General features: G+C 51.7%; 1 long non-coding RNA gene across 1 annotated transcript; it reads right to left on the minus strand.

Annotated features, from left to right (window-relative positions):
• Nucleotides 1-5,385: 5,385 nt before the first annotated feature.
• On the minus strand, nt 5,386-21,142 carry LOC127482997 (uncharacterized). The gene is made up of 2 exons (XR_011387729.1): nt 21,039-21,142; nt 5,386-6,043 (listed from the first exon to the last, which is right to left on the minus strand). It is a non-coding gene; the product is annotated as an uncharacterized lncRNA (long non-coding RNA).
• Between the last annotated feature and the right edge of the window lie 49,964 nt (nt 21,143-71,106).

A 71,106-nucleotide genomic window follows, 5' to 3' on the forward strand; every position in this document is an offset into this window, starting at 1 on the left:
CCCTTTTCAGATTCCAGCATTGTTCTCACTGGGGCTACCCAAGACCTTCCCTCTCCGAGGCAGGAAGGTGGCGCAGCAGGAGTTATCGTAGGCTGTACTTACATGAGTGGCTTATGGCATTTTATTAGTCCCGATTAATATCAGGAGGAGGGCAGGATACACCTTCAGTTACGTGAGGCCGTGTAGGCAGGGCAGGCAGACAGGAAGCCTCATGCATGGAGAAGGGAAGGAACAGGCTGATGTAGGGTCCCGGGTCTCACCCCGGCTTCTCTTTCTCCTCTCCGATGACGTGAGAGCTGTGGGTGAGGGGGTGTCCTGATGTCTTGCAACTCTATGGGTTCTCCCCCAATCTATAGGACGCTGGCTGTTCCAGCTGCTCCTGGCTGGCACTGCAGGCTCACCGGGGCTGCCCAGCCAACAGGCTGCCCCCTGCCAAACAGCTGGGAGAACAGTGCACCTTGTTGGGCAAACAGCTCTCCCCCAGCCTGTGTGGCATAAGCCCCCTAACTTCCCTGCACTTCCCTGTGACTCCTGATCAGGCTTCGGGAAACTAAGTGTAAGAAATGTTGTAGCTGCGGTCTGCAGTGCTGGCATCCCATTTGGGCGCCGGTTCGAGTCCCAGCTGCTCTACTTCTGATCCAGCTCTCTGCTATGGCCTGGGAAACCAGTGGAAGATGGCCCAAGTGCTTGGGCCCCTGCACCTGCGTGGGAGACCTGGAAGATGCTCCTGGCTCCATTTCGGCCAACTGGGGAGTGAACCAGAGGATAGAAGACTTCTCTCTCTCTCTCTCTCTCTCTCTCTCTCTACCTCTCTCTGTGTAATTCTGACTTTCAAATAAATCTTAAAAAAAAAAAAGAAAGAAATGTTGCTCATCCTGCACACACCAGTCAATATTAACACATGCTGGAGAAGACACTCAGCGACACAATCTTGACTATAAGAGCCGCCACCCCCACCACCATAACAGCTGCAAATTCCTTCTCAAATTTGTATTTATTTGAGAGGGGTATGAGAGCGCTCTCATCTGCTGATTCACTCCCCCAAATACTCAGAACAGCCAGAGGGGGCTGGGCCAATTCAAAGCTGGGAGCCAGGAACTCAGTCTAGGTTTCCCACATGGGTGGCCGCAAACCAACCACTGGAGACATCACCGTGCGGCCCGCTGCCCACCCCGCCAGGGTCTGCGTTGGCAGGAGGAGGAAGGGGGGTCTTCGTCTGGCGTGGGCGTGGGCGTGGGCGTCATAGCTGTGAGGTTGAAGGTCTGCCCCAGCAGGAGCAAGCTCTCACCCAGCCCGTAGCAGGCGCCCCGCTATGTCCCAAGCGATGTTAATGGAGATTCTCCGTGCCCCGCTCCTTCCGGGACACACCCAGATTTCAGTTTAGAAGAGACAGGAGGGCGATTCTGTAGCACGTCTTCTGGCTGGTGACCCTTGTGTGTCCTGGTAATCAGATTCCCAAATAGACAAAGAGCACTGGGCTCCGGCCCACTCCCACAGTTCCACACCGCGTAGTTCTTCAAGCCCAACGTGAATCATCCGGGGATTCAATCCGCAAGCCTTCGTGAAGCCTCTTTCCTGCCTGGTGGAAATGTCCTGCCGTAGGATCACGTGGCGTGGAATTTACCCTGCTTGGGGATTTGCCCCAGAATGTCTCATCAGCGGTGCCTGCTACTCCACACCCCCGCAGGGCTGAGTGCTCCCGGGGGACAGGACGCAGCAGCTGTTGAGGGAAGTGACCGCATACCAAGTCCTGAATGGTTTCACGTTTCTTCGAAGTCCTGCCTGACTACTGTGCCATTTGCCCATGAACAAGGGCAGGGGTAAGAAGATGAGCTCAAGTTCCCTTGAAAGCTCCGATAAAAGAGCAAGGAAGAAAGGATCGTGGTGCAATCGGCTTGCAAGTTGCTGTGACTTTTCATGACCCAAGTCTCTCCCCATTTCATAGGCAACCGAGACAAGACAACCTGTATGGTTGGGAAGGTTGTTCACTGCACAAGGACCCTGGACCAAGGTAGTTAGCAGGAATTCATATCCAACTGGCACTCTGCTTCACCAAGCCTGGTACCTGCGCAGGGCTGAGCCCCCACTTGGTTCGTTGTGTGGGTCAGCAGTGGACCCCACTCAATCCGTATTTTGTGATTTAGCTTTAGGACCCAGGATCAGGAGCAGAAGATACTAACGCTGTACAGAAAGAAAGGACAGCTTTTGGAAAGCTGGAGCCGGTGGGGAAGGGGGTGCAGCTGCACACTCAGGCTTCGGTGTAGACGCAATGTGCAGTGATCTCTGTGGGGCGCAGTCCGTCGGATGGCTTGCTTCCACGAGGGCACATCCAGGAGTTGCAACCCCGGGGGTGGGCTGCTTCCCACACTGATCCGACGGGCAGAGTTTGTTTTGCCCTCCCGGAACTCATTTCTCGAAGAAGCCCCTTGCAGCCGGCGGGGACTCGTGGTCCACGTGCGTTCTGCCCGGCACCTTTCATCCCGCCCGGCAGGCATCGCTCCCCGGCCATTGTGGGCACGGCAGCGCGTTCCTTGCCGGGGTTAATGGCCCATGGCGGTCTTCTGCAAGTGGCAGGCTGCAATGTAAAGGCTGAATTGTTTGTTTAACAGTCGAGCGACAAATTATTTAATTAGCACATATGCCATTTGTCTCCGCAGCTGTGATCATCGGTACTAATTGCAAAGCAGCCTTAATTTATTGGAGATACATTGCTCCGTGATGCTAATGCGATCATTACCGACAGCCATTACGGCCCGCACCATCTTTGAAAATGAGTGCCATTCCACCACACAGGGAAACACGCTTCCAGCCCCCGCCCACAGACACGGCCACTGCTGTCTCGCAGGACAGGATGTGTTCAGAGGAGCAGGGCGCCCTGGAAACCTTCTCTGAAGAGTTAAGATTGACTTGGTGCAGAGCCCCTGCCTGATCCCACACTCCTGCATGGAGAGCAAAGAACAGTAAGGGGGGGGTAGGTGGTTCAGCGCCTTGAATGAAGTGTCCACTTCCCGCATCAGAGTGCCTGGGTTCGAGTCTTCCCTCTGCTTCCGATTCCAACATCCTGCCCATGCACACCCTTGGAGGCAGCAGGTGACGGGACCCCAACACCCATTTGTGGGAGACTGGGATTGAGCTCTGGGTTCCTGGCTTCCACTTTGCCCAGCCCCAGCTGTGGTGGGCACTGGTAGATTGAACCAGGAGATAAAAGATTCTCTCCCTCTCTCTCTCTCTTTTATTCTCCCTTTCAAAGATTTAAAAAAAAATCTAAAGAACAAACACCAAGACCAGGAACTCCAGGCTAGTCACCCCCCTGTCACTCACACACTCATAGGGGAGACTCCCTCCTTTTACACCGCCTTGATCAGATACGCTCCATAGGCCCACAGATGGAGAGCTCAAAGCAATGCGCCCACCTCGGGACACATCTCAGAGGACAACAGGGCTTTCGCAGGCTCTTAGCAAACACGGATCATCAAAAGTAGCAATCCAGGGTCCCTGCAAATGGGCAGTCTGTCCACAGCGCCTGGCTGGGCTCGCACAGGTATTGGGGAGAGACTTGGTAGGGCTTGGGGCAGGGTGTGTACAAATGAGGCTACTTCAAAAACAGTGTGGAAAAAATAAAATTAAAAGGTAAACTCAATTTGGTGCAAACATTTTTGAAATCCAGGCATAGTATTGCCGTAATACACATTCTCACGGGCTTGTTGAAAACTGCTTGGATGCAGGATTTTTTTTTTTTTTTTTTTTTTGCACTACAATGAACTTACTTTTGGTTCCGTTTTCTGTGAATCCTTTGACGCACCCTCATAGCTGAGGTTTGATTGCTTATTGCCCAAATCTTCCACTGGGCACTCTGTTTGCCTCTAGTTAAGTCGGTGGGTGCTGGACTGGCTGGAGTTGGGTCCAGGTGAATTTATGGCCCAGGTAGAATTATGTCCAACCCATCGGAGAAGGGACTCAGGAGCGGGGCTCCTGACACTTCACTCTATCGGGTGTCACCAGTGACGTCTCGAGGTTTGAACTGGAAGTTGAGAGCGGGGTCTCTCAGCACAGCTGGGGCCTGGGAACCACATGTTAACCAGCACGGCTAATTAACGAGCTTTCTGGAAAGCAGCTCCTCATCTATTTTCTCATTATCCTCTTAACACCCTGAGATGCAAGCCTGGGAGGCTACTGGTCCCCCCGCAGTTAGGGTGGGTGGGAGTGGGGTAGCCAGACCAACCCCAAGAGTCTCAGGGTTCCTGGGATTTGGTGTTTTTCTGAAACCCACATTTGGCTGGGCCTCCTGCTCGTGTTCTTGATAATCTGGCATTCCTGGGCTGGGAGAATATGGCGCGGGCCCCAGAGGGCCACACAGAGCTTTCTAGAATCTTCATCTGGGGGTGGAGAGCCAGGGCGTACACCTAACCACCCCTTTCCCCCTTGCCTGACGCCAACTTCCAACCACAAAGAGCAAGCCACCCTCTGGGGAGCCCAGGCACCTGCCACCCACCCCCGGGAGAGGCTCTGGCCCAGAGGGAGCCAGCTGGGGTTCTCCTGGTTACTCTCCGGCTTGGCTCGGGCTCCAGGAAATGCGTCGGTGTGTGAGAGGTGGGCCTTCTCCCCTGGGGGCTGTCAGGACCCTGCCTTCCCAGGCCACTACCTTGGATAAAAGGCTTTATTAAATCAGGCAAACGTCAGCCCCGTGGCTCAGCTGCGAGTTAAGCAGACGACAGGGGAGGATGCAGTAGCCCTGGATCCGGGGGGCGGGGAGGCTGGGGCGCAGAGCAGAGGGGCCGGCAGCCAGGCCTCAGCTTCATTTTCCGGTGGCCGCTGGTCAGAGCCATCAGCTGTGCCTGTGCCCCAGAGAGCACATTGAAAACAGCGATTGTAGCTCTGTTCTTTTTCATTTTCCTTCTCCCCTGCTTCTCTCCCCTTTTTTTCCCCTTTTCTCTTTTCTTTCTGTCTTTTTTTTTTCAGTGTGTGTGTATGAATGCAGACTACAAGGCCACTGCCAAAAACATATCCCCCACAATCAAACATCAGATGGTGACTCCCTTCCCACAGCTTGTGTGACTGAAAACAGTGAAATTATACCCATGTTTTCGCAGCGAGTCCCCTGGCGCTGGAGCAGAGGCCAGGCCGGCGCTGGCTCTTGTTCGCCGGCTTTTTGTCTCTGCACTCATAGTGTTTGCAGCACCGGCCGCCATTCAGCGGGCATTCAGCATTGTATGTCACTTCACATATGGTTCACCCGCTCCCAATGTGTGCATGTACCCAGAAAATGCAGCTTTTCATTGTGTCTTCTCTATGTAACAGAAAAGATTAAGATATAAGCCCGCTGAATGTGGCAGGAATTAGTTGGACAGATGAATACGGGAAAAATGAATCTAGAATGACGCTGGATTTGGTGTAATGATGGTGGGAGGGCGGTAAGAACTTGCTGGTAGGTTTCAGCCCTTTTAATCCCAGGCTGTGTGTGTATTTTGGCAGGAGAAATGCCCCCTTCGGAACTCCATCTCCCAGGGTACAAAGACAGGGCTCAGCACACACACACACACACACACACACACGCACGCACACACACACACAGGTGCTCAACCACACAAACCCCTCAACCTGAGGCGGACCCCAGCTTCCACAAGGCTGGGCTTCCTGGCCTCGACGGCTCCTACATTGCTTTCTATGCAGTTCCAGAACATTCCCTATTTCGAAGTGCAGCTGTTAAAACAGAGCGGAACACAAGGGGCGCGTCCAAGCCGCAGAGGATGCCTCCCTCTGTGTAGCTCATTTTCCTTTACTCCTCCGGGACGGCACAGAAACGATCCAGTCCGCGAAGGGCAAACGAGTTTTGAGCGGGGCTGTTTTGTGTCGGAGCCCAGATTGGAAGAAGAAAGTGGCTCGGCTCACTTAGGGTGCGCGCACTCGGTGTCTAACTTCACTCCACGCCAGTTCAAGCCAATTCCCATCCGCAGTTGCAAAAGCTGGGGCGTATGTCGCAGCATTTGGGAATAGACCGTCAGAGCCGAGAAAACTCAGATGGAGGCTTCCTTCCTGTAACACTCTGCAGAGAAAAAAGATTTCTATTTTTTTCCCAGCCAATTTTGATTGAAAATCGAGATTTGCATCACAATGGAGATATTTCAAAAGTGTAAATACAAAAGGCTGGGACCATCTCCCCCTACCCACCTCCCACCTCCAATCAGATGTGCAGGTTTCTAACACATCGCCCAGCGCCGCCTTCAGCCTGGCTCCCTGCAAAAATCCTCAGTGTGCACTCCTTCCCGCACGGCGCATGTGACAAGACAAGTTAATGCACAGAGCGGTGTGTGGCGGCCCCTGGGGAACTCTCCCCATAGTTTATTCAACAGATATTTTGGGTGGGCAGATAGGGAGTGTGTTGGACTGGCCAATTAATTCGCATCAAAAACAAGCCTTTCGGAGATTAACAAACAGACAAAAGCTAAATCCCTACGCTGTCGCCTATTCTATAGTTTGTTGCACAATCTGGGTCCAAAAATTTGACAGATTCCTTTATTTAAGTTAAAAAGAAAAAATCAATCCACGTATTAGGAAGCCACATCCTGCCCTGCCAGTGAGCAGTATCTCCGGTTTTCTCCTCTTTCAAGGGAAACAAATTTGTTTGCATTTTTATCTGTGATAGGATCAGTATTTTAGTGATGTGTTCCTATGGGAATGTTAACAGGTTAAAAGTTGCTTTTCTATAACACAAGAAGCAAGATTGACTGCATTTTGGGCCATTTCTACAATCTTCTGACACATCATGACAACCGTAGGACACATCAGATCGAGAGCTGTGTGGTGTCACTAGGCTCCAAGTGCTATTTCTCTTAGCTTATTTCAGGCTTTGGACACATGGGGAAATAAGACATGCGGTGTTAATTAAAACATGGCTTGGTCTGCATGCTACCTGGTATACATGTTGATATCATTGGATAACCCTTGGGAGGAAAACGAAAAATGTCAATCTATGCCCTGCCACTGTACTCTTTGTAAAAAATGTGCTAAACCACCCTCATTTCCCACGCTGGCTGTTTCATAAGCCCCAGGGGCAAGAGGTCACTGCAGGTCACTCGCTGCCCCGACTGCGGTTCTGGTGTCTGCACCGTGGCATGCTCCTTTTTGCCACACCGTTCTTGGTGTTCCCTCTCCTCTCTTGTCACCGCACCAAGGGCACAGCCAGGCATAAAATCTCTCCATCAGCCTAGAGAATCTGCTACAATTTTCTTCAATGTGTTTTGTTTTTTTCACAATGGGAGTCTCGTTTCCATTTGAAACAGTTTATATCTACATAATCAGCTTGGCAGCTAGCGCCCTCTCTCTCTCTCCCTCTCTCTCTCTCTCTCTCTCTCTCTCTCTCTCTCTCTCTCTCAGAAAGTGTTATCTTAAATCTCAGGAAACAGGCTGCTGTTGCAGTCTACGATCCGGGAAGGAACAGCAGCGTAGGCAGAGAACTCGCTTTGTAATTTGTCCCCTGCTTTCTGCGGGTGCATATTTATGGTTATTACCGGGATTGCAGCTCCTAAAGCGGCTTTCTGTGCTAAACGCAGGGCTGGACCGTGGAAAATCAAAAAACAAACTGGCCTTTGGAAGGGCAAGAACTTTTCCCCGGGAGGGCAGGGCGCTCCCCCTTGCCTATTATCTCAGACTTACTTCTGGCTCTCCAGGTCCACCAAGGTGACAAATGAGGACGGGTCACCCACCTTCCATCCCCACGGCACGAGGGGAGCCCCAGAAGCCTGCTCTCTGGGAATTTAGAAAAGGAAACCTATTTGCTTTTAAACGTTGGAGTCCTTCCCTGGAGATGAGACGGGAATTAAGGGCGTTAGCCCCGTAGAGTCCCCAGAGTGAAAATGGAGCGCTTTATCTGGGCTCTGCAGAGCTCCTTAAGGTCGGGATGGAAACCCACATAATACGTTCACTAAGTCCACGCCTTCGGGGAAGAGGCTTCAGAAGGCATTTGGAAAGAAAGCCTGCCCTGCCTTGAAATCTCCGCCAGAGAAACAGGTGCAATGTTAGTCCTCAATGAAGGTTCCCTGGGCACCTGATCTGCATGTAGCAAACCCTTCCCACCCTGTAGACAGGGTGCCTTGTGTCCCCCATATTCTGGGGTCTCTCTGTCCCTCCCCACCCTAATTCTTTCCAAGATTCTTGCAGGTGGCTTATCATTCTCTCTCTCTCTCTCTCTCTCTCTCTCTCTCTCTCTCTCTCAATATTTATTTATTTGAAAGGCAGAGTCATAGAGAGAGGCAGAGGCAGAGAGAGAGGTCTTCCGTCTGCTGGTTCATTCCCCAGATGGTCGCAATGGCCAGAGCTGGGCTGATCTAAAGCCAGGAGCCTGAAGCTTTTTCCGGGTCTCCATGTGGGTGCAGGGGCTCAAGCACTTGGGCCATCTTCCGCTGCTTTCCCAGGCCATAGCAGGGAGCTGGATCGCAAGTGAAGCAGTCGGGACTCAGAAACCAGCGTCCATATGGGATGCCGGCACTACAGGCGGCGGCTTTACCAGCTCCGCCACAGCACCGGCCCTTTGCCTCCTCTTCTTAGCCACCTTGTATGGAAGGGCCACTCGGCTCCTTTCTGCTGCCCCCAGGGTGGTGAAAATAATATGTGAAATGTTGTACTGAAGGCTAGAAGTAACCTAAGCTTGTCTTTCTCCCCAAATGTGGTTTAAAACATAATTGGAAGGAAACCCCACTTTGAATTAAAATCAATATGACTCTGAGTTATTGGCACAAATGCGGGTCTGTGTGCTGGCGCTCTGCCCCAGAACACGGAATAAAATAAAAAGATAAGAGAACCAAGCAACGCTGGAGCCTGCGGTCGCCAGGCAGAGAGGGAAGTAAGTTCCGGAACTTTCTCGCTGGCTTCAGGGGAGGAAACCTGCCACCTGCTCCAACAGAAATTGGTGAACGTGTTTCCCAAGAGTGGGTTTCGGGTTCCTCCTGCAAGTTGGGAGAAGTTTACTTTTTTTTTTTTTTTTGACAGGCAGAGTGGACAGTGAGAGAGAGAGACAGAGAGAAAGGTCTTCCTTTGCTGTTGGTTCACCCTCCAATGGCCTCCGCGGCCAGCGCGCTGCGGCCAGTGCACCACGCTGATCCGATGGCAGGAGCCAGGTGCTTATCCTGGTCTCCCATGTTTACTTTTAAAAGGCCCCAAACTGATGGCTGGTGCCTGGAGGCCCAACCCAAACCCCTCAGCCTCAAGGGTGTCAGTGGGTTGAGCGTGGGGCAATCAATCCTGGGGCAGGGGTGGGGATGGGCGGGCTGGAAGGTGCGGGGGAGGGTGATGCCTAACCCTCCACCAGTCCACTCTGCATTGTGCTCTCCCACCGGCTCCAATGGATACCATATTGATCCTAAAAACGCGCAGCTTCTTAGCTTCCAATGTGGCTGCCTTTAAGCACAGGACCCTGGGGCCTCTTGGGGCAGACAAAGGGCCCAGGTAAGACCTTGGGGGACATGGCCTGACACAGGTCTGGTCACCGCGAGCCAGCTCAGCGCCCTGCCAGCTGTTTCCTTGGCGTCGGATGAATCCCGCTGGTCACCAGGGGTAAGGAGGGCTTCGTTTGACCTAGGAACAAAACTTTTCCTCCCTTGGACAGAAGGTGGTCTGTCCAGGTCAGGGCATGGGTCACTGGGAGGGCAGCCTTAGGAAGCCTACATTTTCATAGCAACCACTTGTTACAATTAGTTTTTTTTTTTAAAAAAAGAAGAAAAGAAAAAAAAAGCAGCCAGTGTATAGTGAATTGACACTTTTGTGGGTCCCTTAGTCTGGACAGTGCAATTGTTCTGAAAACAATGTCCCAACCTTCGATTGAAAGCGGGCGAGTACAGCCGTATTTCAAGCAGCAAAATTCCCCAACTCTGAGCCTTGGGGGCTTGCCTTCCTTCGCTGTCCTGAACGCTGTTGGCCCTCTTTGTAGTAGCTCTGAAGACATTAAGCAAAAACGCAGAAAGGAAGGAAGTTTAAAGTGAGCAGGACAGCGTCTGTACACACACACACACATACACACACACACACACACACACGCTGTCCTGGCCAGCTCCCCCCCAGGGCTGACAGAGCATCGGCAGAACTGAAGGTGAAGACAAACAGCACAGGATCTCACTGACGTGGGGAACCTACAACTGGAACTCACAGAAGTCAGAGTCGAACGGCGGTCCCAGCGGCCGGGGGTCAGAGGAGAGCAGATGTTGGTCAGAGGGTTTACACTCTCGGCAGGTGCTGCGGTACCGTCGCCTAAGCCACTGTGTGGGATGCCCACCCCCTGTATCCAAGGGCCAACCTTGGATCCAGCCTCCTGCTAATGCATCCTAGGAGGCAACAGGTGATCCTTCAAGTGCTTGGATCCCTGCCACCCACGAGGGAAGCCCAGATGGAGTTTCTGGCTCCTGGCTTCATCCTGGCCCAGCCCTGGCATTTAGAGAGTAAACCAGCAGATGAGCAACAGTCTCTCTCTCTCTCTCTCTCTCTCTTTCACACACACACACACACACACACACACACACACACACATTCTGCCTTTTAATTAGACCAAAAAATAGATAAGTACATTTTAAAAGTATTTATAATCACAGTTAGGAAAAATCAGTTCAAGAGATCTGTTGTGCAGTATTGTGACTACAGCTAGTGATAGTAGATGCGTCATAGTCCTGAAATGTGCAGGGGGTGTGTGTGAAGTGTGTGCGTCTTTTGTTAATGGGCTAGATTGAACTATTTCATAACGTATATGTACTTTACAAGTTATGCATGATAAGTACATATAATTTTAGCTGTCAATTAAGAAAATTTAAAAATGCTTAAGATGCAGAAAGAAAGAAGGAAGGGAGGAAGGAAGGGAAAAAAAGGAAAGAAGAAGTGAATTGGAAGTGGGTGGCCAACTCTTGGGGTAGAATTCCTGCAGACACCCCAGAGAATTCTCAACACCTCCTTAGGCCAATTCTCTCCTGCTACCTTTGCAACAGAGGCCCCAACTTACAGCCGGGCGTGTCCACCTGTAACACCACCATCACATTTCAGAATCGCTTACAGGTAAGTATGGCCTTGGGACTGAGTTTTGGCTGAAGTGGTGATGTGATGGCTGTACACTGACATTCTATGCGTTGTACTAAGAAGCAAAATAACTTCCCATCATCCATCCATGGCTCAAAGCCATCGCCCCAGCCAGGGACACACAACAGAAATAAACTCTGGTCTTTGTGAAGCCACTTTTATTTGGGGACTCAGTTTCCGGTCAAGAAATGCAATTCTGATGCAGGCAGGTACTAAGCGGGTTCTCACACGGTCCCAACAAATTGGAAACACCGAGAAGACAAGGACTGGGGAACCCAGTTCCAGGACACAAGCTGGCCGGGACCTGACCCAGAGCAGTGCAGTGACAAGGGTCAGAAAGCACTGTGTGTGCCAAAACTGCCGCCGTGGGAAGCCAGTCCATGCCCTGGCGGTCCTCCAGGCTGAGCGACGCAAAGTCCTTCACACACGTCCGGGGCATTCGTTGTATAGACAAGGGGACCTGATTTTCTCTCTCTCTCTTTTTTTTTTTTTTTTTTTTTTTTTTTTTTGACAGTGAGAGAGAGAGAGAGACAGAGAGAAAGGTCTTCCTTTGCCGCTGGTTCACCCTCCAATGGCCGCCGCAGCCGGCATGCTGCGGCCGGCGCACCGCACTGATCTGTAGCCAGGAGCCAGGTACTTATCCTGGTCTCCCATGGGGTGCAGGGCCCAAGCACTTGGGCCATCCTCCACTGTACTCCCTGACCACAGCAGAGAGCTGGCCTGGAAGAGGGGCAACCGGGACAGAATCTGGTGCCCCGACCGGGACTAGAACCTGGGGTGCCGGCGCCGCAAGGCGGAGGATTAGCCTAGTGAGCCGCGGCACCGGCCAGGGACCTGATGTTCAATTCGTGCTTTCCATTTTCATCTGATTTGTGTAGATTTCTCACCTATTTAAGCCAGCTCCAGGGATATAGCACGAGAGAGGGATTCCAACTGCATTTGGACAAGAAGAAATAAATAATAAATGACACAAATTTAAGAGCTTTGTTTCAAATTTTATGTTTTTCTACATGAAGGGTCTTCAAAAAGCTCATAGAGATACATATTATTAAAACACTATGCAAAGATTTCACAATTTTTTTTCACTAAAATAAACATCTTTTCACTCCCATGAACTTTTTGAAGTTCCCTTAGATCTTCAAAGCAAGGTTTACTTGTGTAAATAAATTGTGCAAGCTGCTAAATAAATGAGCACTTTAGTTTCCTTAAGGACCTGGTTGTTAATGTGACAGCAGAGTGCTCACCAAGGCCACCCCTTGTGACATCATCCAAATATCAGCAGATGGAACCAGGGCAACAAATGTGTACATGCAAAAGAACAAGTTGGACCCTACCTCACACCATACACAAAATCTAATTCAAAATGAATTCTATAACGAATTCTAAGAGCTAAAACTGTACAATTCTAGAAGAAAACATAGAAGTCATTTTCTGTGACTTTAGATTAGAGATTGATTTCTTAGACATAACTCCAAAAGCACAAACATTAAAAAAAAGATAAATTAGACTACATAAGAATTCAAAGTTTTTGTGTTGCAAATGACATCGTCAAGAAAGTGGGAAGACAACCCACAGGATAGAATATTTGTAAAGGACTATCCAGAATGTACAAAGAACTCTTCCAATTCAATAATAAAAAGGCAAACAACTCACTTAACAATCCACAAAGAATTTGAATGTTTCTCCAAAGAAGATACACAAGTGGCCAATAACCGCATGAAAAGGTCAATGTTGCTAACCATTAGGGACATGCAAATAAAGCTACAGTGGCTACCACCTCCTACCTACGAGGATGGGCTGGAATTAAAAAACCACATAATTACAAGTGTTGGCAAGGATTTGGAGAAACTGGAACCCTTACTTACTGCTGACATGAATGCAGAATAGTGCAACTGCTTTGGAAAACAACTTGGCAACTCTGCAAAAGCTTGAAAAGAGAGATTCTACATGACCAGTAATTCTACTCCTCGGTATACATCCAAGAGGAATAAAAACATAAACCCAAACAAAAGCTGGGAGGTGAACATTCATGGCAGCATTACTGGTAATACCAAACAAGTGGAAACTATTCAAATGCCCACCACTAAATAGACACATAAGAGCTGGTGCAGGAATTCCCCTTCTCTGCAGGGGCTACATCCTAAGACCCGCCCCGGATGTCCAAAACCATGGATAGTACAAAGCAAGCCCCCCACAGAGCTCTACTATGCTTTTTTCTCTTTCTAAAGATTTCTTTATTTGAAAGACAGAGTTATATATAGAGGGGGGTCCATCTGCTAGTTCACTCCCAAATGGCCAAAACAGAGCCTGGAATTCTACCCAGGTCTCCCACGTGAGTGACAGGGATCCGAGCACTTGGGCCATCTTCTGCTACCTTCTGAGGTATGTTAGCAGGGAGCTGGATCATAAGTGGAGCAGATTTCTCAAACTGACGCTTATATGAGATCCTGGCATGGCAGGTGGTGGCTTCACACACCAGAGCCACAACACCACTACCAGCCTTGTCTGCCTTTTTCCATGTAGATCTACATATACAGCTATGGTGACATGTAATTCATAAATTAGGCACAGTAAACTATTAGTAACAATAACTAGTCATAGAATAGAAACATTGGAACAGTATATGGCAGAGCAGTGATGTGAATATGGTCTCCCCCAAAATGCTTTGTTGCACTGTGTGATGGTATGAGATGAAGTGGAGTAAGTGAGCATTTTGATACAGTGTCAGGCTGCTGGGTAAGCTTTACTCTGAAGCCACAATGGTTGTTCTGACAATCAAGGTGGCTGTTAAAAGAGTAACAGGAGGGTGGTGTACACTGTGTGGATACACTGCACGGAGGGGTGACTCCGATCCCAGGCAGCACACAGCATGGGAGGGCACGACTTCACCATGTTAGTGCTCAGTCTAAAATCTATGAAGTGTTTATTTCCCACTTAATATTTTCTAAAAGATTTATGTATTTGAAAGGCAAAGTTACATAGAGAGAGAGAGAGAGAGAGAGAAAGAGGGAGAGAGATCTTCCATCCACTGGTTCATTCCCCAAATGGCTGTGATGGCCAGGGCTGGGCCAGGCCAAAGCCGGGAGCCTGGAACTCCATCTGGGTCTCCCACGTGGGTGGCAGGGGCTCTGTACTTGGGCCATCTTCCACTGCTTTCCCAGGCACATTAGCAGGGAGCTGGATCGGGAATGGAGCAACTGGGACTTGAACCAGTGCCCTTGTGAGATGCCGGCACTGCAGATGGTGGCTTTACCCGCTATGCCACAGTACTGGCTCCTCCCATTTTACAGATGTGGAAAATGAGGTCAAGGCGATGACCAAGTTCATACAGCCAGCAAATGCAGGAGCAGCACTCCAGTCTGCCCGGAGGGCTGAGCCTCTACTGTGGGCCATGTTGCTGGTGCTGCCATTTGCTGACACCACGAGCGTGAACTCTGGCTCGTCTGGTCTTCAGAACAAAGTCGCTCTGCTGTGAAAGGATTGGACTTTTCTCTTTTGTCTTATTTTTTGCACACTTCCCCCCCACAAACACACCTCGAGGTTAGTTTTGCTTCTAGTAGCCAGCACTTGGGGTCCCCACTGGTCTACAGAAGCCCTACTTTGCCCAAAGATGTAGACTTGCAAGGTCCTGGGAATCCGGATTCCCACACGGCGCTGGTGTGGCCCTTATCCTGTAGCCAATGGTGCGTGAGTAAGAAGGACCCGCGTTCCTTGCCCTGGGGACGGCTTCGGGGGCCATTTACGGTGTAATCGCCCTCCGAGGGCTTTTTGCCTTGGTCTCCTCTTCTTTCTTGTCTGCCTCCTCGCTCTGTCACCCACTTTCCCCAGGGGCCTCCTTCCTAAACCACTGGCACAAGAACCTTTGTCTCTGGGTCTCCTCGAAACCCAGCTGAGGCCAGAACACAGCCCGAGCAATGCACGCTCACGAAACAGCACTGCTGTGGCGCTGCCATTCTAACGACCACAGACCCCTGCTCTTCCTCCACCTATCCAACACATTGAGCTCTCACTCTTAAGTTAGGAAAAAAGAGGGAGGTAAGCAAACAACCAGAGGTCGGGGCTCCGTCTTGTTGGCTTCGCTGAAGAGCTGGTCGGCTTTTATTCCAGACAGCCTGGGCTCCCAACATTCAGCAGCTTCCATAGCTTGCCTGGAAGGCAGCACCTGATACCAAAATGTTTTTTAAAGCTTTGAGAGAATAAGGTAGAGGATTTAGGCCTCCAGTTTCTAATGCGTTCCCAGCCCTCAATAAAAAGTAAGTATTTGTTAAGAATTCAGTGTGCGAGTACAAAAACCTCTTGCAGTAGCAAATCAGACATTTTTCTAGGCCTTGTACAACAAGTCCTTTTCTGAGAATTCTAGAGTGATTAATTTCATCTTCTCAAAAAAATCTGTGCAGTGCTAAATCATCATCATCACCTTCATCACCTTCATTATCATCATCATCACTCTCACTTTTACAGATGAGGAAACACGCACAGAGAGGTTAAGTAACCTTCCCAAGTTCACCCAAGCGGCATGCGGTAGAGAAGACCTTGGCCTGAGTGGTCTGGCTTTGGGACTCAGTGTTCCAGTCTGTCTCCTGTCATGAACTAGGATGGTCTCAGGAGGTGCCAAAGAAAGCAGTCGTGGTCCACGTTCCTTCAGCACTCCAGGGCAAGGTCCAGATACTTAGAGAACCATCCCTGGGGCTGGCCCTGTGGCTAAGGTTAACCTCTGCCTGAGGCGCCGGCATCCCATAAGGGCACTGGTTAGAGCCTCGGCTGATCCTCTTCCAATCCAGCTCCCTGCTAATGGCCGGGGGCAGCAGTAGAAGATGGCCCAAGAGCTTGGGCTCCTGCACCCAGGAAAAAGATCCTGGCTCCTGGCTCCTGATCGGCCAAGCTCCAGCTACTGTGGCCATTTGGGGAATGAACCAGAGCATGGAAGACCTCTCTCTGTCTCTCCCTCTCTCTCCCTCTCTGCAACTCTGCCTTTCAAATACATGAATAAATCTTTCAAAAAAGGGAGAGAGGACCATCACTACTGGATGTGCACCAACACACACACACTCATCCTGTCCTCTGCCAGGGCCCAAACCACCACTGTCTGGTTGTGCCTCCAGGTTGCCGTTACTGGGCACACTACATACAACAGTGAACACCTGTGGCTACCCCCAGGCAGGCTCCTCTTCCTGCAGTGCCCAGCAATTCTCTGGGGCCGTCTGTTGTGTTTCATAGCACTCTGGATGTCACCTCTGCAGAAGAGCTCAGAAAACCTTTGGTGGACGCAGAAGTGAGAAAGGAAAGGTGGTGGTTCTCAAACTGTGTTCCGAGGAACCCTGGGGTTCCATAGTGGTGCAGTCAGAACCCTGGGGGATCAACGGAAGTGTCCTGACTGGTGATGCCAAGGGGAACCTTCTCCCCACCCTCTCCCACTTCAAGGCCCCATCACCTACCCTTTTCCCACTCATTTATTTGGAAGACTGAGAGAGAGTGACTGAGAGATAGAAAGGTCTTCCATCTGCTGGTTCACTCCCCAGGTGGCTGCAACTGCTGGGGCTGGGCCAGGCTGAAGCCAGGAGCCTGGAACTCCAGCTGGATCTCCCACATACGTGGCAGGGGCCCACATTCTTGGGCCATCTTCTGCTGCTTTCCCAGGCAAAGCAGCCAGGACTCAAACCAGCGCTTACATGGGATGTCATTATCACAGATGGTGGCTTGAGCCTCCACGCCACAGCGCCTGTCCTGCTTTTCATACCTTTAAATGAGCCTGCCACTCCAGCAGCACCCGGAAGCCGCCTTTGGAAGGGGAAAACAGAGGACTGCGGTCTCCCTGTGCCCACTGCTCAGCCCACAAGATGGCCAGCACTCCCTTAGGAAGCATCTGACACCATCTCTCCCTCCTGCTTCCTCTTTCTGGTACACAGTGCTCGTCCAAGCACAGTCCCCGGGCCAGGAACACGGGCATGGGCTGGTAAGCTTCTAACAAAGCAATTCCTGGGGTAGGCACAGCAGGGTAAGTCATGGCTCGGGGTGCCTGTGCCCCACACCGGAGGGCCCGTTTGCATCCTGGAACTTCTGTTTCCTGTCCCACTTCCTGCTGACGCATCCTGGGAGGCGGCAAGGGATGACTCAAGTCCTTGGGCCCCCCACCCACCCATGTGGGAGGGAGCCCCGAGGGGAGCTCCTGGCTCCCGGCTTCAGCCTGGCCCAGCCCCGGCTGTTGCAGGCATTCAGTGGGTGAACCTGGAAGATCTCTCTCTGTCTCTGTCTCTCTGTCACTCAGCATTTCAAGTAGATGAAAATTAAGAAAAAAAGAAAGACAATTCCCGAGCTCCACCCCAGACCTACCAAATCAGGAACTTGGGTGTTTTGTTTCTGTTTCTTTATCTAAAAGGCAGAGAAACAGAGAGACAGACAGACAGACAGACAGACACTGACTCTATCTGCCAGTCTACTCCCCAAATGCCCACCACAGCTGGGGCTGGCCCAGGCCAAAGCTCTGGAGGTGGGAATTCAATCCCTGTCTCTCACTTGGGTGGCAGGGACCCAAGCACTTGACCCATCACCTGTGCTACCTCCCAGAGTGTGTATTAACAAGAAACCGGAAGTGGAGTTGGGACCTGAACCCAGGCACTACAATGTGGGTTGCAGGCATCCCATGTGGTGTCTTAACCTCTCTAAATCCAAGCTCCAGCCCTGAATTCTGGGGTTTCACAAGCACCCCCTGCAGGTAGGTGATTCTTGAGCTCCTGGGCATCTGAGACCCTCTGCTGCCGATTGGCGCAATCCGTGGTGTCGGCACAGATCTTCCGTATCCCACTGTGAGTCCGCGGCCCGGGGCCACCAAGCCTTGCGTCTTGGAGCAGGAAAGGGTTCCCGCAGAGCCCACAGGGGCACGCGTTCAGTTGCACGTTGTGATGTGAAGCGGCTGCTTGGCCTGAGAGAGGTGCATGCAAACCTGAGTGCCGCTGGTTCCCATTCCAGAAAATTCCCTCCGTGCCTTCTTGCACCGAGGACGCCCAGGGAAGAGAACAGCAGGCAGGATGCCTTCCAGTTCTGCAAAAGATGCCAGGAACGAGGGGCATTGGAAACTCTCATCATACGCTGGTGCCCAAAACCACCCGGAAGGGTACGGTGAGGGGCGGGCCTTGGGACATACGCAGGGAGCGCGAGAGAGTTCGACCACAGGAAGTCGGCAAAGCTCACTTCTGCCTTCTCAGCGCTAGCTGTTAGTCTCCGCTGATGGCTGCAGCTCCTGGAATATTCCATGAAGCTTTTCAGACACCGTGGACGTTAGCAGCGCTAAGTAGGGAATAATTACTGGAGAGGGCTGTGTCCTTCTGAGGACATGGGACCCTTGTCCTGGTAAGCTCTGTAAGTTTCCAGAGTCTGCCTGGCGCTTGGCTCCAACAGTGTGTCACGTGTCTTCTTCCCGATGGCCACTTTCCCAAACACGGAGCACGAAGGTGCGGACTTTGGACATCATTTTCCTTCTTCGTTGTCTGGTTGCAAACTCCTGTGACTTTTTTTTTTTCACCGCTGTGCACTCTTTCCAAAAGAGTGTAGCCTCAGTCCCACTTTTTTCCTCCTGCGTGCCACTTCTGTGAAAACATGCTACTGTGCGAATAGGAGACGGAGGAAACCCATTTGGGAAAGGCATCCGACTCCCGGCTCTGAATCACGGGACTGTCAGCACCAAAGAACAAATGCGTTTCTCAATGATGAAACCCATCTGCGAGGTGCCTTTCAAAGCAGGCAAGTTGTGCGTCGAGACATTTGATCAAATTCTTAAACCATCTTGAAACAGTGGTTGCTCCCTACCCACTGCACATTTGCTTGTGCAATATGATAGCATTGTCTGTTTTGCTTTTTAAGTCAAACACGCTTTCCATTTGCTCCAACTGGCACCAAAGCGATTCTGGGGACACTGAGGGTGGTGCTGCACAGGGCTAACAGGCCCTTGGAAACAGTCATCACCATCCACTTGAACCTTGCAGCCCCCAAGCCTGGAGTCAGCTGTCCCTGCAACCCAACTCCCCTTCCTCCTGGCTGCTGGCACTGCATGGGGTGGTCCTCTTCTCAGACCCAGAGCAGCCAGATGATACTTTTTTTTTTTTTCACAGGCAGAGTGGACAGTGAGAGAGAGAGAGCCAGAGAGAAAGGTCTTGCTTTGCCGTTGGTTCACCCCCCAAATGGCCGCTACGGCCGGTGCACTGCACTGATCCAAAGCCAGGAGCCAGGTGCTTCTCCTGGTCTCCCATGGGGTGCAGGGCCCAAGGACCTGGGCCATCCTCCATTGCACTCCTGGGCCACAGCAGAGAGCTGGCCTGGAAGAGGGGCAACCGGGACAGAATCCGGCGCCCTGACCGGGACTAGAACCAGATGTGCCGGCGCCACAAGGCGGAGGATTAGCCTAGTGAGCCACAGCGCCAGCCCAGATGATACTTTAGAAGCCATTTTGCTATGGGTTGAATCCGTCTCCCCAAAAGACGTTGAAGTCTTATTAGCCCTCTTTCCCTGCGCGTGTGACCGTATTTGGAAATAAGGTCTTAAGATGTGGTCACTCAAGTTACCCATTTGCAGTCCAAGAGTCTTTCCATGACTGCATCACTAACCACACCACCGACACCTCCTGAGGCTTGTTTCCAGAGGACGGTCTCCCTCGCTGGCACCAAGGGACCAAGGACACCAGGGTGCTGGCATGCAGCCCCTCCAGGCAGCAAAGGTCTGCCGAGCCACTTCGAGCAGAAGAATGGGAGGAACCAGTGCTGGTTCATGAAGGGGCAGAGATAAAAGAAAATCTACACCTTCTTTCCCCTGACCCCAGGACCAACCCGGTATAAAACAGACAAATGCAAAAACGCCTGGGCGATCGCTGGGTCGCCTCCTCCGCTCTTGAGCGCCCTCTGGTGTTCCCGAGGAGTGACCACAGTTGCTCACGCCAGGAAATGGGTGGTTTCTCAGTTTTCCAGCACTGGAGGAATTCTTTCTCATTTACTGAGGTCAGCCTCCTCCAGATTTCTGAGGACAACAGAGGTTGCGATTTTGAATCCAAACTTCAGTTTCCTTCCTCACCACTCCGAGAGCTTTTAACCTTGAATGTCACCACGTGTGTGTAGCCTGTCCTAGTGACACTGTTTCCCTAGCTCACATCGGCCCACTCTCAGCAAAAGGAATGGGAATCTGACATCGCTTCCCTGGGCACACTGGGTGCACACACACACACACACACACCTGCTTTCGACTACAGACAGAATCATTATTTATCTAACAATTATTTCAGAATCCTTACTACACTCCGATTGTTCTTCCATTTACTTTCTTGTTACATTCTCTGAATAAGCCTACACAGAGGAGTTATAATCCTTGCCAGTTTCAGAGGGGGGAATGACCTGATCAAAGTAGACGCACGTGAAGGACTGAGCCGATGCCCACACCTCAGAGGCTGCATTTGCGACACCTGACCGGCTGGCCCCCTGAGTGTCACCAGGCAGTCTCGGGTGGCCGCATGGTCTTCTCTGTGTTCCAGACACTGCTTTAGTGACCAGCGCAGGGGGTGACTGTTGGTAACCACGGCATCAGGAAAGAACAATAGCACTCAGCATTCCTGAGCACTTCCTGTGTGCCAGACACAGTGCTAAGCCCCTGCGTTGGTCAACTTACAACAGCCCGAGCAAGTGGGACCACCGTTTCCCAGGTTAGCAGGTGCAGGTACAAAAGGCCCAGCCACGCCCCCGGGTCACACGTGTGCCGCTGGGCTGGAAATCAGCTGCCCGTTCTCTCCAGGGCTCTGCCTCCATAACCCCCAGCTGGCCAACGCAAACCCCCAGTTTGTTTGAAGATACCCAGGTGTCCATTGAAGAGCTTCAGTTTCTGTGTTAGCTTTAATTCCTCAAAACGTGGCACCTCAGCCTTAGAGAGTCGTCCGCAGCCACCACCACCCCCACCACCCACCCTTTTGTCTCCGCTGCCTCTGGGCAGGCACTCCCACCGCCTCATCTCGCCTCGAGGTGGGTGGCCCATGCCAAGATGGCAGCTGGCAGCTCTCACCTCCTGTGTAGACGCCTCTCTGATGAACAGAGCTGAGCTGTGCGACCAGGGATGGTGATTCCTGGAGTGAAGTCATAAAGGTTCTTCCGGCCTCTGCCGTGTCCCCTCTTGGGTCACTGTCCCTGGGAGCAGCCACTAGCGGGGAACTGAGGTCTCCCGCCACCAACAAGCCAGGCACCTTGGGGACAGCCTGAGGGTCCCAATCCAGTCTTTGTGTGACTGCAGCCACCACCTCCTGAGACATCGAGTCAGAACCACCCAGCTGGGCTCCACCTGACTCCCTGAGCCACTGGAAGCGCGCCATTAAAACAGCATTTGCTGTTGTCTTAAGTCTCCGAGCTTTGGGGCTTTTTGTGACAAATGCAGTGGGTCTTCCCCAGGGTCCCATAGGGCAGGGAGGACAGGGTTGACAAGGAGCACAGGACCCTGGGCTGCGAGCGGAAGCTGATGCACCCCTTCCCAGCCTAAGGGGCTTGAGCAGAGCAAAATCCCTTCACCGTGTGGCTTGGAGGTCTGTTTGCTTGGCACCCCAAGCGACAGGCCGGTTTTGTGAATTCTAAGCACATAAACAGCCAACTGCCTTGTGTGGACAAAAGAAGCCAGGTGCTTAGGCCTACAGCCTCGTGAGCCATTCACACACTAAGTACTTTGTGAAGGTTGTGACAAGTATCTTCATCTCCACCAACACTCTTCACATAAAGACAGGTTTTTTAAATGTACTTTATTTGAAAGAGTTACAAAGAGAGAGAAGGAGAGGCAGAGAGAGAGAGAGGGGTCCTCCATCTGCTGGTTCACTCCCCAAATGGCTGCAACAGCTGGAGCTGTGCTGATCCAAAGCCAGGAGCTTCTTCCGGGTCTCCCGCATGGGTACAGGGGCCCAAGCACTTGGGCCATCTTCTACTGCTTTCCCAGGCCACAGCAGAGAGCTGGATCGGAAGTGGAGAAGCCGGGACTCGAACCGACACCTCTATGAGATGCCGGCACTGGCAGGCAGTGGCTTTACCCGCTATGCCACAGGGCCGGTCCCATGAGGACAGCTTTAAAGTGTGCCCTGCAAACTGTTAAAGAAGACTGGGTTGGGTGCCTGGAAGGTTGGAAGCGTGGATCACATTTCTGGGGGGATTTGTCTGTGGGTTAGGGTGCACCTGAAGTCGGCAGGAAGCTTCGGCCAAAGGCCAGCAGGGGGTACCTTGAGTCCCAGATGTCTCTCTGCACAGAGGGACAGATCTTCCCAGCTATGTGGGGGGACAGAAATACTAAGAATCTTGCCTGGGCATTTGTCTTTATTTATTTATTGAGATTTATTTTGTTTGTTTCAAAGGCAGAGTGACAGAGAGAAAGGGAGAGACCCAGAAAGAGAGAGAGATTCGGTCGCTTGTTCACTCCCCAAATGACCACAGCTTCCAGGTCTGGACCAGGAAGAAACCAGGAGCCAGGAGCTCCATCTGCACCTCGCACGTGGGTGGCAGGGACCCAAGAACTTGTGCCATCTCCTGCTGCTTTCCCAGGTGCACTAGCGGGGACCTGGAGCAGAAGTAGAGCAGTCATGACCCCAACCAGTGCTCCAATATGAGGTGTTGACCTCACAGGCAGTGGCTTAACCTGCTGTGCCACTTCGGCCCTGTGAATTCGTCTTTAATAAATGGTCCCTTGCATAGTAAGACTCTTCTCAGGAAACCAGGCCCTGGAGTGTGCCCTCTCCTGAGCCTGTTCTCAAGGGGGACAGTGCAGCAGAATCAGATGGTCTATCAAGAGTGCGGACCTGGGGCAGGCAGTGTGGCGCAGTGGGTAAAGTCACTGTCTGCAGTGCCCGCATCCCATATGGGTGCCAGTTCGAGTCCTGGCTGCTCCACTTCTAATCCAGCTCTCTGCTATGATCTGGGAAAGCAGTAAAAGATGGCCCAAGTCCTTAGGCCCCTGCACCTGCAAGGGAGACCTAGAAGAAGCTCCTGGCTCCTGGCTTCAGATGGGCTCAGCTCTGGCTATTGCAGCCATCTGGGGAGTGAACCAGCAGATGGAAGATCTTTCTCTCTCTCTCTCTTCCTCTCTCTCTCTCTCTCTCGCTCTGCCTCTCTGTAACTCTGCCTTTCAAATAAATAAATAAATCTTTTTTAAAAAAAATAGTCTCCTCCTGCAATGTTGGCATCCCTTAAGGGCGCTTGTTCAAGTCCCAGCTGCTCCACTTCCAATCCAGCTCCCTGCTAACACACCTGGGAAAGCAGCGGAAGATGGCCCAAGTGCTTGGGCCCCTGAACCCACCATGGAAGACACCCAGAAGATGCTCCTGGCTCTTGGCTTCAGCCTGGCCCAGCTCCAGCCATTGCAGTCATTTGGGGAATGAACCAGCAGTGAAACGTCTCCTTCTCTCCTTCTCTCTCTGCATCTCTGCCTTTCACATAGAAAAAAAAAAGAATGCAGACTTTAGGAATCAGCTCTTAGCTGAGCCCAGAAAGATGGTTCTCATTTTCACGGACTGATGCCATGATGTTAATTTGCAAAAGGGTTTGAGAAGCATGCATCGGTCAGTTTATTCAAAAGATGCAGCTTAAGCCCCAAGTCCAACATGGTGCTGTGGAAACCCTGGGCCTGCCTGACCAGCCTGGCAGCCCTCTGGTCTGGCGCTCTGGGCTGGTGGGGGCCTAACTCCTGTCTCTTAGCAACAGCATCACAAAGCCCAGTATCTGCTCTTCCCCAGGGAAGTTTACGAGTCTGTGTCCCTGGCTCCTGCCTGAAGTTTCAGAATCAAACTCCCACCTGGGGCCAGCATTGTGGTGTAGTGGGCTAATCCTCTGCCTGAGACACCGGCATCCCATATGACTGCTGGTTCATGTCCCGGCTGCTCCTCTTCTGATCCAGCTCTCTGCTTGTGGCCTGGGAAAGCAGTGGAAGATGGCCCAAGTCCTTGGGCCCCTGCACCCTCATGGGAGACCCGGAAGAGGCTCCTGGATCCTGGCTTCAGATCCCACCCAGCTCTGGCCATTGCAGTCATTTGGAGAGTGAACCAGGGGATGGAAGACCTTTCTCTCTGTTTCTCCCTCTTTCTGTCTATAGCTCTACCTCTCATATAAATAAATAAATAAATAAATAAAATCTTAAAAAAAAAAAACTTCTACCTGGGTTCAAGATGGGCCACTCAGGAACTATATACACTGGGGCCAAAGCCTTGACTTGCCCATCTGTGGAATGGACCATCACTCCACACCACAGCCTAGGATGTCTGGGATTCTCACACTTCCAGAGGCTGGAAGTCTGTGATTGTGGTGTGGGTGGGGTTGGCCTGAACACATCCATGTTCTCCCCATGTCCTCACAAGGCCTTCCCCCTGGTCTCCCAGGGACACCAGCCCATTCGCAGGACCCCGTGTCCATTAGTTAGCCCTGGAAAGACCAAGTCTCCAAAGAGGATTACATCTGGGGCAGTGCAGGGGGTGGGACTTCAATGAACAAAATTGGGGGAGGGGGACACAACTGAGCAGGTCCCAGAGGTAGTGTGGTCATTACGAGGATTAAGGAAGGGTAGGCACCTGGGGCCAGCCTTGGGCCACCTGTGACACTGGCTTCCGGTTGGAGGCTCGGCTGCTTCACTTCTGCTCCAGCTCCCTGCCAGTGCTCCTGGGAAAGCAGCAGCAAATGACCCAAGTCCCTGCCACCCACGTGGGAGACCCCGGGAGGAGTTCTAGGCTCCTGGCCTCAGCTTGCCCCATCCCTGGCCATTGCGGCCACGTCGGGGAGTGAACCAGCAGACGGAAGATCTCTGTGTGTCTGTCTGTCCGTCTCTCTGTCTGTAACTCTGTCTTTCAAATGAACAAATGAATCTTATAAAGATAAATAAATGAGAAGGCCCCTGAAGCCCAGTGGCTGCTATAAGCTATCGGGTAACGTAAGCTCTGATTTCCATCCCCGCCAACTTCGGGAGCATGACGCAACACACTTGCTGTAAGAAGTGGGCGGCACACAGCAAGACCGGCTTGTTTTCCAGGCGATAATCCCCTTAACGCATCTGGGCTGCCGCCCACCCCGACCCGGGGCCGGCGCCCATCAGCCCTCGTGAGCAGGTGGTGCTGGAATGCTTCAAGCAGTCCAGACCCAGGCCCAGGCTGGGTTTCCTGGAGTGGAGTTTAACGCTTAACACGGGGTTTCTTTTCAATGGGGCCGAGGCACAGCACTTAGCGCTTAATCCGTTTTCAGAAGGAGGGAAGGCTTTTCAGCGCAGCCACAAAACCCTCACTTGCGAAAGGGTTCGGAGGGTTTCCACACTCGGCCTCTCTTCCTCCCCGCCCCCCACAAGGCCGGGTGCCTGTCGGAGGCCCCCAGACTGCCCAGAGAAGCATCTGATGGGGCAACTGGGAGGACCCTGGGCCTTTTCGCCCTGCAGGGCTGGATTCCTGCTTTTTTTTTTCTTTCTTTTTTATTTTATTCATTTGAAAGGCAGAGTTAGAGAGAAATGGAGAGGGAGAGACAGAGAGGTCTTCCATCCACTGGTTCACTCCCCAGATGGCTGTAACGGCCAGGGCTGGGCCAGGCTGAAGCCAGGAGCTTCTTCCAGGTCTCCTATGCAGGTAGCAGGAGTCAAAGCACTTGGGCCATCTGCTGCTGCTTTTCCCAGGTGCATTAGCAGGAGCTGGATCAGAAATGGAGCAGCTGGGACTTGAACCGGTGCCTATGTGGGATGCTGGCGCTGCAGGCGGCAGATGAACCTGGTATGCCACAGCGCCAGCCCCTGATTCCTGCTTCTGAAGTACAGCCTGCTCTGGGTGACGTCCCCATCCCCACCCTGCACCTTGAGGGAACCTGGTGCCACAGGACCCACTGCGGTGGGCACTGGGGCAACAGATGTCACCCTTTACTTCCTTATTTCTCATTAGGATGTTACAATGAAAAGAAATGGGGTTTTGGAGCCCCCGTGTGAAATACTGCCACCACAAACACAGACTTAGTCCAGGGTGGCCCTGTGACCTCCAGTAGAAGGCTCAGAGCCCTCTTGTCCACAGCTACTACTTTGAGAGGGGCCCAGAGACCACTCATTGGAGTGCTGGCTTCCAAGAGACAGGGTAGACAAAGGAGCAGCCTGGCTGTGCACCTGCAGCCTGGGCATGGAACTTTCCATCGCCAAGACTCCGATTCTTCATCCGTTGAGTCAACGACCACTGAGGGTCGTCCCAGCACTAACGTGTTGAGATCCCATGATCCCAGCGACACTGAGACTGACCAGGCTTCTTGGCCTCTCTGGGTCAGCCCAGCTAGCATTCAAGCATTGGGTTGGAAAGGGACATTCACTTTCGAAAGGAGAGAGAGGAAGCAAGGGAAAAGAAAGGAAGCAGTAGAGGAAAGCAGTGTGCGGTCTCAGGAAACCAAGCTGGGAGACCCACAGGAATCAGAAACATCCACCACTCTCCCGGTTTGCTGTGGGGAACAGCCTGGGGCAGATGCCTGGGGCCTGCTCTGTTGTTTTAGTTCAGCAGGCCTGGGGTAAGGGCCAGGCATCTGTGCTTTGCACAGCCCAAGTAATCGGAGAGCTCAGAGTAGGAAGGTGACGGTCCATTTGCCTTGCATCTAACCTCCTTGGTCTTGCCTTATCTTCAGCGTTCAGCCTCCCAATCTGAATAAAATCATGCCCACCTCCACAAAGGGGCCAGACTGCACTCCATCTAGTCTCCGCCATGCAGGGGAGCCTTACGAGGGAATACAAAGATGAAGACGACGGCCCAGGGGTCAGGGGCTTTATATTCTCGAGAATGTTCTGAGTGCCAGCAGAGTGGACAACAGGGCCTGCTGAATGGGATTCCTGCATGGAGCTAATTCTGGTCTCCAACATCATGGACTCTGTCTTTGCCTCTCAAGATACACAAGACCCAGGCTGGGAACCTCAGGCACAAGGATAAGCATTGGACTTGAGCACCATGACAGAAGGGACCGGAGACCTAGAAGCAAAGCCTGGGGCCCAGGGCCCCTCCCACCCAAGTATTGTGAGCTTCGTGGTGGGAGTGGCTTTGATTAAACCAGAACCTCTCCCGAGTTTGCTCTTGCAGTTTTTTCTTTTTTTTAAGACTTATTTATATATTGGAAATGGACAGTGATAGAGAAAGGGAGAGAAGGAGGGAAGAAGAGAGAGAGAGAGAGCATTTCTAACCACTGGTTCAATCCCCAAATGGCCACAATGGCCGGGACAGGGCCGGGGGCCCGGATCTCCATCTGGGTCTCCCACACAGGTGCAGGGGCCCAAGCACTTGGAACGTGTTCTGCTGCCTTCCCAGGCGCATTGGCAGGGAGCTGGATTGGAAGTGGAGCATCTGAGCCACATCGCTGGCCCTTCTTGCAATTAGGTTGCTGTCAAATTGAACTATTTGTAAATATTTCTGGGTGAAATGATTTTGCATCATAGTTTCTGAAGTGGAATTTGAGGTAGGTGTTTCTTTCTGTTTTGGTTTTCTAAGGACTGAGAGGAATTCACCACGTGGTCGTCAACTTCTTACAGAGCTCCTGGGCTGTGCCATCCTCTATGCTGCATCTGGAGGGTGATAAGGTAGGGCTGGTACCGCCTAGAGCCTGCAGGCTCCTAAGTCCCATAGATCCTGCCTTGGGGGCCAGAGCCTGGAGGAAACCACGTGGATCGACCCCAAGGCAGAGGCCGGCCCAGGCAGACACGGTGCAAGCCAGCCCAGACCATGGCTCCCAAGCTACTGACACAGCCCTGGTCTGGGGCCCCTTCCACGGGTTAACTTTCAGGGAGTAGGGTTGCTGGATAAACACAGGAGCCCAGTGAAATGTGGATTGGAGACAGGCATTGGGTGATTTTTTAATGCAGCATGCCCCAAGGACTGCCCCGAGTGCTGGGTGCTGGGGTCACCTGCCTATCTCATGAATGAGAGAGCGAGGTACAGAGGTGTTAGGTGTCTTCCCTACAGCTGCCCACCTGGGACATTGTGGGGCTGAGATTCCAGCTGTGTAGCACAGCCTGGGAGCTGTTGCCACATCCACCATGCCAGCAGCTTCATAGCAAGGGTGTGTGTGTGGTGCCTGAGCAGCCCAGTGTGTTCATCCAGACTCGGGGGTCTCCAGAAAAACCCACTGTCCATCCCCACCCCTCCAAGGACACCTTTACCCCAAAGGAAGGACCAGGCTTGCTTTGGTTCCACCCCCGGGATGGAGTTGGATTCAACGTCGGCATTCAATAATCATGGATGAAAAACCCGAATAATTGGGTGAGCAATAAAGGCAGTACGTGCTTCTCGCTGAAAACTTGGAAAATATGAAAATAATCTGAAGACCCAATACCAGCTGCCCTCCCAGCACCTGGAGAGAAACCTGCGTCTTTCCCGATCCTAAACATTCTGAGATCAATCTCATGGTCACAGCCCTGCCCTTCAAGTCCTGCTCTCTCCCCCAGCCGGCCCTCCTCCCTCCTTTCTGGAGCTTCCTTGTGGGCTCCTTCTCTCCCACCCACCCACACGAGGGGTGATTGACCAGCAACTGCGAGAGGCTTGCCTGTACCCGGCAAGTCGGAGTTTTGAAAGACTCGGAGCTTCCAGATGAAAGGGTAAAGCAGTGACCACCCCTCCTCTTTCCTCTCTTCTGCCTCGGGAATTTGCATCCACTGCACTTGGAATTGAGAAAGCCACAGCTGAGGTCCAGCGTTGCCATGGATCAGCCACTCCATGACCTCGTGTCCTGGGACATCTCTGTGAAGTGCAGGTGCTTGAGCTGGACCGTAATAAATCACCCAGGTCAAGCACCTACAAGTTCCACAGTAGAACTCCCACACACGTGCTACAGGATAGTCACGTAACATCTCATTTTAAAAAGCTCAAATTTTCAAATAGATCAAAATAGAAGAAATGACACAAATTACCTCTACTTACCCACCTTTGGGTCACAAAAAGCATCAATTCCTGCCCTCTGGTTTTGCTTGTATGGCTGCCTTCTCTCTCTCTCTCTCTCTCTCTCTCTCTCTCCTACCCCTCCCTCTCTCTCTCTCTCCCTCCTTACCTCCCTATCTCGCCCCCCCTTCCTTCCTCCCCCCCATTTGAGAGGCAGATAGAGACAGAGAGCACTCTCATTCCCTGGTTCATGCCCCACATAGCTGCAATGGCTGGGACTGGGCTACAGTCTGAAGTGAGAAGCCAAGAACTCAATCTAGATCTCCCCCATGGGTGGCAGGATCCCAATATAGCCATCACCGCTGTCCCCCAGGGTGAAGCTGTGATTGGGAGCCAGAGTCAGGACTCAAACTCTGATGTGGGATATGGGTTTCTTTTTTTTTAAGGATTTATTCATTTATTTGAAAGTCAGAGAGATAAGGAGAGGCAGAGAGAGAAAGTCTTCCATCCGCTGGTTGACTCCCCAACTGGCCACAATGGCCAGAGCTGCGCTGATCCAAAGCCAGGAACCAGGAGTTTCTTCCAGGTCTCCCATGTGGGTGCAGGGGCCCAAGGACTTGGGCCATCTTCCACTGCTTTCCGAGGCCACAGCAGAGAGCTGGATCAGAAGAGGAGCAGCCGGGACTTGAACTGGCACCCACATGGGATGCCAGCACTGTAGGCAGTGGCTTAACCCGCTATGCCACAGCGCCGGCCCCTGGATATGGGTTTCTTAACTACTCAGCCAAATGGCCATCTGGACTTTCTCTCTCTCTTTTTAAAAAGATTTATTTTGAAACAGTTACACAGAGAGGGAGAGGGAGAGGGAGAGGGAGAGGGAGAGGGAGAGGGAGAGGGAGAGGGAGAGGGAGAATCTTCTATCTGCTGGTTCACTTCCCAGGTGGCCACAAAGGCCAGAGCTGGGCTAGGCTGAAACCAGAGGGCATGAGCCTCAACCAGGTCTCTAAAGTGGGTGACAGGGCCCAAACATTCGAGCCATCTTCCGCTGCTTTCCCAGGTCACTAGGAGGGAGCTGGATCCAAAGTGCAGCAGCCAACACACAAAATGGTGCTCATATGGGATGCTTTTGTCACAGGCGGTGGCTGTACCCACCATGTCACATGCTGGTGCCCATCCAGCTCACTGCTAATAGCCTAGGAAAAGCAGGGGAAGATGGCCCAAGTGTTTGGGTCCTTGCCATCCACACAGGAGATCCCGATGAAGCTCCTGGCTCCTGGCTTTGGCCTCATCCAGCTTGGGCCCTTGCAGCCATCTGGAAAATGAACAAGCAGGTGGAAAATCTCTCCTCTCTCTCTCTCTCTCTCTCTCTCTCTGCATCTCTGACCTTCAAAATAAATAAATATATATTTTTAAAAATAGATAATCAAGTTATTTCAACAGAAGCCCCAAACTTCATACAGTTTAATGGGTAAATATTTAGTATCATGATACAGAACTGGTAGGATTTGTACATTAGTATATGGGAGGTGGTTTGTTAGGGGCATTTGTTACATGATTAGAGCAGTCAGCAAGTCCCACTACAGGCCATCTGCAGGCTGGAGACCCTCTGTCCAAGTCCAAAGGCTTCAGCACCAGGGAAGTGGACAGCGGAAATCTGTTCAAGGCCAAAAGGCTGAGAGCTGGTGGTCCTGCAGTCCGCAGGTTGGCAAGCCTGGGGTTCCAAGGGCCAGGGCAGGAGAGCAGTGCAGCTCAGGGCTCAGATCTCAGAGCAGACGCAGGTCCCCTTGAGTTTGTTCTCTCTGGGCCTGGAGCCGGTTTGTGACCCCCACCCACACTGTGACAGGGCCTTCCCACCTGTGCGACCCAGACTCACACTCTGACTCTCTCCATAGCACTCTCACAGACACACTCAAAAAGACCAGATTCCAGGTATTGCTTAATGTAGTCAAGGTAACACCTAACATTACAGCTTTAACAAGACAAGGATTCAGGGGCCAGCACTGTGGCGTAGCAGGTAAAGCCGCTGCCTGCAGTGCCAGCACATAGCGCTGGTTCATGTCCCAGCTACTCCTCTTCTGATCCAGCTCTCTGCAGCCACGTGGGAGACCTGGAAGAAACTCCTGGTTCCTGTCCCATCCAGCTCCCTGTTAATGTGCCTGGGAAAGTAGTAGAAGATGGCCCAAGTGCTTGGACCCCTGCACCCACGTGGGAGACCTGGAAGACGTTCCTGGCTTCAAATTGGCCCAGCTCTGGCTGTTATTGTCATTTGGGAATGAACCAGCAGATAGAAGACCCCCCTCTCTCTCCAAATCTGCCTTTCAAATAAAAAAGTAAGTTAAAAAATGAAACGAGATAAAGATAAAGAGCTGGTGTGGAGTGAAAGGAAGATTTTGTTCACATCCAGTGTCCACGAGGACTGGACACGCATGGGTCAGTGTGAGACCCTATCTGTGGGCTCCTCCCACGTGGCCCACGTCCTGTCGGCTTGGTGGGGCGATAGCTTTATTCACGAACAGGCACACCTTTTAAAGGGCAGGCAGAGGGGGCGTAGCTAGTTCAGGGCAACACTAATTCTATAGGATGAAGCTGATATTGGCGCCGCTATGTTTCTCTAATCAGCTTGAAGGTCACATACGCTAGTAGCTTTCCAGGTGGACCTGAATCACACCTGGGAGCAGTTTATCTGATTCCCGGGGCGGGGAATGTGCCTGGGGCTGCCACCTCCTGGCAGCAGTCGGGTTGTGGGGTCCTTCCCAGGAGGCATAGCGCGCCATGGCCTCTCAACCTCCTGCATGGACAGGGACAGGATCACCCACACCTATCAATCTCTGACTCACCTTCCGGTCAAACGTGAGTTGAAATCTACATAATGCCTTCATTTAGATTTTGTGTTTTTGTTGGGGGCAGATGGTACAAAAGAGAGCGAGACACAAAGTGGAAAGAGTCATTGAAAAGCAAACATTCTAGAATTATCTGTTGAACACATATGAGTATGGGGGGTGGGGCTCCAGAAAGTTCGTGGAGAGTGCACATGACGAAGAAACTGCATGCATTTCCAATTATTTCTTGCACACTAAAACTTACTTTAAAATTCCACTTACAATGTATCTGCTTATTTATTTTGCATTTATTTGAGAAGCAGAGAAAGAGACAGAGTGAGAGAAAGAGAGAGAGAGAGAGAGAGAGAGAGATTTCCTATTCGCCGGTTCACTGTCCAAATGCCTGCAATAGCTGGGGTTAGGCTCAGTCCAGGTCTGCGAGACATCACCACTGCTTCCCACCATGCACATCATCAGGAAGCCGATCTGGAATTTGAAGCAGGGCACTCTGATACCGGGAGCAGACACCCCAAGTGGCACCTTAACTGCTCCATCAAACGCCCGCACTTAATTCCATTTTTCCACACATGTGTGAAATTACCCCGGTACTGGTAGGGGTGGTGACATGAAGTTATCATGATGTGATAAATAGGAACGATTTTTGTGTAGTGAATGAAGACACTACGCGCTCACCCAAGGTCAATTATCTAGCACTAGGGACAGAGCTGGGATAGAGACAGATTCTATCATTTAGGGTGGCCTCACTGGGAGGTGACAAGTCTGCTGGCAACTGGAGGAGGTCTTTAATCGATTCTCCCTCTCTTGTACTGCTTTGCAACATTTTCTTAGTTTTCCATTTCCTTTCTCGCTTAGAAATTGCTTTAATTTGGTTTCTAAAATCGAAGTTATAAACTCAGAGTTTAGAGAGTCCGGCAACTCTGACAGCTGGTGGTAAACAGCAGCGCCTCTGCTTCCCAGCTCCCTCTGCCATCTCCTAACTCTAAGCGCTTTTCATCTCAATGCATTCTTTCCACGTTGACAATCATGTATCTGAAATAGCGTGACTGTATTACTATGTCCTGGCATTGTAGACTTCAGCACTAACTATCATCTCTACAGAAGAAAAGGGTTTCTCTCTCTCTCTCTCTCTCTCTCTCTCTCTCACACACACACACACACACACACACCTCTTATCATCATTCTTTTATATAAAGATTACTATTCAGCCGGCACTGTGGCATAGCAAGTAAAGCTGCCGCCTGCAGTGCCAGCATCCCATATGGGCGCCAGTTCGAGTCCTGGCTGCTCCACTTCTGATCCAGCTCTCTTCTATGGCCTGGGAAAGCAGTAGAAGATGGCCCAAGTCATTGGGCCCCTGCACCCGCATAGGAGACCTGGAAGAAGCTCCTGACTGCTGCTTCCGATCAGCTCAGCTCCAGCTGTCGCAGCCATTTGGAGAGTGAAAGAGGATAGAAGACCTCTCTCTCTCTTTCTTTCTTTCTCTTTTTTTTTTATTTGACAGATAGAGTTAGACAGTGAGAAAGACAGAGAGAAAGGTCTTCCTTCCGTTAGTTCATCCCCCAGATGGCTGCTATGGCCAGAGCTACACCAATCCGAAGCCAGGAGCCAGAAGCCAGGTGCTTCTTCCCAGTCTCCCACATGGGTGCAGGTGCCCAAGCACTTGAGCCATCCGCCACTGCTATCCCAGGCCACAGCAGAGAGCTGGACTAGAAGAGGAGCAACTGGGACTAGAACCTGGTGCCCATATGGGATGCCGGTGCTACAGGAGGAAGATTAACCAAGTGAGCCACGGCACCAGCCCCTCTCTCTCTTTCTGTCTCTACCTCTCTCTGTAACTCTGTCTTTCAAGTAAATAAAATAAATCTTTTTTTAAAAAAAAGCCAAAAACATATTATTAAACTCTCACTTTCAGTTGGTAGTTTGGCTGGGTATAGAATTCTACCATTGGAATATCTTTTTATTCAACTGTTGAAACATTTCTCCATTTTCTTCCACCATATTTTTGTTGAGAATTCCAATGCCATTCTGATTATTTTTAAAAATGTTTACTTATTTATTTTATTTTGAAGGTAGAGGGAGGGAGGATGTGGGGAGGGGGGGTCGTTCATTCACTGTTTTGCTTCTCAAGTGCCCACAACTCAAGGTGGGTTTAAAGCAAAGCCCGAAGCCTGGAACTCCATCCAGATCTCCCATATGGGTGGCAGAGGCCCAAGAATTTAGCCATCACCTCCCAGGGTGCATGAGTATTTATTCAGGGGCTTCTCTTTGCCAGATTCTCCCTAGTCACTAGGAGCAATGGCAATGACTGGAGTTTGGTCCTAGCCTCCTTGAAATTTGGCAAAGTGGAAGAGAAAGGCATATTGTTAGAATGACTCCATTTCATTTCAACTGTGATGAGTGTTTTGGTAGAAAAGGACCAAAGACTCGTAGGAACTCAGATGAGGTTGTGGTTAATTCTGTCCGTGAGAATTGTAGAAACTTCTTGGAACCTTTAAGAGTTCTAGAGCAGGGGCCAGTGCTGTGGCACAGTGAGTTAAAGCCCTGACCTGAAATGCTATCATCCCATATGGGTGCGGGTTCCAGTCCCGGTTGCTCCTCTTCTGATCCAGCTCTCTGCTATGGCCTGGGAAAGCAGTAGAAGATGGCCCAAGTCCTTGGGCCCCTGCACCCACATGGGAGACCCGGAAGAAGCTCCTGGCTCCTGGCCTCGGATCGGCGCAGAGTAGTGAACCAGCAGATGGAAGACCTCTCTCTCTGCCTCTGCCTCTCTGTAACTTTGGCTTTCAAATAAATAAAGAAATCTTAAAAAAAAAAAAAAATAAAAGAGTTCTAGAGCAATGGTATCCCATAGAATTTTCTGGAACAACAAAACTTTTCTCTATTTGTGCTTGCTGTCCAGTGTGGTAGCCACGTGTGGCTATTGATCACTTGGAATGGGGCTAGAGTGATTGAGAATTTTTAGTTAATTGACATGTAAATACTCCCATGTGGCTGAAGGCTACTGTATTGGACAGCACAGCTGTAGAAAGTAGTGGGCATGACATGATCAGGGGTGAGTTGCACGTGGAATGGAATGCCTTTTTCCTTGAAAGTTCTATTTTCCTTCTGTCAAGAACAGGCAGAATTAGACCGTGAGAGAGAGAGAGAGACGGACAGACAGAGAGAAAGGTCTTCCTTCCATTGGTTCACTCCCACCCCCATCCGAAGCCAGGAGCCAGGTGCTTCCTCCTGATCTCCCATGCGGGTGCAGGGCCTAAGCACTTGGGCCATCCTCCACTGTACTCCCAGGCCACAGCAGAGAGAGCTGGACCGGAAGAGGAGCAACTGGGACAGAATCTGGTGCCCCAACCAGGACTAGAACCCAGGCTGCCAGCGCTGCAGGTGGAGGATTAGCCTAGTGAGCCCGGCACTGGCCCTGTCAAGAAGTTGGGAAAACAGTCGGCTGCTCTCCCAGTAATGCTATATCTCCAGTGACAGTTCCAGGGCCACATGAGAGCTTGGGATGCACCCATTGATAAGAAATGTAAAAGACGTCTAAAGTAGAACACCTGTTCCTCTTCTCGTCTGGTCTTTGTTGAAATCTCACCTCCTCTGGCCATAGTGTCTGGTCTTGGCCGTCTTGGGGAGCAGGAAGACAACATAAATGCAGTGGCAGCCCGCCCACCAGGGGCAGCCCAAACATCACAGGTCTCCCACCTGCTGGCCTGGGTATTGAGCTGGGTCTGAGCACCTACACCAGAGCCGATTGCTGTGCTCCGCAGACACACCCAGCCCTGCTCCCCACTGCCTTGTACCTGTTGACTCTGGCTTTGCCATACGCCACCCCATCTCCCACTGCTTCGTGGCGCACACCTTGCCTCCAGCGGGCAGGTGAGATCACGGGGTCACCTTCCATCCCCTTGCAACACTCTCCTCGCCCCCATCACACTGGGACCCCGGCTTGCTCCAGCCCACATCTCTGGGATGTCTTTCTCTTCCCTCCTCACATCTGAAGAGTGGGGTGTTGCCCAATATGGTCTTCTAGGGTAGACAGGCAAAATGTTTGTCACTTTGTCTTTTTTTTAATCTCACCATTAAAAATTATCTTTTTTTTTTTTTGACAGGCAGAGTGGACAGTGAGAGAGAGAGACAGAGAGAAAGGTCTTCCTTTGCCGTTGGTTCACCCTCCAATGGCCACCGCGGCCAGCACACTGCAGCCAGCGCATGGCGCTGATCCGATGGCAGGACCCAGGTACTTATCCTGGTCTCCCATGGGGTGCAGGGCACAAGTACTTGGGCCATCCTCCACTGCACTCCCTGGCCACAGCAGAGAGCTGGCCTGGAAGAGGTGCAACTGGGACAGAATCCGGCGCCCTGAATGGGACTAGAACCCGGTGTGCCGGCGCCACAAGGCAGAGGATTAGCCTAGTGAGCCACGGCACCGGCTAAAAATTATCTTATTCTGCTGTATGTTTTAGTAGATTGATTGTCTATTATTATAGTAGCATAAGCATCCAGATAATCTAGGGTGTCTGCTAAAATGTTTGTATTGATGGGGGTGTGTCCCACCCATTTCCAAGGCCTACAGATGCCCCGCCCCGCTCCCCCAGGACCCCTTGAGCCACCCTGGCCAGCTGCTTTTCAGGGAGTTGACCTAGAACCCTTACAGACCGCCAGTGCCGCCCATGGAATCTCTCACTGTACTTAGACTTGGCTCCTGAGCTCTCTGGGTTGTTTCCAGATGACAGATTCATGGTGGATGACCAAGTCCTGGAGGATCTGCCACCTGCTTTGTACCAAAGAATCTCTGAGAACAGAAAGGACAGATAATTACCAAACCAGGCTCATACTCTAAATAAGGCCACACAGGCAAGGATGTGAAGTGACCTGCTTGGGGCCAGCACTCTGGCATAGCAGGTAAAGCCTCCTCCTGTGGTGCCGGTGTCCCATATGGGCGCTGGTTCGAGTCCCGGCTGCTCCACTTCTGATCCAGCTCCCTGCTAATGGCCTGGGAAAGCAGCAGAAGATGGCCCAAGTGCTTGGGCCCCTGTGTCCACATGGGAGACCCAGAAGAAACTCCTGTTCCTGGCTTCAGAGTGGCCCATTTGGGGAGTGAACCAGTGGATGAAAGATCTCTCTCTCTCTCTCTCCCTCTCTCTCTCTCTTTGCCTTCTGCCTCTCTGTAACTCTGCCTTTCAAATAAATAAATTAACCTTTAAAAAAATAAAAAGTGACTTGCTCAGGGTCACATGGGTGACAACCGTACCCACCCCGGTTCTAGATTTGCACCATAGCTTTGGACGGACGAGGCTCAGCACACATGGGATGGACTCTGACCTAGCTCCTTAAAACCACACCCAACGGGGGCTGGTTTCCTGCCTGCCTTCAGCCAGCCTCCTGTGAGGCCTGAGCCAAAGTCCACCCAGAGAGGAGGTGACAGCTGTTAACCTGACAAAAGGTAACAGCCAAGGTCACCACCTCTTAATGGCAGCCAGCCTATCAGTCTAATAATGTCTGACTCCAGTATCGCAGCCATGCCCAGTAGAGGTCTGATTTTTTGTTGTTATTGTTAATGATTCAGGAAGACTCTCACTTGAAGCCAAGACACACCTCTAGCAGCTGCCGGAAGTCTCTTCTCTTTCTTAGTAACAAGTAGAACCTTCACCTAAGCAACTTGGCCAACTTCCACATTCCACCGCACCCTACAACTGGAACCTGCGTGCCAAAAAGAAAGGTGCCAATCAAACGCAAATGATGAGCCCATTAAATAATGATTTTCATTCAAACCCAACAATGGAAACTGCACAGCCTTCCGTGCCCAATATACTTTGCTCTTCTTCATCGATTTTTTTTTCTGGCTGTGTATTTGTGATATTATGAGATCATTTTAGCTTTTTTTTTTGTTTTAAGTAAGTGACCAAAAAAAAATCGTGTTGCATGGAGTCTCCTGAGAATGTTGGGTCGGGTTTTTTGATCCCGGCGACTCAATGATTCACCGGCCGCTGTAGTACGAGAGTCCCTATTAGTGGCGTCTGTGCCTGCAGTAATGTTTTTGTTATTTTTCCTCGTTTGTTCACTCTGACATCATGTCATTACAGAATGGTGCTGTTCAGGCCCTGCCTTGGCTGTTCGTTAGCCTGTGTTTAATGAGCAGCTTAATTGAGCCGTCTAGTAGGCCACCTGTCGCCCTCCGCAACTTATTACCATACTAATGGCCTGACATTGTATTCCCTGACAGGCAACAGGGCTTACTGATTTGATGTCTGGACGTGGGGATTTTATGCAGGAATGAGAGCTGGCATGGGGAAGGAGGCTTAACAAACGCAAATTAACTCTTTGCTATCTATGTGTTTATGGCTGTCTTGTGAAAAAAAAAAAAAAAAAAGTTCACGCCGTGGCAGGCCCGGAAAGCAGCAGCGTGGTTTTGGAAGAAGGCCGGCTCTGAGCCCGCACCCCCAAGTCGAGGCTGTCCCGGGCCAGGGGCTCCGCGGAAGCAGAGCCGGCTTTGTTTCCATTGCGGCGTTCCTGCCGGGAACCGATTCAAAGAGAAATCTGCAGCCGAGGAAAAGTTTGCCACGGGACTTTTCTGCGCTGTAGCTTAAACAAATGAGAGGCAGCGGCGCTCCAATGGCGGGAGCTGAGCGTGGGTCTGTTGTCCCCTCCTTGCAAATCCAGCTGGGGACTGGATTGTGAGCTGAGCGCCGGGGGAGGGCTCGGAGACGCGCTGTGTGGCTGAGGAGCGAGCGGGGTTTTGTTTGGGTTTTGCTTTTGTGTGTGTGTGTGTGTGCGTGTGTGTGTGTGTGTGTGTGGTTGGGTCTTTTCCCCACATCTCCCTTGAAGGCAGGAGGCTGGGGACCAAGGTCCTTCTGTCCCGGGGAACTCCCAGGGGGGTGAGCCCAGCCAGACTCAAGTCTAGAGAGACAGGAGAGAGAGAGAGAGAGAGAGAGAGAGAGAGAGAGAGAGGGCTCAGCAGGTGCAGGGATGTTTCTTCTCTGTCCCCTCACCTCAGGTTCCCAGGGTCAAGGAACAAGCCAACATGAGAAGTCTTCTGCAAGTCCATGGAAAATGTCCAGTATGAAAACCCAACGTGTGCATTTCCATGTTTTCTTGCCCCAGATTAACTTCTCTGTGCATTCCACTTTGGCACGAACTCTCTGAAGTACCCTGACACATGACAGGGAGGGAAAGGCTTCCTCCTTGAACGGTCTGTCGGTGGAAGGTCATGACCAAGGTCGAGGCCGGGTCCCACCAGCAGCTCCAGGGATGGGTGGCAGCCCCTGGAGGAACAGTCCCAGCAGGGGCGGACTGCAGCTTCCTGCCAGCCAAGGGAGCTGCGGGAGACTGGAGACCATTCCCTGCCGCTGCCGCTGCCCGGAAACTGCATCCCGGAACTTGGCACGGAGAACCTGCAGCCGGCAGAAACTCTTAATGCAAGGCCACGAGTGGGCTCCCTCTTCCTGGGCTCGGAGCAGGGGCGACACTGTCCCTGCAAGGTCCAGCCTTGGGGGCGGGGAACAAGAGCAGAAACCCACCCACTGGCTCCACCCCTTTCATGTGCTGACGCTGATGATGGTGACAGCTGATGCCAATGGCGTCAAGGGTTACAGCCTTTCTGTTTCTCTCTCTAGCTAAGCCTTTTATACTGGTGGTCTGATTTAAGTGTTCGACCCCAGGGTTCCGCAGCTCAGCACCACTCACCTGCTGGGACGGACCCGGAGCCTCTGCCCTAGGGGCTGCCAGGCACACCCTCAACCCCATGTGCGCCTCCAGGCATGGCCAGGAGTGGGGAGGGTCTCCCCAAGTTCAGAAGCACCGCGGCCGGGATAGGAAGGCCCTTCGAAAGGTTTGTGGAAAACAGAATTGAAAACCAAGTTTATTTGGGTGCAGAAATGTTTTAATCAGGGCCGGTGTGGTGGTAGAGCGAGCTAAGCTCCCATCTGGGCTGCCTGCAGCCTCTGTCAGTGTGCGGCTCAAGTCCTGGCTCCCCGGACTCCCATCCAGCCTGCTGCTAGTGCGCATTCTGGGAGGCAGCCGGGAAGGGCAGGTACTCGAGTCCCTGCCACCCGTGTGGGAGAGCCGGATGTCGTTCTGGACTCCTGGGTTCTGCCTGGCCAAGTCCCAGCTGTTGTGGGCATTCAGGGAGTGAACTAGTGATGGAAGATCTGTGTGTGTGTGTGTGTGTGTGTGTGTGTGACTCTCTTTCAAATAAAAAGTAAATGTTTTAAAAGACCCCTTGAAAAATAGTAAAATTCTTTCAAACTGGTTAAATTCATGCATAGTTTCTCCATAATACACACTTTCCATGAACTCTTTGGAGACACAACGCCCGTCCCTGCACCCCCAGCAGGTACAGCTCCCTCAGTTTGTAGCTGAGAAACAAACACCCAGAAAGGGTGAAGGAGAAACCCATTCTCTCATCGCTGGGCGTAGGAGGCAGAGCGGGGTTTAGACCTCATGCCTGGCTCATGGCTTTGCATAGGCCTCCCTGGCTGTGATGACGGGGGAGTCCAGTTGTCACCAGGAGTGAGCCAGCTGTCCACCTCCCAGTGCTGGCCACTGGCGAACTACTGCAGGGTGGGTGTTTTGCTAGCGATTTTATAGATCGTTGTTTTAAATCCTCTCAATACGCCTTTTTTTTTTTTTTTTTTTTTTGACAGGCAGAGTGGACAGTGAGAGAGAGAGACAGAGAGAAAGGTCTTCCTTTTTGCCGTTGGTTCACCCTCCAATGGCCACCGTGGCTGGCGCGCTGTGGCCAGCGCACCACGCTGATCCAATGGCAGGAGCCAGGTGCTTCTCCTGGTCTCCCATGCGGATGCAGGGCCCAAGCACTTGGGCCATCCTCCACTGCACTCCCTGGCCACAGCAGAGAGCTGGCCTGGAAGAGGTGCAACTGGGACAGAATCCAGCGTCCCGACTGGGACTAGAACCCAGTGTGCCGGTGCCGCAAGGCGGAGGATTAGCCTAGTGAGCCATAGCGCTGGCCACGCCTTTGAGAACTTTCTTCTAAGGGACAAGGAAACAGAGATGCAGAGGCATGAAGTCATGTCCAGTGTCAAGAGCTAACAGGACAGTGTCTCACCCACTCTCTCTGGCTTCTGAGAGCAAGTAGTTTCCATCAGCAGCCCCCGGAGGCCCAGTCGTCTGTACCCAGAGACCCCCTGCCCCCTTGCCAGGGGGAGACCACTGGCCACTTGCACTTCCCTGACAGGCCGGGGGGCGGTGCCTGCTGAGATGTCCATGGCGGTGTGGAGCTTGTTTGCCTGGGCTGATTGCTCTGTTGGCCTGTGAGGGTGCGAGCGGGTGAGATGGGTGCAGCAGTCAGCAGACCAGTAGAGCAGGTGGCCTTCCCTAGTGTGGGTGGGCCTGGGCCAATCAGTTGAAAGCCCAAAGAGCTCTGAACTCTTAGGTTTCCCCTATAATTGGCGATCCAGGCAGAGACTTTTCACAGTGTGCACGTTCCCTAAGAACCCTGCTTGTGTCTGCATTGCTGTAGTTCTGCTAGTACAGCATTTGGGTGGGCTTGCCTACGCGGCAACTTCTCCTATCCCTCTGTTTTCAACACTTCTCTTTCTTTCAGGACTGGCTGGTAGCCGATAGCTAGCTGCCTTTTGAAAGAGGGCAACCTGAGCCTAAGGAGAGCAAACAGGTTTTGGAGGTTGACCACTCTGTGCGTTCTCCGCCGCCATCTTCCGGTTCACCAACTCCCTTTATAGCCAGCCCTCTGGGGTTTATCCCCACTACGGAACTTTGTAAATCGCAGTGACCAGCCGCTTTGTCCTTTTCATCCAGGATCTTGAAATGATTGCTTTTCATGACCACCTGTGCTTTTTTTTCTTCACCTCTACCTGGTTCAAGTCCTTAACTTCCTGTGGCTTTTTTTTAAATCTCTATTACTCCTTCCTCGGACTCTTTTTTTTTTTAAGATTTATTTATTTATTTGAAAGTCAGAGTTACACAGAGAGAGGAGAGGCAGAGAGAGAGAGGTCTTCCATCTGATGGTTCACTCCCCAACTGGCCGCAACAGCCAGAGCTGCACCAATCCGAAGCCAGGAGCTTCTTCCAGGTCTCTCACGTGGGTGCAGAGGCCCAAGGACTTGGGCCATCTTCTACTGCTTTCCCAGGCCACAGCAGAGAGCTGGACAGGAAGTGGAGCAGCTAGGTCTCGAACCAGCGTCCATATGGGATGCCAGCGCTTCAGGCCAGGGCGTTAACCCGCTGCACCACAGCACCTGCCCTTGAACTCTTTTTTTTTTTTTTTTAAAGATTTCTTTTATTTATTTGAAAGTCAGAGCTACACAGAGGGAGAGGAGAGGCAGAGAGAGAGAGAGGTCTTCCGTCTGCTTGTTCACTTCCCAACTGGCCACAACAGTTGGAGCTGCACCGATCCGAAGTCAGGAGCCAGGAGCTTCCTCCAGGTCTCCCAAGTGAGTGCAGGAGCCCAAGGACTTGGGCCATCCTCCACTGCCTTCCCAGGCCATAGCAGAGAGCTGGATCAGAAATGGAGCAACCAGGACTCGAACCGGCGCCCATACAAGATGCCGGCACTGCAGGCAGCAGCTCTACCCTCTGCACCACAGTGCTGGCCCCCCTTCCTTGAACTCTTAGACGATGTTCAGCACAGTGATTTCGAGAAGAGTTTTCACACTGCACCATTGCTTTCACATTTTCTGTTAGGTGATTTCACCTCCTGATTATTGATTTGTGAAAAAGATTTATTTATTTATTTGAAAGAAAGGGTAACAGAGAGAGAGAGAGAGAGAGAGAGAGAGAATCTTCCACCTGCTGGTTTACTTTCCAAATGGCTACAATGACTGGAGCTGGGCTGGGCTGAAGCCAGGAGCCGGGAGTTTTATCCGGGTCTCCCACTTGGGCCATCTTCTGCTGTTTGCTTCAACTCATTAGCAGGGAGCTGGACCAGAAGCAAATCAGCTGGGACTCGAACCTGTGCTCCGACACAGGACGCTGGTGCTACAGGGGGCGGCTTAACCCGCTGCACCACGCTGACCCCTGTTGGTTTGCTTAAAACTCGGGTGTGAGCGTGACACAAGCTAGAGTTTCTTTGTGTTTTGGGTTCGTTTTGCTGCAGCTGCGTTGGCTCCGCCCTCAGCCTCCTCATTCTGGGGGCTTGTTTTCCTGTGTGCCCCCTTGGGGTTCCCGCCTCTTAGTGGGTCTCACGGCGCTCATCCTGAAGTGGCCGCTGGGAAGACCAGCTACAGCTGTTTGGATGTGGCATTCCCCTAACGGTCCCTGTGCCGCACAGGCTGGGTCCCTGGTGTGGCGATGGTGAGCGGTGGGATCTGGTGGCCAGCGTTGAGGTCACTGGGACCCCTGTCCCTGGGAGAGATGACAGCAGTTCTCACAAGGGACAAGCCTGGCCCCTCCCTAGCCTCTCTGGCTTCCTGTCTCCCTGTGGGAGCCCTCCCTCTACCTGGGGTCCCCCCACCACCACCACTCTCCCCCCCACACACACACACCATGCTGCCATCCATTGCAATGTGACACAGCCAGGGGGGTGGACGGGGCTTTGCCAGAGCCAGCGCTGGGCTGTTTGGACTTCCAGCCTCCGACACTGGGAGTTTAGGCAGCCTCTTTTCTTTCTAAAGTGCCCAGCCTCAGGAATTTCACTGTAGTCCTAGAACAGAGACTTGGCCATGAGCCACCCAGTAAGACGGCCGCGGCCAGGCTGGAAGGCGGCGTCCGCTTTCCCTCATCTTAGATATTGAAGCTGAGAATTCCAGGCAGTGGCTGCTGGAAGCATTTTTCAGCGCCTTTGCAAGGAGAGGTGGGCGCTCCGGCCCTGGCTCCCCTCCCCTGCCTTGCAGGAGGCATTTGTGGTGTCCATGGCTCTATGTCCCTAAGCTCCTTGCCTGCCTGTTTCCGGATGCGTCTCCTTCAGCCCTGCTTTCCCAGTGTGTATTTCGGGCCCCTGCAGATGTCATCTTCCTTTGTTGTTGTTGTTTTTTTAAAGCACAGTGATTGTTGATAAAACTGGTAATTTTGATACAAATACAAGGCTCAAAGTATGCATCTTGATGGGTTCTAATGTCTCGGCTATAACAGTCCCTCTCTGCCATATATTTGATCAAAATTCTCCCTGCAGAAACTGGCTGCCTGGTTGTTTATCTTGGCTTTGCACATACCGTGCTGAGGAGTTAGAATGATTGGAAGTTACACAGGGGGACCGGATTCAAACTCTAGACCTACTGCTCACTGGTTATCGAAGCTTGGGCCAAGTCACTTAATGCGTTAAGCCTTATTTTCCTCCAGTTCATGGCTACTCTAGCTTCCTAAGGCCGTTCTGAGGAGGGAATGAGATAATCCATGGGAAAGTTCCATGCAGGGGTACTGGCAGGGCTCTCCACAAACACCTATCATTATCGTAGCGCCTATTACCACTTGGTGAAAATGGCAAACGATGCCAGCGGCCCCAACAGCAGGAGAAAGAAATGCCAAAAACTGACTCGAACACAAAGAGTTTTTCACTTCCAAATCTCTTCTTATCTGTCCCACAGCAAATCTCTTCTTTGTTTTTCCTCACTATACAAGCAAGGAGAAAAAGTACATGAAAAATTGAACAAAAAGAAAGTTTACTTTGGCACAAAATGTTTTGTAATTCATGCATTTTTTCATCAAGTACATGTCCTTGAACTTTTTTTAAAATAAGATTTATTTATTTGCTTGAAAGGCAGAGTTAGAGAGAGGGGAGAGAGAGAGAGAGAGAGAGAGAAAGGAGAGAGAGAAAAAGAGAGAGAAAGAATCTTCCATCCACTAGTTCACTTGGCTGGACCAAGCTGAAGCTGGGAGCCAGGATCTTCATCCGGGTCTCCCATGTGGGTGCAGGGGCCAAGTACTTGGGCCATGCTTCGCTGCTTTCCCAGGCACATTAGCAGAGACCTGGATCAGAAGTGGAGCAGCCGGGACACAAACAGGAGCTCATATGGGATGTTGGTGTCACAGGCGGTGGCTTTACCCTCCATGAAACTTTGAATCTTTTCCATCCCTTGTATGCATAGACTTCAGAATTATTTGCATCTGAAGAAACTTCTTTTAGATCCTCTTTTCTATGAATATTTATTTGAGAGGCAGAAAGAGGAGAGAGAGATACAGACAGATGGAGACAGAGCGATATCCCAGCTGCTAGTTCACTCCCCAAACACCAGCAAAGGCCAGGACTGGGTCAGGCTGGGATGTGGGGGCTCAGCCCAGGTCTCCCATGTGAGTGGCAGCATTTCCACCACCACCACCACCTCCAGGCTGGACCTTAGAAGAAGATGGAATTAGGAGGAGCAGATCCAAGAGCTGAATCCAGGCACTCCTACATGGGATCATCTTAACTGACCTTAACCACTCTCAGTGTGTACAAGGGGTCTGCAAAAAGTTCATAGAAAATGTGCATTATTTAAAAAAGCTATGCATGGGTTTCAAAAATTATTTACACTCAATTAGAATTATTTTTTAATCTAATTTTTCCATGAACTTTTTGAAGTTCCCTCATATGTCCTACTTGTTCCCCTTACTGATGCAATGACCAAAGGGAAAGTGCTTTTTTTTTTTTTACACCAGATAGGAGAATACTTTTTGAGTCAAGGCTTTTGGGGGAAATCCTTATGCTGCTGCTCCAACAGGCAGATGCCAGGAACCAGAAACTCAATCTGGACCTCCCACGTGTGGTGTATGGCAAGGGCCCGAATACTTGGGCCACTCTCTGCTGCTTTCCCAGGCACATTAGCAGGAGCTGGACAGGAAGCCAAGTAGCTGGGACTTAAACTAGCAAGCTGATATGGGATGCAGGCATTGCAAGTGGCGGCTTAAGTCACTGTGCCCGAATGCCAGCGCCCAAAACAGTCCTTGGGGCACGCCCATTCCCATCATGCACTTGACACCATGACACTTCTGATTTTTCCTAAGAAGAGCACGGAAATGGGTGGGGCTTGAACCTGCTCCAAGCCCCCACCCCTTTTGAATATTCAATTGGGCTCCACCCCAGACACCAGCCTCTATGCCTTTGCAGGCTACAAAGAGAAGACCTGGCCTTGTTGAGGGGCCTTTCTCCTTTGTGGGGGGCCATTTCACTGTGGGATACTTTTCCTTGGACAGGGATTTTCCTTTGGAGCCTTTTTGTGTTTGGGGCTGTTCGTCCATGCACCGCTGGGTCCTTGGGCTTGCACTTCTCTTTGGCTCCAAGTTAAACCTGCTCTCCTGAGCACCTTTATGGCTCCACCTTCGATTCTTTCATGTGCTGAGGGAAGAACCTGCAACAAAGCTCACTAAGAATCCTGCAGCCCACACCAGATCAATGCATGAAATATTGGATGCATAAGAAACCGATAAAGAGGCATTACCTAGGGGAGTTGGGAGGGGAAGAAAATGACAGCGTTTGTCTATCTCTTGAAAGAAATCTGTGTCTTTTTGTATTGGTATAAATCCTCTCTATTTATCAATCTGTTTTTCCGAATATGCGTGCAGGAGTAGAGATGAGATCCAGAAATTCGTCTTGTGTACATAGGAAGTGTAAGTCACAAGGGATCTGCAAAGTGGAGTCTTAATCAATTAAAACATTTTGAATCACTCAGGGTTTATGTTTTCCAGAGTAATTCATTTCATCGTGACCACCAGCGACCAATTGGAAAACTTTTTAAATCCAGGCTAAAGTCCCATGCCAAGTGCACCCTCTGATCAGCGGCCATTCTCTCATTAACACTCCCGCCTGGCTGATTTTTGCCCTCATTTGCGCTGTGTAAAAGACCTCTGACAGCTTCCTCTCCTCTCTGTTCAAACAAACAATAGCCTCTGGCGTAAAGAAGGAAATTTGTAGCAGGTGAAAGTTTAGTTTTAATGATGCAGAGACCAAATTGTTTTTAAACAAGAAATAGATAAAAAAAAATAAAATAAAAAGACCTCAATCTCCTTTTAATTTCTCATTGCTCACAATTATCCATTGTAGTTTGCCAAAACCTTCAGAAACTTTGAATCAGAGAATCTTTGAAAGAAAGCCATAAACTAACCTTTTGGGCATACATAGCTGGACAGCAACAGGAAAAATTACTTTTATCTCTGATTGCCAGGTTTTTTTTTCCCCCTCCAGGACAAATAATAGAGACAGAAACTTACACAATTGAGAATTAGTGGGCATATTTTCCTGGGGAAAGGACAATCCAGCCTAGAAAGGGGTGGGGGGAAGCGTCCGATGGGTAGTCTGTGTCCCCAGGTGGCAAAGGGTCTATTAGCGCTGATGTGCTCAGATGAGGGCCCCCAGAGCTGTTGCTGGCTGTCTCTAGGCCCTGCCATCACTGAGTCTGGGCCGTTTAATTTGTGTACAAAAAGTCACCTAGACACAGCTCCCGGCCACCATTCTCTGAAATCTTCATGACAAAGGACTTGCGGAAACTCTTCTAAATGAGCACAATCTCTCCAACATTCAGCAACAGAGGAGGAAGAAGTGTCGGCTTGGACACACAGGGTCACTCCCTACCTTTGAGAGCTCTCTTCCACTCAAATCCAGAGGTAGCCCTAACGAGGGAGAGACCAGGCGTGGCCTGCCAAGGACAGCATCAGAGCACAGGAGTCGCGCTGAGTCACACAAGCGGTGACAACAGACATCCCCCAAACCTCAGCGGCTCAACACGAGGCGGTTCCTGTCTGGTTGTGCCCCTGTCCGCTGCAGAATGGGAGGTTGTCTTCCAAGCAGTGACTCAGGACTCAGACCCTCCCCATCTTGAAGTTTCTCCATTGCTGACACGTGCCGTGGGACAGGAACAAGATGGCAAGCGTAGGTTGTTCCGTGTGTCTTGTGTTCATACAATGGTGGCTAGAACGAGTTGTTTGCTGCAGCTCAATACATTGGGTCTGGGAAACCACTGTAAGAATGGATCCGTGAGCCCAGTGACTCTAGCAGAAGCCAAGGGAGTCCTGGGCTGGGAGCAGGTTCCATGGCTGGGCCCCTGGACACCATAATGTTAGTGATATGTAGTTGCAATGGGTGCACCCACTCTGACACACCACACGCTGCACTTCGCCTGCATGCTCCTCGCTGTCCACGCTCGTCCCTTATTCCATGTGACACATAGATTCCGATCTGTCAGTATTACCTGGAATTATATGCAAAAATCCAGTGACTTCTCAAAGAAATTTAAAAACTGACAAGTTGGCTTGAGAATGAGGAGTTTGGTCGGTTCGTTTTGATAGCACCAAAGTGGGGATGTGACTCTCAAAAGCAATGTGAGTCTCAGATGCAGAGGGGCTAAGGTTTGGTGTGTGCCTGGGGAGGGCCCATGGTGCCTGGGTGCAGGGGTGAGGGTGGGGGTCTCTCCTGGACAAAGCAGTGGCTTTGAGCAATGTTGCTGATAGGTTTAAATCTCATCTCGAAGATCTGTGTCCGTCCTTGGCAGTCCCCTAGAACTACGTTCCGTTCCACTCAAATGCCCTTCGCAGCTCCAGCCTCAGGCCTTGACTCCCGTGTGGAGACTTGGTGCACAGTGGTGAGAGACTCCACATGTCACCCTGCAATGAGCCCTCCCCTCATCACCAACTCTGCCTCCAACAGGGTGAAGGCCAGCCTATGCATTGGCAGCTGGCTCATCAAGGGCTTTTTCTACTAGCCAATCGCCTACCTCTTCCCCCATCCCAATTAATAATAAGCCACGACTGTGGGGGCTGGCGCCGCAGCTCACTAGGCTAATCCTCCGCCTTGTGGCGCCGGCACATCGGGTTCTAGTCCCGGTCGGGGCGCCGGATTCTGTCCCGGTTGCCCCTTTTCCAGGCCAGCTCTCTGCTGTGGCCAGGGAGTGCAGTGGAGGATGGCACAAGTGCTTGGGCCCTACACCCCATGGGAGACCAGGAGAAGCACCTGGCTCCTGCCATTGGATCAGCACAGTGCTCCAGCCGCAGCGCGCCGGCCACGGCGGCCACTGGGGGGTGAACCAATGGCAAAGGAAGACCTTTCTCTCTGTCTCTCTCACTGTCCACTCTGCCTGTCCAAAAAAAAAAAAAAAAAAAAAGCCACGACTGTGGGAACCTGGTGTATTTTGTCCCCAGTGTTATCAAATTGGGATTTTTTGTAACCTTGTGTTGAATGAGCCCTTCTGTGCTGAGTGCTATGCTGAGCATGTTAGATGTCCTTGTCTTGCTTAATCCTTGCAATTAAGCCAAGGAAGGGCAGTTTAACAGAAGAGGCACACGGAGGTTAAGTGACTTGCCTGAAGTCGTTTGGCTGGGAAGTGAAGGAGATGGGATTTGAATCCTGTCATTGTGTACGATGCCACAAGGCCGAGGAAGACCAGGTAAAACTTCAGGTTGAGTTGGATCAAGCATCAGTCAGGAAGGCTCTCGCCTGGAAAGGGTGGATCAAGTTCTGGTGTTTAGAGTCCTGGGCAGAAATAGTTTCTGCTGGGCAGAGTGCATTTTCAACCAGGGAGCTCCCACGTGACCATCTGGGAGTGGGGTTTTCCACTAAGCTGGATCCAGCCTGGAAAAGGAACTGGCAATAGCCAGGTGAGACAAGCAGGTTGACACACCTGCCAGGACTGCTCCAGGGTTACCCTCACCCTCAAGACCCAGAAGTGTCACAGAGGAGGGCAGCAAGTCAGGTCCAAGGCATCCTGAAGCGGGTTCTGCTCATTCTTGGAAAGAGAGGCCATGCTGATCTCAGGCCTACTCCCTGCTCATCAGCGAGCTCGTCACTGACTCTGACCCCAAACACCACAGGGCTGGTAGAAACCCCGTGGGGGAGAGGGCTGGAGAATGCAAAGCACCATATGTCCCCAAAGAAAAAAGATTGGTGGTGTGTAGGGGGGTAGCTCTTAGAAATATGGAGAGTGTTAAAATTCAAAATTCCTCTAATCCTCCGCCTTGCGGCACCGGCACACCGGGTTCTAGTCCTGGTCGGGGCGCTGGATTCTGTCCCGGTTGCCCCTCTTCCAGGCCAGCTCTCTGCTGTGGCCAGGGAGTGAAGTGGAGGATGGCCCAAGTGCTTGGGCCCTGCACCCCATGGGAGACCAGGAGAAGCACCTGGCTCCTGCCTTCGGATCAGCGCGGTGCGCCGGCTGCAGCGCACCGGCCGCGGCAGCCATTAGAGGGTGAACCAACGGCAAAGGAAGACCTTTCTCTCTGTCTCTCTCTCTCACTATCCACTCTTCCTGTCAAAAAAAAAAAAATTCAAAATTTCTATCCGTATGAAAAGTACAGCCCAAGCCACTGCTTTGTCCAGGAGAGACCCCTACCCTCACACCTGCACCCAGGCACCATGGGCCTTCCCCAGGCACACACCAAACCTTAGCCCCTCTGCATCTGAGACTCACAGTCACCAAGCAACCTGTAGTGGTGACACCTGGGTGGCCAAACAGATGACTTTGATGGGAAAGAGAACCCCAGTTTGATCCCACCAAGCCAATCAACCCTAAAATTGTACAACTCCACAAATCCTTCTGAATCGCTTGAGATTATCTGTCAACGAGTTATCTCCACATGATTGTTCACCCAGGAAAATCAAACTTCCCAGATTACGGAAATGCCATTGTTTGTCCAGGTTTGGCATCAGCCAACCCAACACCCTGCCTTGGCCCCTTGACCCTGGACCTGTAGCTTTTCCTGATGCCTTTTCTTCTTTCTCTTCCCCAGACGTCATTGTCACCATCTATCACCTTCTCTCTTACGATTCACATTTCTTGTGCCATATGACCTCTCAGGGGCAAGCCCCATGGCAGCTCACCTCTTCAAGGCCTGTGGGAGAACAAGGGTAGGTCTCTAGCAAGAGGGGATTCTACAGTGTAACCTAAGCACAGAGTGGCACCATCCTCTTTGCCACCTTCCATGGTTAGGAGCCAGGTCACATGTCCTGCCCATCTTCACAGCGTGAACACACAAGGGCGTGAATACCAGGAGGTGGCCACCCTGCAGCCATCTTAGAGTCTGCCCGTCAAACAAGGCAGCCATGAAACATCCCAAAAGGGGAGCATTCTCTCTCCTGGGGAGAGATGATGAGCATCTTTGGGGGAAAGGTAGCTCTATTTTATATATTTTAGTTTGCAATCAAACAATATACACCTAGTACTTGGTAAGTCCCCAAGGCTAGGCTAGGGCAAAGGAGCTAAGCCCAGATTTGTCAGGGGGAAGCCCTGGTCTCTCAGGTCCAGGTGATGACAGTGGGAGATGAAGATGCCCATCTCCCTCCTTAAAGCTCTCGTGTGTGGGCAGAGCCGGCGGCCAGAGGAGCTGCCTGGGCCAGGGTTGGTGGGGGGAGCCAACGCTGACCGCTATTTGAAGACTCAAAGCTTTGCAGAGTCATCACCTCCCAAGGCTGGATTTGGGCAATGCCAGGAGCAGCTTCCAGACAGGTGATCTGTGGCCTCGAAATCTGAAGCCCAGGTGATTTCATCTCCAATGATATCATCCCCTTTTCTCATTTCATTCCTTGGACAGGAAATACAGTCACATACAAACATGCCCATATGTATGTGTGTCCACATATCTACACAAGTTGAGCACCCGAGTTTGAAAACATGAGATCAGAAGTGCTCCGGAATCCAAAACTTTTCGAGTTCCAGCAGTATCCCACGAGTGGAAAATTCCATGCCTGAACTCAATGCGATGGGACACAGTCAACGCAGGCACAATAAAAATACTGTAGAAAATTACCTCCAGGCTATGCAGACAAGGTATCCATGAGACATGAATGGATTTTGTGTTTAGAGTTGGGTCCTATCCCCAGGAAATCTCAGTATATGTATATCCAAATATTCCAAAATCTGAAAGATTTCCAGCCCCAAGCATTTTGGATAAGGTAACTCAACCAGGTCATGTATGTGTGTAGATAGGTAGATAAATAGATGATAGATAAGTAGATGATAGTTAGATAGGTAATAGATTGATAGATTGATAGATAGATGGTAGATAGCTAGATGATAGATTGATAGATGATAGATAGATGATGGACTGATAGATGATAGAAAGTAGATGAGAGGTGATAGATTGATAGATGACAGGTAGATGGTGGATTGATAGATGATAGACGATAGATAAGTAGATAACAGATAGATGGGCACACAGATGCTAGATGGATGACAGATAATTTGCCTCCCTTCTCTGCTTGTCCTCATCTTCTCAGTCGCTGTCTCCCGCCTCACAGGTATTCGCCCACGCGTGTCCCAGACTATCTTCTTACACAAGCATAGGTAAGTAAATATGCACCTACTTTTGTTAACACAAGTCCACATAGTCTACACGCAATATGTTCCTCTGCTTTTTGCATGTTGCAACGTATTTTTTGCATATACAGCGTATTCTAGAGATCATTTCACAGTAGTCTATGTGGCACGAATCATTCCCCTTCCATGACTATACAGTACCCCATTGTAGAGAGGACTGGCTTGGGCAGCAGTCCCCTCGTCATACTGATGGCCGGTTGGGTTGTTTGCAGCCCTTTGCTTTTGTGGACAGTGCTGCACTGACTACTGACTGGCCTCCAGAATAAGTCACTTCACACAAGCAGGTGCATCTGTAAGAGATGTCCACTGTCGGGATTGCTGGGTTGAAGGACACACACAATTGCTGCCTTCATAGCTGCACCCCACTGTGCTCTGTAGGGGTTCTGCCAGTTTATTCCCCATGGGCCTTGTGCGGTACCTTGTGCTACCCCACCCCAGCCTGCCTAGCAGAGTGTGTTACCAAATTTTCCTGATTTGCTAAATAAAAAGCAGTGACTACCAGAGATTCTGAAAATCAAGTACATCACTGAGGTATTTCTCCCCCCTCTTCCTCCTCATGTTCTTCCTCTTCCTCTTCCACCTCCTCCTCCTCCTTCTAGGGGTGGGGATATTTTTATGGTGGTGAAAGACACAGAACACAGAGTTTCCATTCCCACCATTTCTCAGTGTACCGCTTGGGGATGTCAAGTTCATTTACATTGTTGTGCATCCGTCACTATCGTTCCTCCTTAACACGTTCTCATCTCGCAAAACTGAAATTCTGTGCCCACTTCACACCCTCTGTGCTCAGCCCCTGGCACCTGCCATTCTGCTCTGTGCCTCTGAGATTTGGCCGCTCTGGGTGCCTCGTGTGAGTGGAGCCACGGCACCTTCCCCAGGGCGCGTCCTCGGCACGCTCTCCAGTTGCTCCACAGAGTCCCCACAGCACGCTGGGACCCTGACACACGTCTCCTGGCATTGTCACACGCAAAACTCTTCCCCTCTGACCTGCCAGAAGATGCGCCCTAGGCAGTGACCCGACCTGTGAACAGGTGAAAAGATCATCGCAGAAAATCCATAGAGATGCTAACGGCTGCTGCTCGTGCCTGCCCATCTCTCCGGTTCTCTGTGTTCGCGTAGGTACTCAGTCCTTGTCCTGAGCAAGCAGCTGGGCTTTGCCAAGTAACTCGATGCCTCCTTCAGCCAAAGGTCAAGGCCCAGACCTGCTCTGCTTCGTGAACTCTGGCCGGGGTCACGCCCTTAGCCTGCAGGAAGGCTCCCCCGAATGGGCATTGTACAGGCCCCTGAGAGGCAGCCCTCAGCATCCCCCGGGAGCTCATCCCAGCTTCAGAATGACCGGGGCGGCCAGGGCAGATGGCCGCACGCTGCCTTCCGCTGGGAGAGTGCAGGGTTCTCCTTTGCTGTCTCGCACTGCGTCTCTCACAGACAGATAGATAATTGATGGTAGTGAGGGTGGACCGGTGGGTGAATGGACACTAGGCAGTACATGGGAATAAATGACTGAATTTGTGAAATTCTTCATTTCTCCTCCAGCAGTTTGCGATCAGTTGTACTTGCTGATTATTCTTTCTCTTACCGCTCAGCTGGAACCCGGCTAGCCTGACTCCAACCCAGCCTTCCAGGATTGCTTTAGGTCACCCCCTCTCAGGCAGCTTCAGGCTCAACCAGTGCACTACTCATCAGTTCTCCACCCTTCCAGTAGAAGCCACTGCCTGGGGCCGGCACCGTGGCTCACTTGGTTAATCTTCCGCCTGCGGCTCCGCATCCCACATGGGCGCCGGTTCTAGACCCGGCTGCTCCTCTTCCAGTCCAGCTCTATGCTGTGGCCTGGGAAGGCAGTGGAGGATGGCCCAAGTGTTTGGGCCCCTGCACCCACATGGGAGACCAGGAGGAAGCACCTGGCTCCTGGCTTCGGATGGGCACAGCATGCCAGCAGTAGCGGCCATTTGGGGGGTGAACCAACCGAAAGGAGACCTTTCTCTCTGTCTCTCTCTCACTGTCTATAACTCTACCTGTCAAAAAAAAAAAAAAAAAAAAAAAAGAACCCACTGCCCCTTCTCACCCCCTGCTGCTCCCTCTGCCTCCACCAAGCCTATCATTTTTGTACCTGGCAAAGCTTTCTCAACACTCAGAATCTCTAGCTACCGTCACCTCCTCTCTAACCACCTGTGTGGTTACCTCCCTAGGCCTTAAGCTACCCCTTAGGGGTCTTATTCTTTCCAGCCATCATGGTCAATGCCACCTCATCCTCACACACCTTCATCTCTTCCTGCTGGAAGCTCGAGAAAGATCGAAATCCACAACCTTTTAGCATCTCCTGAGATCGGATCCTAATTCAACCAGAATCGTTAGGGTCCAGCGGTTGTTTATTTTTGCCAAAACCTTCCCAAAAAATTGCCAGGAAGAGAAGTAATCGCCACATTGCCGTCAGACCATTCCAGTGAAAAGCGAAGAGGAACAATCCACAGTGGAGGGTGCAGAGGGTTGAATCGCCTCCCCTTGGATGCCATGTCCACCCAGAAGCTCAGAACGTAGCCCTGGCTGGAAATCAGATCTTAGCAGAGGTAAGTCACTAGGAACCTCAAGAGGATACTTACCGTAAGTCCATTGACTACTGCTTTTACAAGAAGAGGAGAGAAGGTAAAGACACCACCTGCAGTGCCAGCATCCCGTATGGGCACCAGTTCGAGTCTGGGCTGCTCCACTTCCGATCCAGCTCTCTGCTGTGGCTTGGGAAGGCAGTGGAGGATGGCCCAAGTCCTCAGGCCCCTGTACCCGTCGGGGAAGACCATGAGGAAGCTCCTAGCTCCTGGCTTCAGATCAGCACAGCTCTGGCCGTTGTGACTAGTTGGGGAGTGAACCAGTGGATAGAAGACCTCTCTCTCTCTCTCTCTCTTTCCCTCTCTCTGTATAACTGACTTTCAAATAAATAAAATAAATACTGGGAAAAAAAGAGAGAGAGAAGAGGTGTGGTGGGTTGGGTAAGAGGCAGGCACCTGGAATGAGGAAGCCAGGAGCTGTCTACACCACCCATGTAACACCGACCTCCACCCCCTCTCAGCCCAGACAAGAAACTATGAGGGTACTTCCAAAAAGTTCAGGGAAAATTCTGTTAAAAAATAAGTTTATGTTGGTGCAAAATTTTTGAAACCCAGGCAGCTTTTCCATGGCCTTTTTGAAGACCCCCTCTGTAGGCAGTCAAGGTTTGTGGACTGCTAGGGACAGGAAGCTCTCTCTACAACCTTGAGACACCACCAATTCCATCTTGGGACGATTCTCCTTTACAGCAAGCCCCACGTGTCTCTGGGTGGAGCTTCCACCTGGCCACTCTGTGACTCCTCTTGAGAGCATGTGTGCCACGTTCTACCTTCCTCCAAGAGTCTCTCCTCCACGTGTTCTTGTAGGTTTCATTCTCTTGATTTGTCATTCCGCTCCTTTCAGCTGCGCCTCTGCCTCTGTGGAGGGCGCGGTTTCTTCCCCTGACCTTCCACGCCTTCTCCCTGAAGCAGGTTCCATCTCTTTCCTCCCGCTTGGAGCTGGCTGCCGTCCTCTAGGCTGGCTGACCGACAGGGATGAGAGGAAGCCCGGCTGCCCTTTCTCTGGACAGTGTCTGCTGACTTCCATTGCTTTCTTTGAGCCAGATGACACTGAACTTACGGAATCCCGGTGGCCTGCTCTGTCCCCTGGGGAAGCGTCATGTGCAGGTTCCCAGTCGCTCTGCAGCGTGCATGAATCTGTCATTTAGAGAGAAGGTGCCCTGGAGTGGGATTTCCTTAGGTCAGTGGGAAGAATAGATGACCGGGCTCTAGGGCAATTGTGGGTTCTGATAAAGGGGGGGGGGGGACACTGCCCTGATTTCCCAGCTGGGGAAAACAGCCAGCTAATAAAATGCACAATGACAGGGGTCAAAGTCATGGCACAGTAGGTTAATCCTCCGCTTGCAGTGCGGGCATCTCATATGGGCGCTGGTTCTAGTCCCGGCTGCTCCTCTTTCAATCCAGCTCTCTGCTATGGCCTGGGAAAGCAGTAGAAGATGGCCCAAGTCCTTGTGCCCTGCACCCACGTGGGAGACCCGGAGGAAGCTCCTGGCTCCTGGCTTCGGATCAGCATGGCTCCAGCCATTGTGACCATCTGGGGAGTGAACCAACAGAGGGAAGACCTTTCTCTCTGTCTCTCCCTCTCACTGTCTGTAACTCTACCTCTCAAATAAATAAATAAGAAAATCTTTTTAAAAAATGCACAATGACAATCTCTGGGAAAAGAGAATGATGAGAAATGTTTGTGCTCTTTTTTAAGCAAAGTTATTTTTTAAATTGTATTTTATTTATTTATTTGAAAGAGTGACAGAGAGAGAGGGACAGATAGAGACAGAAAGAGATCTTCCATCCTCTGGTTCGTTCTGCAAATGGCAGCCAGGGTGAAGCCCGGAGCCTGGAATTCCATTCGGGTCTCCAGCGTGGGTGACAGGGGTACTCGAGCCATCTTCCACTGCTTTCCCAGGTGCGTTAGCAGGGAGCTGGACTGGAAGAGGAGCAGCCGGGACTTGAACCGGTGTTGCTCCTATATGGGATGCTGACACCACAGGTGTGGCTTAGCCTGCTATGCCGCAGCACCGGACCCTCTTCAGAGCCATTTTGAAGAGCATTTGTTCTTACTGGTGATAATTAGTAATAATTGCCATCAGCCACCAAGCTTTACTGAGAACTTGGTCCAGTGTCAGGTGTTTCACATCTCATGAAACCTTACAACAACTCTATGACATGTGTCCAATTCGCCCCACTTCACGGTTGAGGAAGCTGAGGCATGCAAAGGTTTGGTGACTTGTGGAACGTCACACGGGTGACAAAGAGTGGGATATGCCTGAACCGGGTGTGTCTGAACCTGCAGTTCCCAGTCTTAACCTCCAGTCTAGCGGTGTGTAGCTGTCACACGCCACAGGGGTCCTCACCATCAGATGCGCATCACAAAGCTCCCCACCAGGGGCTTTGGCACCGCTGGAACTTTAACTCTGCACTGCCAGGCCCCAGGCCTCATTTCTGCATCTCCTTTTAACCCCAACTGCCAATCTCAAGAACCACAAACCGGGGCCAACGCTGTGGCATAGCGGGTAAAGCCGTCATCTGTGGTGCCAGCATCTCATATGGGTGCTGGTTCTAGTCCTGGCTGCTCCACTTCCAATCCAGCTCTCTGCTATGGCCTGGGAAAGCAGTAGAAGATGGCCCGAGTCCTTGGCCTCTGCATCCGTGTGGGGGAACCAGAAGAAGCTCCTGGCTCCTGGCTTTGGATTGACACTGCTCCGGCCGTTGTGGCCATTTAGGGAGTAAACCAGTGGATGGAAGACCTTTCTCTCTCTCTGCCTCTGCCTCTCTGTAACTCTGCCTTTCAAATAAATAAACCAATCTTTAAACACACACACACACACACACACACACACACACACACACAGGCCTGGCCTCTGAGTTGTTCCAGCGGAACTAGATACTTGCCCTATGTATAAAATGTTCCATTTGTAATCCCACATCTGAATTTCTCTTCCCTGTATCACATTCTTTCCCTGTGTATAAAATCACAGCTTCCATTCACCACTGTCCCTTCTGTCCTGGGAGAAGTTGCCTCTGGACATCAGCTATGTGCACTAGTGAGCACCTTCTCCCGGACTCCGTAGCACTTACTGGCCCATGGCTGCACCCCCGCCCGCACCAGCTCAGGGGACAAGAAGGCTGGGGGTGGGGCCCCCGAATACTGAATAGCACATTCCACAAAGCTCTTCAAGCATTCTCTTGGCGGTTTGGCAACACTGGCATCTCCCCTCTAAGTGCCAGTCTGCAAGTTGGCTGCTCTGCTCCCCTGCAGCTTCCTGCTAGTGCACCTGGGAAGGCAGCAGAGGGTGGCCAAGCGCTTGGGCCCTGCACCCATGTGGGAGACCTGGATGGAGTTCCTGACTCCTGGGCTTGGCCTGACCCAGCCCTGACTGTCACAGCCATCTGGAGAGTGAACCTATGGGTGGAAGCGCGCACTCTCTCTCTCTCTCTCTCTCTCTCTCTCTCTCTTTTTCTGTGTGTGTGTGTGTGTCTCCCTCTCTCTGTATCACTCTGCCTTTCAAATAAATAAATGATTTATAAAAACATTCTTATTTCTTTTCATTCCAAAATGCGACTACACCTTACCCTTTAACAAGGATGTGCTCTGAAAGGAATTCTTTCGGTATCCCCAGATCAAATGTCAAAGTTCACCAGAGGAAACCAAAGAGAGACGGCATATTACTTGCACTCTTTGAAATATTTATTTTTCTGTCAAAGAAAAAAATAGACTTGATGTTAAGCACCCCAGCCAAATGTGGATCAAGATCACTGTCTTCCCACCACGAGCACAAGGCTGGGGCTGACGCTTTGCGTGGCGAACAACAAACATTCACCCATGACGGCAAGTAGGATCGAGGCTCAGTCAGTGGGGTGTCACCAAGACTGCACCTTCCCCTCCATTACCTCCTCACCTGTCCCCCAGAAAATCGCCTAAGCCGCCTGGTGTCTAAGACTGCTTCCATCATCGCTCTTCTTTGTGTCACTCTGAGTTGTCCAAACACATCCCACGGTGTGGGCAGCCAGCGCACAGGCTCCGCTGGATGCTGTCCCGGCTATGTCAGCACGGCTGGCGCCCAGTCCCGACCCCCCTCCCTGCTGCATTTATCTACAGGGTGCAAAACTCGCTCTGAGCAAGCACGCTGAACGCCACAGGTGCCGGTCCCTCGGACTCGTCCCCGCACAGAGCCGGAGCCACACGGCCCTCAGGCATGAGCCCGCGTGGAAATAAAAGCGATTACGTGGGGCAACCACCATGAGCACTGGGAAAATGACAGAAAGAAAGATCATCACACACATCTGCTCTTCCAGGGGGAAGAAAGGGAGATAAAGCCTTAAGTCTTTAATAAGGCTAGAAATTAAAATTACAGCTGGGATTAATGACAACACGGAGCATTGCTAAGAAGCTGTGCAGGAAGCTCCTGCGTAGGGGTGCTGGCCTGGCTTCTGGAACGTTTTCTGCATTGTTAATATTTATCACTGGCTCCTTCTCTGGTTGCAAAATACCCACTGCCAGCCAGGTTCTGGTGCACAGCTGTCTCCCTAGACCAGCTCAACCTGCTTCGAGACAACGCTTTCTTCCAAAGTGGTCATGACTTTCCCTAGAGCTTCGTTGTCTGGCCTTGTCCTGTGATACGCAAACAACTTCCCACCATAGGCGACCAGGACTGAAGGGAGGGGCGGGAGTGGAGAAGGGCCTGCTAGCAGGCCTTTAGACCTCAGAGACCCCTGCCACGGCCCCAGCAGATCCTGTGTGCATCCAGGAGTCTCTGTTGAAATGCAACCGTGGGAGCTGGCACTGTGGCTCAGCGGGTTAAGCCGCTGTCACCAGCGTCCCACATAAATACTGTTTGAATCCTAGCTCTGCTTCCAATCCAGCTCCCTGCTAATGCACCTGGAAGGCAGCGGAAGATGGCCCAGGTGCTTGAGTCCCTGCCACCCGTGTGGGAGACCCAAATGGAGTTCGGGATCCTGGTTTTAGTCTGGCTATTGTGGCCATCTGGGGACTGAATCAGCAGATGGAAGATCTCTCCCTCTCTCTCTCTCTCCCTCTCTCTCCCTCTCTCTCTCCCTCTCTCTCTCCCTCTCTCTCTCTCTCCCCCCCTTCCTCTCTCTGTCACTCTGCCTTTCAAATAAACAAATCAATAGAAAATGAATTCACAGAGACTTAAACTCATTAGAACTGACTCTTCCTAATATCACTTAACAAAAAAGAGACTGGCAAAGGAATGGCAAACATGTCAGAGAGGGGAGGCTGGAAAGACCCAGAAGAGGGCTTGGCGCCAGCCCAGCACATCAAAGATGGTGTTGTCACAGGGCCATAGGACTCCCAGACTGACCCTCGGCCACCGAACCCTCAGAGAGTGGGGCCAGAGCCCCATGGGAGGCCAGGAAGGTGTCAAAGAGAAGTTTTGCTGAGGCCTAGGATGGCAGGTTTCACCCAGATGTGAACTTGGAGTTCCGTGTGGATTTTCTCATGACAATGCCTAGAAGCGCAAGCCATCAGACTGTCTCAGCTGCCTTCACCAGTGACAAAACCAAGAGCCACGGCCAAATCTCCCGTTTTTTGGTTAACAGGGCTGAAGTCACCGTGGCTGCCAAGCATGGGCAGGTGGAGAGAGTCAACCGTAGCTGCGAGGATGCCAAGGGTACGGCTGCAGGCTGGATGGTGCTGTGTGAACTGGGAGTCGCTGGCGGTGGAGCCTGGCTGTGCTCCCGGGTGGGCCTGAGCAAGCGTGCCAAGAAAGGGACGCCTGTGCCCAGGCTGCCCCCCTGGCTCCCGGCCATCTTCGCCTTCATCACATTCCTTCGTTCCCACACCCTGCCCTGACCTGTTCTGCTCCCTGCCAAGATCAGCCCCTTCAGGAACAGAGCCCCACCATGGCACAGCAGATCTCGGTGGCCGGAACATTCTAGAATGCAGAAGGTAGGCGCAAAGGGTACACAAAGACAAGGCATTGAAGGGGTGCAGGGATGCAGAGTCCAGAGTGGGAAAGTGTCCAGGACCCTTGTTTCTCATTGCCCCACTTTGGATGTCCCCAGCGTCGTCCAATTGCTTCAAGACGGCTGCCAACACAATGTCGTTCCAGCCATGAGGAAGGGGAAAAGGGCAGGAGAGGAGTAGGCTTTGGTCTTTGCGCACAGCTCCTGGAAGTTGCCACCCCACATCAGCTTACGCAGGCATAGTCACGTGGTCGCACCAAAGTGCGGGTCAGTGGAGCGGGGCAGGGGTCCAGCCTCCAGTGCCGGCAGCTGGGTTGGTGAACTTTGGCACAGCTGATGTTCTGAGACTGATGCATCCTTGAGGGAGAGACATGCCCTGTGTACCATCCAGTGTTCAGCACTGACCTCTGCCTGCTGGGTTCCAGGGGCACCTCTCTGCACGACAGACAGAGATGTCTCCAGACGTAGACTAATGTCTCCTGGAGACCCAAATCCACCCTCTGTGGAGAGCCATGGTTGCAGAAGAAGAGAACCTGCTGTCTCCACCACCTCTGCTTCACTTGCTTGGATTGTGTCGCTCCCGCGGCCTCCTCCACCACCCGAGGCTGCCTCTCCTCTGTTGTCACTTCATGCTGCTCCCTGGTCCTGATGCATTTTCCTGCCGCTTGCAAATGTAATTGTTCCTGGACAACCTTTGTATAATGCCCTCAAGTCAACCCTGACTTCTGGTCGCCCAGTTTGGGAATAAACCTACCCAGGTACAGCAGGACATGACTGGGAATTAAAGTGAAAGAAAATGGAACAGGGCTGGCGCCGTGGCTCACTAGGTTAATCCTCCACCTGCAGCGCCAGGCACCCCGGGTTCTAGTCCCGGTTGCTCCTCTTCCAGTCCAGCTCTATGCTGTGGCCCGGGAGTGCAGTGGAGGATGGCCCACGTGCTTGGGCCCTGCACCCGCATGGGAGACCAGGAGGAAGTACCTGGCTCCTGGCTTCGGATCGGCGCAGCACCGGCTGTGGCGGCCATTTGGGGGGGTGAACCAACGGAAGGAAGACCTTTCTCTCTGTCTCTCTCTGTCTCTCTCTCTCTCACTGTCTATAACTCTGTCAAATAAAAAAAAGAAGAAAAGAAAAGAAAAAGAAAATGGAACAAAGAGGACCAAACTGTTCTGAACATTTCACAGAGCATCGGACTTCCCGAAGACCATGTATCCATTAAACATGCACATATTATAGGCAGGTACCTAGTGCAGATTGCATTTTGCAAACATTAAATCACAGTGATCTTCTACCTATTGAAGCTGAGGGGCTCACTGCCTTGGAAATGCCCAAGGTCATTAATTAGTTGTGTGCTTCAAACTAAACTTTGCAGGGTCCGTGAGTAGCCGGGGAAGAGGGAAGACAGTCATGCTTCTTGCAAGCCAGGTTTTCAAAAGAACAAAAATGGATTTCTTGGCATTCCCAAAGCTGTGCTTTAGATATGAAGAATAACACTCTGAAGATGAGGAGTGGCCACAGAGTTGATCACAGAACGTGGGATGTCACGTGAAGGAAGCTCCAGCCCACAGGAAGAAGCAAACCTCGTCCGGAGCCCTGGGGAAGAACCTGGAAAGAGATCCGAGGGGATGGGAGAAGGACCTTCTAGAAGGTTCTTGACACCAGCTTGACTCCTGGCAGGGTCCTGGGCAGCCAAGGGACAAACAGGCTCAGGAAGACCTGCACAGACTCTCTGCACCCAGGGTGGCTGGGAAAGTTCAATGTGAGACCCAGCAAGATGCCTTAAATAAAATATTGGTTTTTTTTTTCCCGTGGAACAAGGCCACAGGCAGGCAAACTGCCATTGCCATGAAGGAGGCGGGCTCTGTCTTCATCCCCACCCGCCGGCGTTAGCCGGTGCCTTCATCCCTAAGTCACTGCGTGTGTCTGCTCCTGCCCCTTGAATTTTTCCAGAAGCATCGATTTCAGTCTCAACTTTACTCCACGTTGGTGGGTGCGAGAGCTGCTGAGAATGATGCATTTCCTTTTCTGCTTCTTTGAAAAGACATTGTCCTAAGGCCAGGCTTCCAGAATCAATAGGGACTGTTGAGAGGTGCAATGCCTAGAACCACTGAAATCTGATCCCTACTCCCCCGAGACACCGCCCAGCCAGCTTGCCTCCCCCCCAACCCCCCCACAGCCACTGGGCAATCACAGATCACTCAGGGTTCCGCTGTAAGCTGCCGAGGCTGAGAAACAAAATGAAAACACAGACCCCATATGTGTGGGATGCCGTGACCCAAAAATACATCACATGGGCATCTGGGAAAACAGCAGAAGCGGGAAGGTCACTACGCCTTCCGCCTTTCCCGTCACCCTCCCGCTCCTCTGAAGCCGGCCGTAAAGCCTAAGAAGGATTTTCTGGCCTTCCCCAGAAGCAGGTCCTAAGACCCTCCGTGGAGTAGCCCCTAAGTCCCTTTGTGCCGAGGGAAGGAACGCCCTTGTCTCTGACGACACGGGGTCTCGGAGAACGCTCAGTCTAGACAGGTCTTGCTGGGTCCTCTCGCTGGACGGCCACTGCAGTTCCGTCCGACTGTTCTTTGTCCACTCATACGTCTCAGCACCATGGCACGTTTCATCAAGCCTGGCGTATCAGTGTCTTCACTCCCTTAGGAAGGCTCTGATGCCGTGGACAACGTCTATCCTGCATATGCATCTGAGAGCTTTTCTCTAGTTAATCTGTCTAATGCCAACAACAAATTGTCCTCATCCTGTCAAAAAGGACCGCCTCCACAGCACTCGTTCAATGGCTTCGTGTCGCCAGGCGAGGCTTCACAGGACCACTGAGGCAACTTTTGAAATCTCTTGTGCTTGTTCTTCCTTTCAAAAATAAAAAAGGAAAACCGAACAGAATCCACCATGCATAAATAAAACTTGGCAGCCTGGAGATGTTTTCGGTGAAGTAGGAATCGGCTAAAACCACAACAGGAACAGATTCCGAGCTAGGAAAGCCAGACCCCCAAGCCAACCCCGCAATGCTTGGCACAAGTGAATGCCTGGCTTTCTATCCCTGTAACGATGCTTGTCTACATCAATGTTTTAAAAAGGTTTATTTGTTTTATTTGAAAGGCAGGGTTACAGAGAGAGAGAGAGAGACAGACAGAAAGAGAGAGAGAGGGATCTTCCATTCGCTGGGTCACTCCACAAATACTTCTTCCAGGTCTCCCACATGGATGCAGGGGCCCAAATACTTGGGCTATCCTCTGCTGTCTTCCCAGGCACATTAGCAGGGAGCTGGATCAGAAGTGGAGCAGCCAGGACTTGAACCAGCGCCCATATGGGATGCCGGCACTGCAGGCAGTGGCTTTATTCGCAGCATCAGCCCCTGTCTGCATCAGTTTACTATCAATGCAAAAACCCTAAAATGAACATTTTCATCCTGGGATTAAGAATTGTCCCGGGGAGGGCATTGTGGCACAGCAGTTAAGAGGCTGTTTGGGACGCCCACATCCCATATTTGAGTGCCTGGATTGGAGTCTCTGCTCGGCTTTCAATCCAGCTTCCTACTGATGCGCACGCTGAGAGGTGGCAGATGGTGGTTCAAGTGCTTGGGTCTCTGCCACCCTCGCGGAAGACCTAGATGGAGTTCTTGGCTCTTGGCTTTGGCCTGGAGCAGACCTGGCTGCTGTAAGCATTTGGGAGATGAACGAGAGGATGGAAGATCTCACTCTGTCTCTGTCCCTATCTCTGGATTTCTCTATGTCACTCTGACTGTCAAATAAAGGAAACTTTAGAAAGAAAAAAAAAAGGTCCTTTCCTAATCTGGGAATCAAAATCATGTGTGCAGCTTGTGGCCTGAGCGTAAGGAAAAGACGGAGACTCTCCAAAATCCCTGATACCCCACGTCTCGCGGTGTCCCAGTTAGCCCAGTGCCTCACGGTTTTGCAGGACCACACTCAGCTCCGGCCTCCTTCCTGGGTTAACGTGGGGATCCCACTTCCCATGTCAGGGACTCCGATTGCATGAGGCCCTGATAACCATTCCCTGAGAGCCTCCTTTCCTGGCCTGCCCATCTAGCATGCTTGGAAAATCAGGCAAAGCTGCCCTCTCCCTCAGTCCCAAGGGAACCTGAACTCTTCCCCAGCTGCCCATCAGAGCAGAGGACACCCAGGGTGGGGACACAGGATGCCACATTCAACATCTCTCCTCTGGCTGCCCCAGCGTGGAACTTCCTGCCAAGTTGCCTTCCCAGAAGCCATTGCCCAGGGTTGACATTGTGCTGTAGCAGATTCAGCTACGCGTGGAATGCCTGCATCCCATACCACAGTGCTGGTTCCAGTCCCTGCTACTCTGCCGCTGATCCAGGTGATGGCTCAAGTGCCTCAGCCACCCACGGGGGGACCCGGATGGAGTTCCTGGTTCCTGGATCCTGGCTTCAGCCTAGCCCAGTCCTGGCTGTGTGGTCATCTGGGGAATGAATTAATGGATGGAGGATCTTTCCTTCTCTCTGCTTCCTCTGCCCCGTCACTGTGCCTTTCAAATGAATAAATAAATCTTAGTTTGGTGGTAGTCAGGCAATGGTGTTATTATTTTTATATTTTTAAAAGATTTGTCCCAAGCTCTGTGGGGGAGAGGGCACTCTCTGTATCTGACCAGTTTCCAGGGCTGGTTTCAAAGGCCTTTCCTGACTTCTGAGAGCCCCTGCTGGTTCCTTCCTACAAGCCCTCCCCCGCCCCGACACCCTATCTGTCTTTCTAAAGGGTGCTTGACTTTGGGGCACTTGCAACCTAGAAACATGACTGGGTTGAGGAAGCTGACATGCATAAAAGTGAAGGAAATGCAAGCATTGTGTGTGCCTTGCATGAAACAGGCCGTGGTGGCCCCAGCCTGCAGGCCAGCATCCCATATGGGTGCCAGTTCAAGTCCCGGCTACTCCACTTCCAATCCAGCTCTCTGCTGTGGCCTAGGAAAACAGTAGAAGATGGCCCAAGTCCTTGGGTCCCTGCACCCACATGGGAGACCCAGAGGAGGAGGAGGTTCCTGGCTCCTAATTTCGGATCAGCTCAGCTCTGGCCGTTGCAGCCATCTGTGGAATTAACCAGCGGATGGAAGACCGCTCTCTCTCTCTCTGGCTCTACCTCTCTCTGTAACTCTATCCTTCAAATAAATAAAATAAATCTTTTCAAAAAGAAGTGGAGCAGCTGGGACTCGAACCAGAGCCCCTGTGGGATTCTGGTGTCTTATGCAGCAGCTTTACCTGCTACGCCACCATGCTGGCCCGAGAGACATGATTTCAAATCACATAGCGTGGCTGGGGGTGCTTGTGCCCAGGAGGCCCAGGCCCACCTGGATGGCAGCACGAGGAGCTTGCCAGCAGGACCACCAGCTCCACTTCCCAGAAATGGTGACCCCTAGAGCCGCTGGGATCTGTCCTCATGCCGGCCCAGGTCTCAGGTGCCAAGGACCTGGGGCCCAGGCAGTGAATCAGAGGACGGTGTCTCCCCTCAGGGAGTTCATACTGTGTTTATTGAGTGCCTAAGGTATGCTAAGCTCTCTTCTAAGTACTCTGCATGTATTCACTCACTCAGTCCTCAGAGCAACCATCTGATGGGGACCCTAACATGAGCTCCCGTGTATAGTTAATGAAATGAGGCTCAGAGAGGTAAGGAACCTGACCCACGGGGCACAGCTGATGAGTGACAGAGGTAGGACGCAGGAAGCAGGCTCCAGGGCCTTGATAGGTAGGCTGAGAAATCAAGGCTTCACCCTCATTGTGCCTGTGTGCGCGCGCATGAGTGCGTGTGTGTGCATGCATGTGCACGCGCACATGTGTGCATGTGTGTGTGCGTGCATGCGTGTGTGCATGCTGCGTGTGCATGTGCATGTGTGTATGCACTGTGTGCGTGTGTATGTATGTATGCGCATGCATGTGTGCCCATATGTGTGCATGCATGTGCATGTGTGTGCGGGGGGGGTACCTTCTAGCCACTGGCATAGTGAGAAAGGAATCAGGCCAGTGCGAGTTGCAGCTGTTGACACAGGATGTGGTTTCCAGAGAGGAAACCACATGGGCAGAGGCTGAGCAGGGGAAAGAGCCAGGGGACAGGGCCACAAGGGCTCGGGCGACAAGGGGCTCGGGCGCCCGCCTGGCTCTGAGAACAGCTCCTTGTGATGCGGCAGGGAGAGTGTGATGGCGCGAGATTGGTGGGAAGCAGGCAGGGAAGGAGTGACCGGACAGCCTGTGCCGACCACGGCGTCTGTCACCCCAGGGGAGTGGAGAGGCTGGAGAGCAAAGCAGGGGCTTCGTGGGAAGGAGTTCCAGGACTCGGCTGTCGGGAGTCCCCGGAGGCCAAATCTGTGTTTCTGTGGGAGATGACAGCCAGGTAGCCAGATGGACGGGACAGAGAGCGCGTATAGGACAGACGGATACGCATGATAGATAGAATTGTATAGATGATAGGCACATAGCATAGGTGAGATATATATATATATATAGGTGATAGAAAATGGATATTATAGATATACAGAAAGGTGATAGTTAGATGAGTGGTAGATAGGATATATATATAGGTAGATGATAGACGATTGATAGGATATATAAATAGACACATAAATAGATTATAGAAAGAATGGATGGATGGCTAGATAGAATAGGATATATATATATATATAGACAGATGATAGATAGATAGATAGATAGATAGATATGGGATAGATGGGATGGAGAGACAGGATGGATGGATGGATAGATAGATGACTAATAGCTAGGAATCAAAGGTAGGATAGGCAGACAGACTGAAGGGAGGTCGAGATAGGCAGGGAGCACTGGGGTAGAGATGAGGGCATAATGGGTCCTCAGGTGGGGGAGGGGAGGCACGAGGTGTGGAAAGCAGGAGAGGTGGGCGAGGCTCCTGTGTGGCTGCATTTCCCCTCCTCCCGGAGTTCTGCAAATGCTTGGCCGGCGCCCGGCTCCTGCTCCCAGCCCACGGCGCAGGCGGGCTCTCCCCGGCAGGAGGACCACAGGTGGCCAGCTCAGGATGGCAGATCCCTGGCCAGCCCAGCAGGGAACGCAGCCGCTAATGACTTCCCACGAAGTCGTCCCTGCAGCTCAGGGTAGTTGTTTCTGTTTTGTCTTCTGCTGTTTTGACCACCGTTGGCCTCAGTTTCCAGCCCTCACTGTGACTGCCTGTTGGGTCTAAATGTTACCAGGCAGGGGACAAACCCCGCAGGTAGCCGCCACCTCGCACACAATGGCAGCAGTTGGGAAAGGCAGGGCTCTTGCTGTGTGAGGCCAGGCGGCGGCGCTGGGAGGGAAAATGACCAAGGTCAAGGTCAGGGCTGCAGCATCTGCAGCAAAGCTGCTGGCCCCGTCTCCTCTGCGGTCATTGTTACCTTTCCACTGCCCAGCTGCCTGCAGGCTCAGAGCAGAGACAAAATGAGTAACACAGCCACCATTCAGCCTGAGACGGCCACACCTCTGAACAATCGCTTCCTAGGAGAGATGCGGCCCCGAATGGCCAGGGAGAGCCATGGACCCCGACGACCAGGAACGAGGTGAAGACTTGCACGGCAATGAAGTTTCCCCGCCGCTCAAACCTCTCGGCCACTCTCCCATCGCGTCCACTCTTCCCTTCGGGCTGCCCGTTCTGCCCACGCTGCCCTACACCAGAATCGGCCCTTTGTGTGCAGGGACTCACACAGGAAGCTTGCGCCTCGCAGATTGTCTGCGCGTCTCCGTCCCCGTCCCCGGGCTGCATGCTGGTGGCGTTGGGACAGTTATCTGCGCAACTTTCGGACTTGACAATTAGTCGCTGTCATTCACGCTGTGCAATCAGCTGTTAAATCCTCGTGTATGCTAATTTGAATAGGACTGCGCCCTTCAATAACATGTTAGATTGCCATGTTTACAAATATACTCCAGGTATTTAGAAATTCAGATGATGGCAAACATACGGTGTAAGTTGCGCCCAGTGCCAGTTGAAATAACTTAAGCCTATTTATCAGTCACTTAGCAATTCTTCTCACATGCGTCTGTTTTCCTCTGGCCTACTCTTCTCAACCAAAATGTAAATACGCTCTTTTTTTTTTTTGTGGTTGGTTTGGCTGCTGTCTTAAATGCATCATCTTCAAGATGGACTTTAGTGAGGAGTCACCGCAACTTGGGTTGGCTTTTCTCATTCCTGGGGATCTGCTTCCTGCCTCTTGTACAGGGACTGAACCAGTAAACGGGAAGAGAAAGAGAAAGCAAACTCTGAGCTCCTGATTTCTGCAGCTGCAGTTTTAGAGATGAACCTGGGGTGGGCGTGGGCGTGGGGGAGGCTACAGAGCAGGAGTTCACAACCTCCCGGTGCCCTGGAGCCCTGGAGCCCTGGAGTCATTTCAGGGGTCCCCGGGACTCGGCATGGGGTTCAGTCCAGCCTGGGGGCTGAGACGGTGTGGTTCAAACTACCTCCCAGGAGCTGCCAGTGTCCCTGCTGGGCCAGGTGACCCGAGGGGCAATCAGGCTGTAAGTCAACCACCTTCAATGATTGTTTTTGCAACAAAAATACATTTTTCCATTAAGAAGTTTAAAAATCAAGCTTGAGGATTTCACTTCAGATATGCATTCAAAAGAATTGAATATAGAGTTCTTTTTTTTTTAATTTAAAGATTTATTTAATTAGTTGAAAGGCAGAGTGACACAAAGAGAGAGATCTCACCTGCTGGTTCACTCCCCCAAATGCCTGCAAAAGCCAGAACTGGGCCAGGCTGAAACTACCAGCCAGGAACTCCATCCGGGTCCCCTACACGAGTGGCAGGAGCCCAGCCCCCTGAGCCATCACCTGCAGCCTCCCAAGGTCTGCATTAGCAGGAAACTGGAGTCTGGAGCCAAGTCAGGACTTGAACTTGGCACTCCGCCAAGTTCTTAACCAGCGTCTTTGTGGCTAGACCAATTGTGCATCCCTTTTAAAATCACTTATGAAGTCTAATATCATGTAAATAATATAACACAGGGTTTTTCTGGTTTTTTGTTTTTGTTTTTTTGACAGGCAGAGTTAGACAGTGAGAGAGAGAGACAGAGAGAAAGGTCTTCCTTCCATTGGTTCACCCCCCAAATGGCCGCTATGGCCGGCACGCTGTGCCGATCCGAAGCCAGGAGCCAGGCACTTCCTCCTGGACTCCCATGCGGGTGCAGGGCCCAAGCACTTGGGCCATCCTCCACTGCCTTCCCAGGCCACAGCAGAGAGCTGGACTGGAAGAGAAGCAAGCAGATACAGGTTTTTTTTTTTTTATTACAATAAATGGGGGAAATCAAGTTTGTTTTTAATAACAAATTTTTTCTACAAAGAAAGTTATGTTTCAGCCAGTTCTGACTCAGTTCTCCAAGGAGCGAGTCAGCTGCACCAACCCGATCGCCAACCTGGAAAGAACTGACCAATGTGCTTTCACACGCTCCCACATCCGGTGGGTAAAACTCCATAGCTGTGCTGGCCACATTCTGGTTGATGTTGGTGTTCTTTGTGTCTGATGGCCCCTGTGTCTATGGTGCAGGGTCTTGGGGACAATGGTTGGACCCCACATGGAGCCAGTAGGCACTCCCGCAGCCTTCCTGCAGGAACCCCTCTCCTCATTCCTGACCCAAGCCTAAGATTGCTCCTAGGCCTCCCCTCCTCCACTTCAGGGAGGCTGGGGTCCAACGGTGTGGGCCCAGGGCCAGCGCTGTGGCACAGTGGGTTACAGCTTGGCCTGCAGTGCCGGCATCCCATATGGGCACCAGTTTGAGTCCCGACTGTTCCTCTTCCCATCCAGCTCTCTGCTATGGCCTGAGAAAGCTGTAGAAGATGGCCCAAGTCCTTGGGCCCCTGCATCCATGTGCCAGACCTGGAAGAAGCTCCTTGCTCCTGGCTCCTGGCTTCGGATCGGCCCAGTTCCGGCTGTGGCAGCCATTTGGGGAGTGAACCAGCTGATGGAAGACCTTTCTCTCTATTTCTCCCTATCTCTGTAACTCTACCTCTCAAATAAATAATAAATAAAACTAAAAAGAAGAAGAAGAAGCAGAGCTGGGATTGGAGCTCAGACACTCTGATATGGGATATGGACACCCAAGAGACGTCTTACTGCTGTGCTAAATCCCACTCCAAAAAACAGCCATCTTGACTCTGGCCAGAGGAGGAGGACAGAGCCCGAGGAAGCCAGAGAAGTGACGCAGCACCCATTCCACCCCCCTGAGCATCTCTTGTGGCTCAAAATCATAAAGTGCTGTGTAGTTTAAGCTGTTGACTCTCAGTAGGAGTTTTCTGTTTCTTGCATACAAAGCCACCTTAACTTATACCAGACTTTATTCTGAAACTTGCTGGATTGAATTCAAGGAGAAAGACTGGGCTGGTTAATATGCTTAAGAAGCCAATTCCTGGGGCCGGTGCTGTAGCATAGCAGGTAAAGCCACCTCCTGCAGTGCCAGTGCTCCATATGGGCGCTGGTTCAAGTCCCAGCTGCTCCACTTCTGATCCAGCTCCCTGCTAATGTGCCTGGGTAAACAGCAGAAGATGGCTCAAGCCCTAGGGCTCATGTGCCCATGTGGGAGACCTGGAAGAAGCTCCTAGCTCCTGGCTTCAGTTGGGCCCAGCTCCAGCCATTGTGACCATTTGGGAAGTGAACCAGCGGATGGAAGATCCCCCCACCCCACCCCTTCTCTCTCTCCTCTCTCTCTG

The sequence above is a fragment of the Oryctolagus cuniculus genome, chromosome 4 (assembly GCF_964237555.1).
Source record: "Oryctolagus cuniculus chromosome 4, mOryCun1.1, whole genome shotgun sequence".
NCBI lineage: Eukaryota > Metazoa > Chordata > Mammalia > Lagomorpha > Leporidae > Oryctolagus > Oryctolagus cuniculus.